The sequence below is a fragment of the Protopterus annectens genome, chromosome 10.part0 (assembly GCF_019279795.1).
Source record: "Protopterus annectens isolate FY-2018-M chromosome 10.part0, PAN1.0, whole genome shotgun sequence".
Taxonomy (NCBI): Eukaryota; Metazoa; Chordata; order Ceratodontiformes; family Protopteridae; genus Protopterus; species Protopterus annectens.
Genome location: NC_056744.1, coordinates 202835993 through 202908081, shown reverse-complemented (window position 1 = coordinate 202908081; position 72089 = coordinate 202835993).

Genomic DNA, 72089 nt, shown 5'->3' with positions numbered 1-72089 from the left:
CTCTCCATGTGCAACACACAGTGGGTTAGACTGCCTTCAGGTTCATAGCCTGGCACACACCACACTCCCATACCCTGGAAATCCACTTGGCCTTACTGACAACACTGGGAATATGACAGTCTCTACACACACCATTATATGGTTGTACTGCGACTATCCAAATGTACAGTGTGAGCATTATTCTAGCTGCAAGACCCTATCTGAAGGGTTCTTGTCATTCATTCCCTGCATTGCTATGGTATAACTTGTTACCACTCCCACAAGTGGTGACAAAATGCTGCATCTGTTCATCACCAACATGTGGACTATATGCTCCAGACCAATCATGTATCCCTCGCTGGTGGGATGACACCATCTACAACCGACACTGTATAGCCACATACCACATGCAGCCTCTGCACAGAACACCATAGTCATACAGTTGTCTGATGCATATTCCATGTATTCACATGAGGCAGGCTTCGGACATGGGAAATCTTGCAGTTCACAGGTACATATGTGTAGGTGGCACACACATACATCATGTGTGCATTGACATTACTGATATAATGTATGTCGTGCAATATTAGGAACAACACCCCACACACATGGACAAACTGTGTGACAAAAATACACATGGCATTTGTAAGATACAACCCCCTACCTAACTATGTTATGACACTTGTGAGAGACGCATTAGGAGAGAGCGCTATTTGCATTATTGGGGGATTGCTTTCTCCTGCTGTACTTATAGGGTGCTGACATCATCAGTGTTTAGACAGTGGAATATGCAGCATGTGTTGTGTAGTAATAGTTGCCAAAAGGGACATTTCTCATACACATGGAATTACACACACTACTCCCTCGCACACTGGGTACTTGCAGGATTCAAACCCCAACCTAACTATGTTATGACACTTGCGAAAAACGCATTAGTAGAGCGCGCTAATTGCATTACTGGGGGGGATTGTTTTCTCCTGCTGTACTTATAGGGTGCTGACATCATCAGTGTTTAGACAGTGGAATATGCAGCATGTGTTGTGCAGTAACAGTTGCCAAAAGGGACATTTCTCATACACATGGAATTGCACACATGACTCTCTCACACACATAGTGGGCACTTGCAGGATTCAAACCCCTACCTAACTATGGTATGACACTTGTGAGAGACGCATTAGCAGAGCGCACTATTTGCATTACTGGAGGAATTACTTTCTCCTGCTGTACTTATAGGGTGCTGACATCATCAGTGTTTAGACAGTGGAATATGCAGAATGTGTTGTGTAGTAATAGTTGCCAAAAGGGACATTTCTCATACACATAGAATTGCACACACGACTCTCCCACACACATACTGGGCACTTGCAGGATTTAAACCCATACCTAACTATGTTATGACACTTGTGAGAAACGCATTAGCAGAGCACGCTATTTGCATTACTTGGGGGGGGGGAATTGCTTTCTCCTGCTGTACTTATAGGGTGCTGACATCATCAGTGTTTAGACAGTGGAATATGCAGCATGTGTTGTGTAGTAATAGTTGCCAAAAGGGACATTTCTCATACACATGGAATTGCACACACTACTCCCCCACACCCATACACACTGAGCACTTGCAGGATTCAAACCCCTACCTAACTACGTTATGACACTTATTAGAGACGCAATAGCAGAGCACGCTATTCACATTACTGAGTATAATTTTTGCTCCTGACATATGTATAGTGTGCTAACATCATTATGGATGAAGAGGTATGTACATCTGTGACCATCCATCAGTACAGAGGAGAGCATATCTATGCATTAACTTTGCACAGGCACAGTGGCCTACTGTACTGTGGAGGCAGATGCCAAATACACTGTGAATAGCCTTCTGTATTCCCTAGGGACAACAGTCAAGTATTGCACTCTACGGCCATATGTTTACCTGTCAGATGAAAGTATCTGTTGCTCATATACTGTTTGTGGATCTTTATTGCCATAGCCTTCCCAATCTCTATAAACAATGTGTGTACTGTGGGAGATGTTTGCATATGAGTGAGATCCAGTACTTTACTTATGTCTCTGTTGTAACTTCACTGTGTGCACTGGGCAGATGTCTGTATTGTGGGTGGTTCCTGTGTTAACACATAGAAATACCAGATATGTGTGTGTGCAACTGTTGAACTGTGACATGGCCTAAGTGTGTGAGCATGCCCAGTTCGCAGTTTGTATGGCTTCTTGACTGCCACGTCTCATTTATCTTAAGTGTGCGAGCATGCCCAGTGTGACCTTTCCTTATGTTGGGATCTGTGGACCACCACATTTCTGTTTGTGTGTGGACACCATCTATACATCACATGTACAGTTGAGTGTTGGACATCAGGTTGTGTTCTTACTGCCCAACTGCTTTGTGTCTGAACCTAACAGGCATGATGCTGTGCCTGCAGGGTCGCCATCGGATAGTTTGCATACAGTTGTCATCATCCTTTCCTGATGACCAAACAGTTGTATTGTCGTATAGTGTACTGGTGCAGAACTTTCACTGTCGTGGACAGTATAATTGGTTTCAGTCCTATCACTGCTTGTAGTATTTATAGTGAACACACCAGACTGGTTGAGGGCCAGTTGTGCAGATATGACCATGTTGCATTTTGTTCAGATATGGACAGTATAGTACATGATTGTCCGACATTGTTAATGTATTCCACAACTTGTGTGGACAGTGACAAACAATGGCCATGTGCCCTAGTCCATTTGTAATGCTAGTCAGAGAGTGTTTGTCCTTCAACACACATTTACTGGTGTTTGCCATGACATATGTCACGGTTAGTGTGCTGTGCCTCTGTCTACCCGTGACATACAGGTGATAACCAGGGTACACCTACCATCTCCCATCCAGTCATCATGTTTCCTCCGGATGACAGTCACTGAGGGACTCCCTGGATATCCTGTAGTGGGAGTTTAGTCGTGGGTGGAGTGATCTTCTGGGTTATGGACCAATCGGTACAACATGTCCTTTTTATGTCTGTGCTGGGGTTCAGGCCTGTCAGCTGCATAGGTCAGCAGCATTCAGTGTTTACATGGTGCCAAATGTCCATTGATACCAGGTTGGTCATGGCTCTATACATCAGGCACAGTTCACCTCCAGCCAGGCAGTATGGCACTGTGTGGAGCTGCAGTTTCTTTACTCAGGTGACACATGGCATCTGTTACAGCTCTGCTATCCTCCTGGTGGGGTATTTGTGTGGTCTTTCCAGTTGCTGCAGGTGTCTGCTACGGTACATCCCTGAAGGGCCATTGTACACAATTGTGAGGCTGCTGATGGATGACTGGAGAGGCACATTGACCTACCCTAACCAAGCTGTGCTTACCTTCATGATTAGGTGGGTATATGGTATGTTTCTGTAACCACTACAGACACATGGTTGTCACATGCAGGATATCTTTCACCTTGTGTCCTCAGGTCTTTTATTGCTCCTGATGTACTTACTGGGTTAACACCTATGTGGTAATTTCTGGCCATGTACTGTGTTTCCACAGGGGTTGACTATACACTATTCTGCATTTAGCTTGTTGACATGGCTGTGGCATCACTTGTGTGTTTCTATGTGTGCCTTTTGTAGGTTGCTTGTGTCAGCTGGAGGGTCCGATATGGTGGGCAGTTTGTAGTCCTCTGCAAACTTGTTCAGACAGAGTCCGTCCATGTTGGCCTGTACCTATGTGACATATATAGCATACAAGAGAGGTCCCAGGACCATACCTTGTGGGATGCCAGCTGTACCTGGTTTGCAGTCTGCCATGGCTACAGCATGTCTGCCAGGTCAGTTCTGTCCTTGAGCTGGTTTGCAACACATCTACTTGCATAGGGGTTTATAGTTAGGCTGGTGAGCTTATCTGTACCGCCAACTAGGGTATTGTATGGAAGGGTTTAGCAAGGTCCAGATAGGCTGTGTGATCAACATTCCCCACATCAATAGGCTTGGTGCACATTTCACGTTAGTCAGACATGAGTAAGGAGCAGGATCTGCCCTATGACAGCCACACTGGGTAGGGTCCAATGTCTGTAGGTACCCAATCTCGTTATTCATGGGATCCATGATCATCCTCTCCATTACTTTGCCAACCTAGCAAGTCGGGGTTGAGGGGTGATAGTTTGCAGTATCCATTCAGGCACCCCCTTTGTGGTGTGGGACCACTGTTGCTGTACACTGCTCTTTGGGTACATATCCTGTGGTAGAGCTGATAGTGCGCAGTAATGCTATTTGCTGTTCCATTCTTCTTACAGTACTTGTTGGACACAACCCAGGACACCATCTGGTACCATTGATGCTGTGTGCTGTGCTTTGTGGATGCTGGCTGTTACCTCAGCATCTGCAATGTCAGGGGGGCAGCACTCTCCTGGGATAGATATTTGGCAGTTAGGTGCTGGTGGGGAGGTTGGAAGGAATCTGTTCGGTAGGCTGTTGGTAATGTGTGTGGGTTTGGTGTATTGTTTGTGATATTAGAGTGCTGTAGAGCATATCTGTGGATTATCACCATGGTTCCTACCATCAGGTAGGACAGCTGTGTGATAATCCTTTGTGTCCTGCACAATTTGTATCATCATAGGTTCATAGGTTCATACTAGGCTATCTGCCCTGGCCTTGTTTGAGCATGGACAGACTGTGTGTGGGTCTCAACACCTTTTGCAATGTGCATATTATGCCCATGTAGGGTTTACTTTCCTAGATGTGACACAGGGATGGCCCCAGTGTACACCTACTATCTCCCATGCACTTCAACGGATTTCTCTTGTTGAGTTTGTGTGTGGAGTTCAGCCTATCATTGACTGGGATTCTGTTCCAGAGTGTCAGGAGCCTCTGGGCTATGGATCTGTCCCTCCAGCACATCCTATTAATCTATGTGTGGAGGTCCAGATATCTCACTGTGGTGTGTCTGCTGGATTTGGGATTTCTGCAGTGGAGCATGTCCATTCATTCTGGATTGGACATGGCCTTGTACATCAGGCATACATCACCTCTGACTGTGCAGTATGCTTCTGAATTGGGCTGTGGCTCCTTCAGCCAGGCTGCAGATGTCCAATGTTTGGACCCTTTATCCTGTTGGTGGGGTACATTTGGGGTCTTTCTAACTGCTGCATGTGTAAGGTAAGGTACATCCGAACTGGGGAATTGTTGTCACGTATGGGCCTGATAAGGGAAGAGTATGGGGTCACAGTGACCTCTGTAGCTCTACATGTGCATCCTTTCATATTAATGTGGGCAATATAGCAGGTCTTCCTGGCCACCTTGGCAATTTGAGTGTCACATGACAGGTTACCGTCCACTTGTGTCCCTAGGTGCATGATTACTTCTTCCATACATAATGGATTGCCACCTATGTCATACTTTGTGTGTGCCTTGTTTGGTATTTGTTGAGACATTCATACTCTGAAGTGTCTTCAGGAAGGCTGGCTGGGGTACCTGGGTTTGTGTGTGTGGTCTGTAGCAGGCTTCAAACAGGTACACAGTTTGAGACAGTGTTACTTGCCCGTGGATAGTCCATGCTGCTTCTTGCTGTGGTACCGACCTGGGGTGTGGTTATTCTTGATAATTACTGGTAGCTACAATCCTATTGTGATGTGTTCCATGTTTTGGAGCTATAGAGCATGGTATGAGGCATAACCTGGTAGTATTAGGGTGCTCTTCTGGGCCTTGCCCAGGTTTCTGTTACAGAACACATATTACCATTCTCCATGCTGTGGTGTGTTTGGTCTGCATGCACCTTGCAGGTTAGACGTCTGCCGTTGGGTAGCATTACGTCCAGGTTATTATTCCTTGTGCTACCTATGGTGGTGGGTTTGTGTTTCCAGACTTACCTATTCCAGGCACAGTGGGGGTGACAACAGCCTTTGCCAGTATCTACACAGCCAGGTGTGTTGGGTGCATGCCATCCCTAGCAGGTGGGGCATCATGTCTTGCTCGGCATGTCAGCCCAGGCTGTCAGCCATGTGTTCCCCCTTGCTAACAGCAATACCTCAGCCAATTATTGTACTTGATCTTGTTGTCTTCATAGTGTGGCATCATGCTTGGTGAGGGTGAGATGTTAGGTTGGGTCTTCATGTTTGCATATACTAGATGGTGTTACATTGCTTAACACATGGCAATCATGCCTCAGGTGGTGCTGCAGGGCTGCCTCTGTCGGATGCACATACTACACTCCCTGTACATGTTTGAGAGCAGGTTGTGTCATGTCAAGCATCCCTGTTACTATATGAGTGAGTCAGAGAGGGGTATCATTCGCAGGGTTCCTACTGCGCCAGTGTATGTGCTATGCGTTGCCTCTTTGCCAAGTCCAGGGCATACTGGGCACGCCTCCTTCTGCCTACTGGGTCAGGCTCAGGTTGTTCCTCCTCCAAGTCACGCCCTGGCAATGGTGGGGGGCTGTTTGTCCTGGCCCTATACTGGTCCTGCTGCAGCTGTTTCCGCAGGATCATATTATGTAGCATAGCACATACCATGACAATTTGGGTACATGTAATTGGTGAGTACTGCAAGGCTCCACCAGATGTGTCCAGGCACCGGAACCGTGACTTGAGCAGCCCAAACACATGCTCTATTACATTACGTGTTTGAGCATGTGCCTCATTATGGCGTTCCTGTTCAGGTGTGTGCGCATTTCTGATGGGTGTCATCAGCCACGGCTCCAGTGCATAACTTGCATCCCCCTCTAGGTGACCATGTGGGATGTCCCCATTGGCAAATGTCTAGTACAGCTGCATCAAATGCCAGATAATGGGAATCATGGTAGCTCCCAAGGCAGCCAGCACACACATTCATTATTATGCCCTAGACATCACACACAACCTGGCAGTTGATGGAGGGAAAGCCCTTACGGTTAATGTAGGCCCTACCCCGCTCACCGGCTGGTGCTTTGATGCGTATGTGCATGCAGTCTATTGCACCCACTACCTCATGGTATTCCGCTATTTGCTGTAAGAGACGCATATTGCTGGCCAATACCTCACGGGCATTGGGGAAATATACATGCTCACCGACATGTGCTGACATGGCATCCAGGAACTGGTGCAGTACCCTGGAGGCTGATGCCTGTGATATCCCCATCATATCACCAGTTGGTCTCTGGAAGGTACATTTTGCTAGTATTCTTAGGCCAACACATACCTTGGTTTCCACTGGGATGGGTTCCCCTCTGTTGGTTCTGTGTGTGAGGCGTGGCCTGCACAGCTCAACAATTTGCTGCAGGAGGTCTCTGTCTACTCTATAGCGTTCCACTATCTCCAGCTCATGTAACCCCTGGTAGGTGACCCTGGGCCTGTACACTCTTCTCCGACTCCTCACTGTGGCTTGTCTGGCAGCAATTCCATTGTCACCACCCTCAGCAAGTCTCCTATGTCTCCTTATGACAGCTATGGCAGCCCCTAGCATGTTTGGTCTGAGTGCAGCTTTTTCAGTTTTCACTTCTACTAGCTTACTCCTGTGTTGCAGTGTCTCTTGAGAGAAACATACTGCAATGCTGTTTGCAGTGTTTTAAGTGCTGGGCTGGGCTTGTATTCTGCCTGTGTAATTGCCTGCTTCTAATTGTTTTCACCTGCTACCTCTACAAGTATTCCCTGCTAGTTTCCTACTATTTCTTCTGCTTCCTTTTTGTTTCCTCAGGGAGGAGCAGTGCGCATACCAGCAAAAACACGCTCACAGTGGCTAACACGCGTGCACACATGCTTAAACGGACTGGAATCTGCTTATTCAGGTTAACACACACGCACACCAGCACAAACAGGTTTACAGATCTTTAAACAGGCTCCTACATGCTTACTCTGCCTTACACAGGCACACTCTGTCTTACTCGCGGCTCCCAGCACACACACGCGCGCATGCACGCACAGCAAGAAACTTTAGTGTTGGCCACAGTGTACACCTTCCATTTCTTGACTTTCCCATGCTTATCTGTTGACAATCCTCTTTTTATGCTGTGTGATTGACATCTTTCACATACCACTTTGCTCCAATGAGCTTGATTTCTTCCTGACATTCCCCCCTGTGATGTCACCTATCTCTTACTCTGTAACTCCCCCTTATCTAACTCTTACACTACACGGAATGTGCTCATTTGCTATGTGACAGTGTGATTCACTATCCTACCACTCATTTACATAGGATTGCCTACTAATGCTTAGTTACATGTCTTACACACAGCTTCCCCCCTTAGCAACCACTAGACGGTGTCCATGTTGTTTTTGGTCTGCTAGTCCCTGCATTGCAAATCCATGCATTACATAAAACCCACATTTGTGGGTTTCAAACCTTTATTTTTCTCTTTTATATAGCGCAGCCCGTTTGCACGGGGCTGCGCTGCATTTAAACATCGCCAATCTCTGAAAAAAAAATATTTTATTTCATGTTTGCATCGGGTTAACATGCCAATGGCCACATATTTGGCCATTGGCATGCTGACTGCAACATTTGCACACTTTATTTGGAGCTGTCATGGCTCCGTTGTGTTATTTGCAGTAACGTACTCAGTTGTCAACTAAGTACATTTCTGCACCTAACACGACTCTTACACGGGCTGGTTTCAGTGTCGTGGATCACTAATCTACCTCATTTGCATGCCTTTCAGCTGCAAGTGGGGTTATTAGCATATCCACGCCCTGCCCATGTAAGAGTCGTTTTAGCTGTCTCTTACACCGGATTTCAGGCTGTTCCTGGATCGCGATGGCTGCATGGAGTCTTCCACGACTCTTAGACTCCATGCAAGCCATTGTGAATCCTGCCCAATGTAATTTACTGTTTCATACTACATCCATCTTTTGTCTTCTTTGTTACCTTCTGTATTGCTTTGCATCCTTCTGTCACCCATTACTCCTCTGTATTCATTGTCCTTTCATCTGTTACTCCCATGTACCCATCATTTGTCAATGTGATCCATTACTCACCAATACTTGTTGTTCTTGTGTACTCTGTTACTGTCCTGTACTACAACTCTTCAGTAACCTCTGTAACTCCTCTGCACTCATCATTCTTCATTGTAGTGTTACTTCCGTGTACTTATTGAGCTTCACTGTAATATGTTACTTTCATGTGGTCATTGTTCCTTAATGTACACTGTTACTCTCCTGTACTCATAACTCTTCAGTAACCTCTGTAACTCCTCTGCACTCATCATTCTTCATTGTAGTGTTACTTCCGTGTACTTATTGAGCTTCACTGTAATATGTTACTTTCATGTGGTCATTGTTCCTTAATGTACACTGTTACTCTCCTGTACTCATAACTCTTCAGTAACCTCTGTAACTCCTCTGCACTCATCATTCTTCATTGTAGTGTTACTTCCATGTACTCATTGCTCCTTAATGTACTCTGTTACTCTCCTGTACTCATAACTCTTCAGTAACCTCTGTAACTCCTCCACACTCATCACTCTTCAGTGGAGTGTTATTCATATGTTCTCATTGTTCTTCAGTGTTCAGTGTTACTCCCATATACTCATTGCACCTCAATGTGTTCTGTTACTTTCCTGTTCTCATAACTCTTCAGTAACCGATGTAACTCCTCCACCCTCATTACTCTTCAATGGAACCTTACTCCCATGTATTCATTTACTCTTCAATGGAGCATTACTCCCATGTATTCATTGTTCTTCAGTGTACTATGTTACTCACATGTACTCAATACTCCTTAATGTGCTCTGTTACTCTTCTGTACTCATAACTCTTCAGTAATCTAACACCCCCACACTCATCACTCTTCAGTGTAATTTTACCCACATGTACTCGTTCTTTAATGTACTTCACAATTTTCTCATTTTCTCTAGCTATATGCACTCTACTATATTGTTGCCATCACTACTGAATGTGTGCCTGTCTCAATATATCACAACTTGTTTTCACTGCCTTATGGAAAAACAATTTTATAAAATAGATATAAAGGAATAATGAGCCACATTTGCCCCTTACTACATTTAAGAATGTAATGTCAAAGTGTCAAAATTCTCAGGCACTGACATTTTCTTCCAATTGTTTTTCATTATTATTTTTTTGTTGTTTTCTTTGACACTTGTGAAGAGATTATGTTAAGAGTTTATATTGAACTGTTATCTAATTCTGTTTGCTTAGATCTGCAACACAAGTTTTCATCAATATGATTGCAAAATGTATAAACAGTTTAGTCTGCTTTGAGTTAACTAATTCATAATGAATATACAAATTTCATGATTTATGTAATGAAAAAGCAAATTGCTGCCCTCTTGTCCTGTAATCATCAGAGACATGAAGTTGTCAGAAAAGACATCTACAGCAGGAATGTAAGAGGCTTTATTTGCTTTAACGCTCTGTTTACAGTGATTTATGCAAACAGTATTTATATCTTGAAGCTGCTGTCGTTTGGCTTTGGAGTGAATAGTCCTTCCTTTACCATGACAACCCAACATTGGTAACAAGCAGCAGATGAGATACTAATCAAAGCTCCGCATCACGCACGTCATAAATGAACTTCTTTAGCCCAGAATGTTATGGAAATAACAAAGGTATCAGAGGAAGCAGAAAATCAAATAATTCTGAAATGTTACACAACATGTTTTTTTCTGTCAGGATTGTTAGAGCTTTGAAACACAAAAACAAACTTTCTCTTAATAGCTGTTAATCTTGATAAAATATTAATTGGCCCTACTGTCTTTAATTCTATGTTCAATATTAATTTACAGCATTATTGTGCGGTGTTTAGTTATGCAACAGATAATCTGTTTCAGTCTGGTCCTGCACTGAAACTTGTTTCATTCTAAATTTTATTATACTAGGTAAAACAAAATAATTTATATGTGCTGACTGTATTTGTTCTTTTTTTTTAATTACTATCAGCCATTCTTATAATAATATGCATTGTAATATTAAGTTGTAGTTCCTCATGCTTAACAAACTGAGAATGTGATGTGAATACTGATTAAGAAGTATATATTACTGGTTTCATTTTTCTCAAACTAATATATGTTATTGTTTTTGTTAATTGTTCAGCTAGCCAAACACTTTAAGCACCACTACCTTTTGTAGGGATAATACAAGAGAACAGTCTGGTTAAGTGGATTGCTCATGTAATACAATATACAAGCAGAAAGTGTAGGAATCAAACTTATAGCTACAGAATAAAGTTAATTATTACCTTTGTCCTTTGTACATTCCTGATAGGCAAATTACAAAGGCAAAACAGCCTACCACTGAAAAAAAATATTTTATGAGCTTAGGAAAGATGACATGCATTCTATGTATTATATGGTTATAAACTTTGTTGCTCCCTATATATTCTTTTAGAATTTAGCAGCTCAAACGTGTATAAGTAATATTTTACTTATATATAAATAAGAATATTTCATTTATTTTATTAACATTTTTGGTACTTACGTATTATTACAACCACATTGCTAACGTGACATAATTTGTAATGTTTTCTCAAAACTATCTATGTTAACCTGAAAAGGGTTGTGTAAAGTCTAAATTAGTTTTCTGTTGCATGGTTTATGACATTGCAAGAGGACTAACAGCAAAATTCCTCTTCCTGGCTAGGGTCCTTCCTCGACCTAACTCAATGAAAAATGCAATAAAGATGCCTGCTGCTTTTGAGTCCTGTGAAGAAGGACCTGTTCTTACATGTTTCTAAATCTTTATTATACACAATGTAACCTAAACTTTTTGCACAAAAAGAAGTAAGCAGAAAAGTGAATATATAAAAGTACTATTACACCTGAAAAGTGCTATTTAGTAAATGAATACTGTAAGCAGTGCAGACTACATTCAATGAATACAACTACAAGGAGAAATGTCGGAAATTGAAATATCACATTATGCAAAAACACTTGTGAAATATTGAATGTCACTGTCCAGTAATAAAAAGCAAGACTAAATGCATTGCATATCCCTTACTATGAAGACCAACACATGCTAATAAAGTTGACAGACCAACAGTTTGTAAACTGCATGACTTGGAATTCTATACATTACAGAGTCCAGTGAAAGGCTTTAATAGCATTGTCATTGCAATGGTGAAATAGTGTGAGGTGTAAAACACAAGATCAAAGCATTGCAATGGTGAAACAGTGTGAGGTGTAAAACACACGATCAAAGCATTGCAATGGTGAAATAGTGTGAGGTGTATAACACACGATCAAAGCATTGCAATGATGAAATAGTGTGAGGTGTAAAACACACAATCATAGCATTGCAATGGTGAAATAGTGTGAGGTGTAAAACACACAATCAAAGCAATGCAATGGTGAAATAGTGTGAGGTGTAAAACATACAATCAAAGCATTGCAATGGTGAAATAGTGTGAGGTGTAAAACACGCAATCAAAGCATTGCAATGGTGAAATAGTGTGAGGTGTAAAACACACAATCAAAGCAATACTCACAGTTACATGAGTAAACATCATCCAAAGTTGCCATACATTAAGAAATTCCATGAACATGACATTGGATAACAAAGATTCTGAAGCAGCACTCAGGTGTATTTTATGTTACACTGACTTATATCAGAAAAGTACTTCCTGGCAAAAGCAAAGTGTCACCGTTATTCCTCTTTCTGACTCGTACACAATGTCACAGACTAGTAATTAATACTTTACCCACCCCTTTTAAGGTTAACATAAATATTTTCAGCCAAACATGAAGAATTTGGCAGGTTGGAAATGTGGTTGCAATAATACGTAAGTACCATATTTCTTTATACGTAATTGGCAGTGTCAGTGATGCAATGGGTAGCAAAGTTATATGAGGTGCTGAAAGACCACAATACAGCTGTGGGTTCTATTCCCACTCCAAGTGATTGTATTGGTGATACTGCAATGCAGCATTAGAGGTTGTTGCATTCCTGAGTGTGTCGTCCTTCAGATGAGATGTTAAACTAATGTCCCTAATATCTGAGTTGGTGGTAGATCAGGTGGATGCAAAAATCCCATAGCACCTATCAAAAAGAGTACAGAAAGTTATCTCAATTCCCTGATCAAATTTCCCCTAGAGTAGTAGAAATGATACCACAGGTCTCCCCTTAAAAGAGACCACCAGCTTAGTGGGAATAAACAAGTCAAAAAAGGATAAATAAAGTCGAATTTTTACTAGTTAAATTCCATGGTTTCCTACAAAAGACTGAGAAAGTGTTGACAAAATTTACTATTTTGGGAATATGTTTGGCTGTAATCTCCGCTGTCACATATTTTATCACACCTTCTAGCCATTACAGGTGAGCAAAACTCATTGTAATGAGTTTTGTGTGCTTTTAAATATTTATTTGATTCCTAGTCTGATGCAAAATACTTTAGCTAAGCCTTTATGTTAACAGCCATTCTGTGATGTGGGTGTCTTTACCACTATAGAATTTTGTTCTATATAGAATCTCATTTGCAGAAAGCTGCCCAGTCTTATATACAACTGCTTAGTCCTAACACCCTCTTTATCCCATTCAGGTTTTGCTTAACTCCTTCAAAATGAAATAAGCAAGAAGGCCAAATAAGCTTTTAGAATGTTTTACAATTTTCTCATTATTCACCACTATTGTGTCTGTCTGTTCTGCATGTCAGCAATGCTAATAATAAAATAAATGTCAGTCAATAGTATCATCAGCGAAGTGATTATAAAGTAGAAAACAGCATTTCAGTTTTACACCTATCTCTGATTTAAATAAAATATTCAGTGTCCTTTGTAGGCTGCTTTAATAATGGATGAAAAAAAAGAAACTATTCCCTCTTTCTTCAAGTTGTTATTCTAAACTAGTAATTATTAGAGAAGGATGGGATTGAGCAGCTAATGCCAATTTATGCATTCTGGATGGAGGGAGATAGCTTGGCTTGCTGTGTTGGCAGCATGTGCAGGACAGCAAGTGTATCACCTACAACACTGAGATTAGCATATCCACACAGAGCAGGCAGGTAGTTTGCTTGGAGGGTGGACATGAAAGGTACCATGATACTCATGCTTGCACCAGCTAGCAAGTGCTATGGACCAAATAAGCTTTTATTCCTTTTAGCCAATATATGTGTTGCTCATACCATATACTGTATGTCTTTTGTTCACAGTCTGTTTCCTTCATAGCTACTAGTATGAATTTATTTTTTGTTTGTTTGTTTGTTTTGAGGGGCAGCAAACTCCTCTCAAATGTCAGTCTTACCTATTCAATCTGCAGCCCTCCACCCATAGCCATTTACTGTCATCTCTAATCATTGCTGAATTAATTGCAAGGGAATTGAATATGTTTATTTTCAAAATATTTTTTTTGTACAAAGCTAAAGTCATGTGAAGATTCTTGCTTTATTCCTATGTTAACAATGATGAGGATGAAATAATTTCAAAGTGTACAAAGGATAACATTATAGGTCTCACTGAGGATTGTCTGTGTTTTGTTCATTGTTTGGATAAATGATAGTAATGTACTTACCATAATGTTAGATCCATACTGCTTCATTTTTGCCAGATTCGACATTTGGATTGTCATTTCTGATAGAACATGACCTCAGTGCCTTCTACCAGAGCCTTGGATATGAGATTCTGACTACTTCCCTATGCACAACTCCCTCCGTCTGTCCAATTTACCTCATATTGAGTTTGCTGACTATTCTAATTAGACTAAATATTATGAAAAGGAAAAATAACCCAAAAGCACTCCATGCTTAGGAAGGGTGATCCGAAGTGCACAGATAGGGTCTTAATCAAGGTTTGTCTGTACCTCAGAAGATGCAAATGGCAATTTGGAAGGGGGAAAGAGGAAGGCATGTTAAAGCGGATGAAAATGAGGCAACAGAAATCATACCTTATGATAAGTACCTAACTATCATATCCAATGATGTCTATTTCTGTCCATTTCAATGTTTGGAACAGATTCCCAAGCTGCTGAAAAGAAGCTGTGTGGAATCAAGGAAAGACATTCCTGAGACTGGCAAAGCCAAAGGATTGCATATCTAACTTGTAATGAGATATAAAGGTGTGAATTGTTGACAAAGCTGCTGCTGCTGCACAAATGTCAACAACAGGAACTATTTTTACAAATGCTGTAGAGGTAACGATTGCTCTAATGGAGTAAGCCTTAGGATTAGAATGCAATGGTAATCGTGGAGTCTGCAAGCCTTTAGAAAGTAAGAAGTTTGATACTTAGTGTCCACATTGTGTTTTGGAAAAGGAGACAAATAGTAGGTCTGACCTTTCTAATATCTCTGGAGCGGTTTAAGCAAAATCTGAGTTGTCTGTGCACATCTAACGTATGAAGCATGTATTCACTTTTGCTTGAGAAATTTCAAAGAAATACAGGTAAGTCAATGTGTTGATATAAATGTGTTCAAATGAAACTTTGGAGATAAAGGAAGGGTTTGTGTAATGACACTATTTTTGTGGAAGATGATAAAAGGTAGCTTGCATAAATTGCTTGTAATTCTGAAACTCGCTTTACAAAGGTAATGAAAATCAGGAATTCAGTCTTCCAAGAAAGAAACTTTTAAGTCCGCTAAGGCCTCAGGCTCAAAAGGTTTTTGAGTCAGTGATTGAAGTAGCAATGGGATAGCCCATGGAGGAACTGGCTCTTGAATGAAAGGTCTCAACAAAAAGGTTCCTTTGAAGAAAGCTTTAAATATTTTAAGGGCAGCAGTAGATGAGTCATTATGGGCAATATAAAAATTCAAAATGGTATCCCTCTGAACTTTTATAGTGGAATAACTGTAACTGACAAAAAAGTTCTGAAACCAAATTCCGATATTGAAGGAAAAGGGGCTGAGAAAGGGTCCAATCCTTTTAGAGACACCCAAATAAAATATCTTTTCCATTTGCTCTTATAAGTCTGTTTGATCAACTCCTCTGAGAAGAACAAATTATGCATACTACCACAGAAGACAGCCTGGTGTATCTGGCTATCATTAAAATTGAAGAAACCATGTGGTTAGTTTTAGAGACTGAAGATGAAGAAGAGGAATTCTGGATGGGTTACTCAGCAGATCCAGAACCATATCTTCCAGGGCCAAAATGGAGCAATGAGGATCAACCTAGTCTTTCACCTCATAACCTTTAGTATGAACTTCTTCAGAAGAGTTAGAGGAAAGGCATAGAGGAGACCTGATGGCCAAATGTGGAATAGAGGATATCTTGGTGACTGTCTCTGTGGAGGGAGGACAGCAAAGTAACTGCTATATTTGTTATTTAGGTAGGAAGCAAAGAGGCTGTGGAAAGGATGGCCCCAGCAGCTGAAGATCTCTGTTGCCACTGTCTGTTTGAGAGACTACTCGAGGTAATAGGATAAACTGGCTCAATCTGTCTGCTAGTATATTTCATGTCCCAGGAACATGTGTTTCTACCAGAAAAAGGTAAGAAGATATTGACCGTTTCCATACTCATGTGGCCTCCCAGAAATAGGATATGAACATGTTCCACCTTGTGTGTTGATGTATGGAAGTCACACCCTTGAGTAGGAAGTCCTGAAAAGCCTTCAGTGTTAGGAGGATTGCTCTCATCTTCAAGACAATGATGTGAAGTTTGGCCTATGCAGGTGACCAAGTCCCTTGAACTGTCTTCCCCCCAAAATGTGAACCTCACATCCTAAAAGGGAAGTGTCCATGGTTACTATGGCCAGGGGACTGGTGCACAGAAAGGTCTTTGTTCTGCCACTGACAAAGAAGTTATCCACCACCTTAAATGTTTTGTGCATACTTGAGTAAGATGGCTTCTGATGTGTAGAGATGCTCTGTGACCATTGGACCAGCAGTGTCCACTGTAACATTCTCATGTGGTATCTTGCTAATGGTACTAATGTAATGGCAGAGGCCATAAGAGCTAACAAATGGAAAAACGGTCTTGCTTGAGTGCAGGGATGCCAAACTACCTGACAGGCTATCAATCTTAATGCTAGGATTCTTGAAGTTGGGAGTTTGGCAATTTGTCGAATTGTATCTATCTGACATTCAAAGAATTCTATATATTGTGTGTGGGGCAATTTACTCTTTGTACAACTTACTGTTGTTCCTAACTGATCTGCAAGACAGAGTAGAAAGGCTTGGTGCTGTAACAGTAGATCCCTGTAGGTTGCATTTAGAAGCCAATCATCTGGATTGAGAAGACCTGGATCCCTTGCAGTTATAGGTGAGCTGCCACCACTGCCATACATTTGTGGATCACCTGTGGGGCTGTAATGAGGCCGAATGAAAGTGATCTGAATTGGTAATTATTGACTCCCAGACAGAAATGGAGAAATCTCCTGGATTGCTTTTGAATCCTGATGTGATAGTAGATATCCTTGAGATCTATAGAGAACATCCAATTGTCCTTCATCAAAAGAGGTAGTATGGACTGTACCATGACTATCTGGAATTTTATCTGTTTGAGAAATTAATTGAGGTGGCTAAGGTCCAGTACTGGCTTGTGGCCCCTGTCCTCTTTGGAACTAAAAAAACCTGGAACAGAAACTGGATTTTAACTTGTCTGGGGAAACTTGCTGGATGACTCTTTTGCCCAGCAACTTTGACACTTCTGTTGCTGCAAATTCCAATTTATTGGGTGGAATATCAGGAATCTGTAAGCTTTTCTTTGAAGGATAATAAAGGGGTATGGAATAGCCTCTAGGGATTATCCTTAAAACCCATAAATTGGAAGTTTTGCTTTGCCAGACTTGGGGGTGTAAGTTTAAATGTCCCCAGACTGCCTCCAGAGTGTTGCAACTGTTTGACCCATCAGGGATGCTAGTAGGGTTTCTCAGTGAAAGGACTATGGAAATCCTGCTTTTGTGGTCCACCTCCATTGCTGGGATGACATCCATTCAAATTGCCTCCTCCTCTGCATTGTGCCAGTCTATCTCCAGGAGTGTCATTGATATTCTGAACCGTATTTTCTTACCTTCCCTTTGATTCCTGGAATAGGATCTTTGAGGAGTGGAAAAACAGATTACTATGGCAGACAGGGCCTTATTATCTTGCTCAATCCTGGTAAGAGTCTCTTTTACCTTGCATCCATAAAAGTGTGGAACCATTAGTGGGATCATTAATAAATGATACCTTGATGCTTTCTGTGAAAATGTAAAGCTGTATTGAGGTATGGCGAAACATGGTATTGCCTGTACCAACTGCTCTTGATGTAACATCTGCTGCATTTGATAGCAGTCACATGGTGACACTGGAGATAGATTGTAGGGTAGACATTTGTACATCCACTGCTTCTTGGATGTTCATTAGTAAGTTAGCCAAAAGAGACTTGGATTCCTCCTTGATCAAGTCCCTTTGGAAATAAGTCAAGCGAACAAGGTAATTCAGCATCCAAAGTGCAAAAGTCGCAGAAATGTAAGTACACTTCCCTAGTCTGTTCAATATCCTGGAGTCTCTGTTAGGAGGATGGACAGATGAACTTTTCTCAGATAATTCTTTCTTTGTGGTTGCTGCTAACACCATGGCAACTACTGCAGGGCCTTTAGACCATTTGTTCCTGTCTTTTGGAACAACTACTAGGATTCTATCCATTTTCTTGGGGATTGGATCTGTAACATCAGGATCCTTCCAAGCCCTCTGGGCTATGAGGTCTATCAAAGCATGGGGGGCACCTAGAATACAGATAAGCTAGACCAAAAGATTTCAAGGAAAATGGATTTATCTGAAGAAGGAGCTTGAGTAGACTGTACACCCCTTTCTGCTTCATCAATTCTAGGATGTCCCCAAATGTGACATGTTCTTGGGGGAGGGGCGTGGGAGATCCTTCTCCTTCATCCAAATCCTTGTCCTCAGTTACAGACACAGGTAGGGAGTCTATGTTCTTCCATTTGCACATCTGTTTTCATTGAACATGTCTCTGGGGCTCTAATAGAGACATGTCAGAATCAGATGGGGAGTTCAAATATATAGCTTTCTCATACTCTTTGGGTTATGACTGTCCCTGTCAACTCAAATGAGGCATAGAATCCATTGGATGCGAGACTGAGCCAAACTCAGTGCATCCACCTGTCTTCTTGGATCAGCCAAGGCCTCTTCCACAGCCTCAAAAGGCAACCCTGCTATTAATGCCAAGAAAATACTTCCTCTGTCAGCTGAAGCAGGAAGTCTCCTGGTTCAGCTGTTAAGTGCTGAAGCATCAAGAGGGAGGAATAGCTCAAAGATCTTCAGCATCAACTCCATCCTCGGTACTCTCATCCTGATGCTTTGGCTCTAGGATTTGTCTTGACCCTATAGCATCAGAGTGAAGTTAGTAAGGGATGCGGTCAAAGCTGAAATCTCTAGAGCTGTTGGATCTGATTGATAAGCCCCAGAAAGGAGACTGGATCTGAGTAAGGAGGCAGTACTAGAGTGAAGTGTGATGGGATCAATGGGCCTGTTCCCAAAACTCCTCTGAGGAATGGTGCCAGGAGGACCCCAGCTGCATCTGTATACTTAAAATTTTTTCTCATCTTTCTGTCAACGTCCATTTGGTGAAACTTCTAGTGGATCTTCCTGACTTTGATGATGAAGCTATAGAAGCATGTCTCAATGGTAGTTTATGTTGAAGGACTGATGAATGTAACTGAGGACTTACCAGACAGAGGGATAAAGTAGCTCTACAGGTGGTAAATGGATCCACCTGCCTCGAAATCTTAGTCATCAGACCCAACAGACAGGCTGGATCCAGAGACCTTTTTCTGGATTCTTCTGGTCTCTTCTCTTCTAATCTCTTTGCATCGGTCCTTTTTTTGACTGACTTTTCTCTGTCTTTTTCTTTTGTCCTGTCCTTGTCTTTTTCTTTTCTCTTCTAGAAGACATAGTGGTGGACCCTGTCTGTGCCTTTGATGGCTCTGGATCTGAAGACAACACAGATATCGTAATTTGCCTGAAGGTGAGAGGCACCCAAGCAATAAACTCAAAGGGAGTGGAGGTCTTTAGGAGGAATCTAGTGTCACAGGCTGAAGAGTTCTTAAAGCCTGAAGTTTTGTCAGACATTAGAAGACAATGTATACTTCAAACAATCTATTATTCTGTAAATACATGTATATATATGTGTGTGTGTGTGTATGTGTGTGTGTGTGTGTGTGTGTGTGTGTGTGTGTGTGTGTGTGTGTGTGTGTGTGTGTGTCTGCGTATGTGCGCATATGCACGCATGTGTGTGTGTGTGTGTGTGTGTGTGTGTGTGTGTGTGTGTGTGTGTGTGTGTGTATGTGTGAATATATCTATAGCAACAACAATGACCCCACTCACACTACATAGAGAACGGAGAAACACACTCCCTAGCCTACTAAAAGGCAAGAACTAACACTATCAGTTAACACTACAAGAGAGTTCTGTGAGAAAAAGACTTCAGACATGACCTAAATACTAACATAACCCTTGTTGTTGTTGTGTCTTTTGGCTTATCCCGGTTAGGGGTCGCCACAGTGGAATTCCGGTCCGTTAATGTTTGGTGGTGGATTTTTACGTGCCGAATTACCAGCCCTGACACACAACCTTCAACAAAGGCACACCCATTCATGCATGCCTCCACACAGAAGACACTCTAACTGAGAATCGAATGCGACAGCATCTTGCTGTGAGGTGACAACGCTACCACAGCACCAATACTAACCTAACCCTAAAATATAAAATACACCATCCAAAATACTAAATTCTAAAGAGAGGAGTCAAGTGACTGAAAAATTGCCAAAAAAAGGCTTCCACTTATCGTGATCACAGGAAGAGCTATCAGAAACAAGTCTGGATGAACAGGCAGAAAATGAGATAGGTTAATCAGACAGAAGAAGGAAATTGTGTAGGGGAGGAGTCTGAGTCTCAGATCCAAAGCTTTGGTAGAAGGTGCTGAGGTCAGACTAGATTGGATCTGACAAGCCAAAGACTGAATCGAATGAAAACAGAGATCATAGAATCAGAGATTTTGTGAGTGTTTGGTTGTCACTTTTTTTTTCTACTTTTATGCATATCCCATTTGGACAGTCATCTGTCTGAATATAGTTTCAGTTTTTGATGAAGAACATAGACTCATTTATATAAAGAACAAATTGAATTACTGTAGTAATTTTGCAGATAATTGTGCTACTGGAGTTGTTATTCACAAGAAATACTATTTACAGAAAAGAGGCATCGCTATGGGGTCACCTTGTGGGGGAGCATACGCAAACATGGTCATGGCCTTTTGGGAGAGGAATTTTATATTTAATTCTAAATATAATGATTTTTTAAAACCATATCATAGATTTCAGGATGACATTAATATTATATGGACTTGCTCACAAGAGTTATTGGATGAATTTCTTATATATATCAATGGTACAACTGAATTTTTGCAATTTACCTGAAACATCAACCTAGAGTACATGAATTATTTGGATGTCCATCTAGTGAAGGATGTGGTTAATGAGACTTATACAGCAGTCATCCATAGAAAATAAATTTATTCTAATTGCTTCTTGCATTATAGTAGTTCACATCTGGAGCACCAAAAAAGATCTGTTGTCAAAGGACAACTTGTGAGGGCAGCCCAGATTATCCCAGTAGCTTAGTGGATGCATTAATTCAGGAAGTTTCCAATAAAAGATTAAATGGGTATTTTAAACCCATCCTAGAGAGTTCTAAGAGCACTCATAATATGAATAGTCCAAAGACTAATATTGTATTTCATTCACAGTATGAACAAGTGTGTGAGTCATACAGTAATCCTGATTTTTCTAAAGCTTTGGTCATAACATATTCCCAAGACCATAACATAGTAAGGGATGCATTTGAAAAGAACTGGTCCATCTTGTTAGAGGACCCTTATATTAGAGTCCATATGAATGAAAAACCTAAAATAGTGTACAGAAAAGGCAAGAGTTTCAAAGAAATTTTTAGACATGTAACTCGTATGCCTTCTCAGCTAATTTTGGGTATGACTAAATGTGGGGCATGCCATTGGTGCCATAAAGTAAATATTGGCGATAACTTTGTTCTTAGAAATACTATAGTTTTTCTTAAAAAGTAAATACAACTGCAACTCAAAAACAGTTGTTTATTTAGCAGTATGCAATTTATGTTCGGTGTTTTATATTTGAAAAACGGAGAGGCAGTTGTCTTAAAGAATGTATGAACATGAATATGCTATTAAGAAGAATAAACTGAACAATGCTTTAGCAAAGCATATTAATAAATATAACAACCATAATTTTTCTTTCATGGTCATTGACCATGTACATACTGATGATAAGAATCCATCGGGGGGGCGCAACTGGAGCTAAAGGAGTTAAAATGGCAAATACGATTACAGGCTGACAACTGGTCGGGAATTAATGAGCGTAGCTCCATAGCACCAGTTTTAAAATTAAAGGCTTTACAGAGGAAAATGATAGATTAATCATGTTATTTAGTTATTTCTTTGTTTCTCCATTTCCTTGTTTTTATGTGTTTCATTTTATATAGCTAACTTTACAGTACTGTATAGGATTATACATATAATATGTATATATACACACATTTTTAAATACATGTTTATGCTGAATTCATGGGTGTAATAGATGTCAATCATGATGTGGGTCCAATCAAAGATAAAGTGGCATTATATAAGGATATGATGTAATTTTTTATGATGTCTGATGAAGTTTAAGTTAGTTTTAAACGAAAGCACTAACCGTGTTTTATTTGTGGAATAAAGTTATTTTGGATTACTTGTTGATATAGCTGTGGAGTCTTGGTTCATTTGCCATTCTATCTACTTTGGCTTTTTCAAATATATCATTCAGTACAGGTATAGAATAGTAAGGAACAAACACTGTGGAATCAGTCATGTTTAGTATAAATAATAGGTTCATAGTTTGGTACTAGGCTATCAACCCTAAGGTCTATACAAGCCTAGCCATAACAATTCCCTGGATATTTCTTCCCACAATATTTACTTCCCTGGACCCCTATCTAGCAGGGTGACTGACATGATCCCAGGGGTGAATTTCCTATCTCCCATCCAATCGTCAAGGTTCCTTTAGAAGAGGACGAAGGAGGCGCTCTGCTTGACATGTATGGGCAGTCTATTCCAGAGTATGAGGAGTCTCTGGGTCAGGAACCTATCCCTCCAGCATGTTTTGTTCATTGTGATGACAAGGTTTAGATCCATAGATGTGTATGGTAATAGATAAATATGAAAAAGTATATACATCAGATATATGGAGCTATACATATAAAACAAATACATATAAAATATATACATATATATTGCTATATAAATATATGTACAGCTATCAAAAAAGGAATATATATATATATATATATATATATATATATATATATATATATATATATATATATATATATATATATATGCTCATGACATGTAGTGGTGTCATACCCAGAACCATACTTCTCCATCTCTTAGTGCAAGAATTCTGGACAAAGGCTGTCAAAATGGGGGGGCAATGGGCCAAGACTAGGGACATAATGTATGTACTGCAGTTACAAATGTAGAATGTTGCTACAGTAACCGGGTTTGTGTCAGCATATATGTTTGGAAGGATGTGAGTTCTGAAACTGAAATGTATGTCATCATTTACTGACAGAAATCATCACATCATGACAGTGCTTTAACACAGAAATGAAAATGATTCTGTGGAACAGACCAGAAATATGAGCAATAAATATGGACAGTCTGAAACAATTTGGCCAGCTGAGAAGTATGCTCAGAACCTCTTAGGGCAACAAATCTGGATCAAGCCTAACAAAGGGGGGAGGTAAAGCAATGAAACTGGGGACATATCTCAAATACTGGAGTAGTTAAGGTGACACAGTTGATGCAGTAACACCCTCCTGTCTGTTGTAACATTTATTGACTGGAATAGCCCAAGTCCAAAAGCAAATTACTCCCCATTATTTACTGACACAAATCTTCACATCATCCCACTGATGTGTCAGAAATACACAGCATGTATTGGGGCCAGGCAACAGTACATCTGATAAATATCTGGACATAACATCACAGTAGGGAAACTATACTGAGCTGCTAACCACGTCACCAAGTACTGTCTAAACTACAGGTAGACTGACATAACACTAACCCAATTTTGCTATGGGGGAATACACATGTAATTGCAAATATATCAGGCACTACAGGGATGTAACAGCACTGACAGACAACAGTGTGAAAGTGCATACCCATAACCAATCTCACCACATTCAAAATGACATACTGGTAAGCCACATGAACACTAGAGTATATGGACTGTATGAACAAAATCATCAGCATGCTTGCCACACACACACACACACACACACACACACACACACACACACACACACACACACACACACACACACACTACCCCTACATATACTGGCCCAATTCACAGCGTAGTCTGATGCCTGACTGTGGTATGGGACATGTGTCAGTCTACCCCTACAAACATATACAGCTGGTAGAGCACCACAAACTGGAGCAGCATGCAAAGTCAGAAAGAAAAGGACCCATAAACTTTTACATCTACCCCCCTCCCTACACAGGCCAAATAACACATTCACATTATACTGCAGCACAATCCTGACAGTCTGTCAACAATTGCCAAGAATCCACAGCCCTCTCAACTGTATAGAGTCCCACAGAACATCCAGGCTTTGTCTCATATATAAGGCCTCCTCCACATAACATGTCTGGTAGTCTGATACATCACTGTGATGATATCAGGAATGAAGTCACTATATAATGATAGACTATACCTATCCACATTTTACTGCATGACATCTGGACAAAGCCTGACATACTTGAGGGATAGAGACCCAAACACATGGTCATTATTGACATAAGTTGCTGGTGTAACAGGGTTGTTGTAACATATCTGTTCTGAGGGATATGAAGTCAGAAACACACACATGGATGTTATCATTTACTGACTGCATTCCTCAGAGTATGCTACTGATTTCCAAGGGCAAAAAATGTGTGAGTAACACACCAAATATAACAGTCCAAACTCTGGCCAGTCTGCAGATAGCCCTACAGTTGAGAGTTATGTCAACCACATAACACTATCAGACTTAAATTCATGCAGAGCAGCCATATCCAAACAAACCCTGTCAAACTAGCATTACTTCAACTGTATAACAGCAATACTTACATTCTGTCCCTATATCTGTAACATTCTCCCCCAGTTTGTTGGGCTGTCCCCACAGTGTTTGTTGTAAGAGGTATTTCCAACTACCCTCTATGATGCTGTTTGTCCCACACCTCCATGAAGTTCTCCTCACAGGCAAGGAAAAGAGGCCATGCCCACATGAAGTACTCAGTTATAGGAGTGTGTTTCCATGCTATTGGGTATGGGGAAAGATACCACTGCTATTCTACATGCAATTAGCAAGGGGGGGACTCCAGTTTGTGCGCAGGCCATCAGCTGCTCATGAGCATTACCTACAAAAGGCAAGCTGCTGCCTATACAAAACAGAAGTATACCCTACATCTGTCTCAGAGAGAGAGAGAGAAAGAGAGAGACAAACAAACAAAGAGACAGATGGACAGACACACACACACACACACACACACACACACACACACACACACACACACACACACCAACACTGAAACTGATGGATTATACCAACTGAACTGAAAAAAAACCACAGGTATGTTAAACAATTAAGCATGTAATGGACTGTAGTAGGGGATGTAAATGTGGAAAGTAGGAAGTTCAAACAATAATATGTCTCAACAACACATGCTGTACTGATATATTGTTGAGTATAACCTATGGTCATAGTATCTGTGTCTGCATGCAGTTACATAGAACACAGATCAGGGTCCTGAGTCACCTCAGGAATGGATGGCTCACATATGACCAATATGTTGCATAATACTGACTGTGACACTGCTAGGCCACCTACCGGGATGCCGCAGATATCCATATGTTAATTGTGAATACAAATATGATATACTTGTTTATCTCAGACGTGGTGGACCTATACAGGGTATTTTCATACTGAAATACTGTTGCAGCTGTGTGTGTTGAACTGCATGTGATGTACTGAGCTCATACCATTCAACTGTCCAGTGTTATGCACACTGACCATATGTGTGTCTCATATTTGTAGTTATGTCATTAAGTGTTGTGTTATGTCTGGCAAATAAGTGTAAACCTGTGAACACATACATTACAACATCACCTTCTCTTTCTTTTGGTTGAAAACATTAGTGGTCACCACAGCAGATCATCTGTCTCCATGTCTTCCAGTCCTTTGCATCTTGGTCTGTCACACCAACCACCCGCATGTCCACTATCACCACATACATACACCTTATCTTAGGCCTTCCTCTTTTCCTCTTATCTGGCAGCCTCATCTTTTCCCAAATATACTCAGCATACCTCCTCATCACATGTCCAAACCAACATAATTCTGCCACTCATAGGCTTTGTCCCCAAGCTGTCCACCCTGTGTTGACCCCCCTAACATACATATTCTTAATCTTGTCCACCCTCATCACACCCAGTGCAAATCTTAACATCATTAACTCTGCTACGTCCAGCTCTGACTTGTGCCTTTTTTTCGGTGCCAGTGTCTACAACCCATATAACATAACTGGTCTCACTACCCTCTTGTAGACCTTCCCTATCACTCTTAATGGTACTCGTCTGTCACAAATCACTCCTGACACTCTTCTCCACCACCAACATTCTGCCTGTACTCTCATCTTCACCTCTCCTCCACTCTCGCCATTACTCTGAACTGTTGTTCCCAAGTATTTACACCTATCCACCTTTGCAAAGTGTACTCTCTGCACCCTCACCAATCCTCTATCCTCCCTCCCATTCACACAGATATATTCTGTCTTAGTCCTGCTGACCATCATTCCTCTCCTCTCTAGACAATACCTGCACCTCTCCAGGGTCTCCTCAACCTGTTTCCTACTCTCACTACAGACCACAATGTCATCTGCAAAATGAACAGTCTACGGGGACTCTGTCTGATCATGTCTGTCAACCTGTCTATCACCACTGCAAATAATAAAGGGCTCATATCTGATCGCTGATGTACTCACAACTCCACCATAAACACACCTGTCACTCCCAATGCAGAACTCACCACTTTCATGCTAGCCTTGTAGATATCCTGTAGCATACTTACAGATTCCTCCGCCACTCCTGATGTCCTCATACAATACCACAACTCCTCTTTAGGCATCCTGTCATATGCTGTCTCTAAATCCGCAAAGACACAATGCAGCTACTTCCAACCTTCCCTGTATGTCTCCATCAACACTCTCAGAGGAAACATTGCATCTGTACTGCTCTTTCCTGGCATGAAACCATACTGCTGATCAGTAATCCTTACCTCCCTTCCTAACCTAGCTTCCCCCACCCTTTTCCATTACCTCATGATGTGACTGATCAATGTTATCCCTCTGTAGTCACTACAGCTCTGCACACCACCCTTATTCTCAGAATCTGTACCCAAACACATTTTATCCATTCCTCATGCATACTCTCACTTTCCAAGATTACAGTAAAGAATCCGATTAAGAAGATCACTGCCATTTGACCTAAGCACATCTGTACTTCCACAGGTACATCATCTGGACCAATAACCTTTCCATTCTTAAACTTCTTCATAGCTATTCTTACTTCATCCTTGATAATCTGTTGCACGTCCTGATTCACCATACCCACATCATCCGACCTTCTCTCTCTCTCATTCTCTTCATTCAACAGCCCATCAAAATACTGTTTCCACCTGCTGGACACACTCTCCTCTCTTGTGAGTACACTTCCACCATTATCCTTTATCAGCCTTATTTGCTGCATATCCTTCCTAGCTATGTGCCTCTGTCTAGCCAATTGGTACAGGTCCTATTCTCCATCCTTGGTGTCAACCTTACATACAACCCTTTAGATGCCCCATCCTCAGCCTTTGCCACCACTCTCTTTGCCATGCACCCCATCTCCCTATACAAATGTCTACTTTCTTCATCTGTCTGACAATCCCACTTCTCCTTGGCCAACCTCTTTCTCTGTATACTCCCCTGTACTTCCTCATTCCACCACCAGGTCTCCTTCTCCTCCTTCCTCTGTGCAGATGTCACACCAAGCCCCGTTCTGCTCATCTCCCTTACTAGCTCAGATGTAGTTACCCAGATATTTGCTAACTCTTCACTGCCTCCCACTGCTTGTCTTAACTCTTTCCTGAACTTAACCTCACAATCACCCTTTCTCAGTTTCCACCATTTGATCCATGGTGCTGCCCTCACACTACTTCTCCTCTTCTTGATCACCAACATCATCCCACAGACCAACTTTCTATTCTGTCTAACTACACTTTCCTCTGTCACCACTTTACAGTTACCGATCCACTTCAAATAGGCCCACTTGCATAGGAGATAATCCACGTGTGTGCATCTTCCTCCACTCTTGTATGTCACCCTATGCCCTTCAGTCTTGCAAAACTACGTATTCCCCACAGCTATATCCAACCTCTTTTGCAAACTCCACCTCCATCTCACCGTCTGCATTCCTTTGCTTAACACCATACCTAGCCATCACTTCTGCATCCTCTCTGTCCCCTTCACGAAAATGCCCATTGAAATCTGCTCCAATCAGCACTCTCTCACCCTTGGGTACACTCATCACCACTTCATCCAACCACACCAAATTACATCTGTCTCATCCATCACACACGCAATTAGCGGAGCATATGCACTAACAACTGTCATCATTACACCATCAATTCCCAGCCTCCTAAACATCACTCTACTTGACATTCTTATCACCTCCACAAACACTCATGGCATGATGTTCCTTCAGGTTAACCCCTACACCTGTTCCCCTCACATACACACCATGATAGAACTATTTATCCCTGACTCTGATGCACACAGCTATACACCCCTTCCATCTGGTGTCTGGCACACACAATATATCCACCCTTCCTCTGCCCATCATATCAGCTAGCTCTGTCCCCATACCAGTCATCAATATTAACAATTTCTACCCTTATTACCACACTCCTAGCCTTTCTCCTCTCTACCTGCCATATGAGCATCAGACATCCTCCAGGGTATGTCTGTGAATGCAAAGGCTACTGCACTATCAAATGATGTATGTGTGTTATAGCAATATGAAGACAGTGTCACTAATTTTGCTTTCATAGCTCACCATGTATGTGCGGTGTCCTCCAGATGTCCTGCCTTAACAGGTTGACATAACTGACTGAGCATCAAGACTGTAATTACAATGTGCCATACTGATATAGAACAGAAATGTACAGCAGGTATTACCTGTGCATATGTATGCATGGGTAGGTGTACCTGGCTGCCTCTTAACAACTGACATGGGATGCAAAACATCAGGTAAATAAGCTGTGCATGTTGTACATGTGTGTAATCTTAGTTTCTGTGCATCCAACAGCTACACTTCTACAGCTAATGTTTGTTTAATTGCCCTGTCACAGACATAGGTACTAGAATACGCATAAGTACCACATTGAAAGTGGAGAGGTGTCCAACAGTGTTATGACCTTCTGTCCATGCCTACTTCAAACAGATATATGACCACCTACATAGCTGTATGGTCTCAGAAATACCTGACTTGTAAAACCTGTCCCCACCAAAGTAGAGTAATCCCCTTCGTTGGACAGCAGCAATGCACAAAGCACATAACAGGATGCTATATTGGCTGTACATGGCAAAGTAGGGTCATGTACCAACTGGCAAGCATATCAACCTTTGTCTGAATGAGCATATTAGGTCACAGGTGGATTACTGTAAGGCTAACTATGAGTACAAAATGAAAACATCCACTAAGGGCAATCACAAGGCCATCTTCCCATATGTCTGCAGTCTCAGAGGCAACAAATCAACCTACACTGTAATGGTGTTCAATCCCACCACATACATACACACCATAGCTACAGCCAACCTGCTGCAGACAGGTTTAGGGCAAACATCACCTCCCTGGCTCACCATCAGTATAGGTGGAAATGCACAGGACACGCACCCCTCCCCTCATCATCATGGATCAGGTGCAAACTGCTTAATCAAAGTTAACAAAAGCAAGTCCCCTTGGGGCCTGATAATATTCCTGTCTGCATCCTACATGAACCCAGGCATATGCTTCCAGCTCCATTACACACTGTATGCAAGCAAAGCCTGAGCACCATTGACTTCTCATCTGCAAGAAAGATGGTTACTGTCATCCCTCTACACAAACATGAATAATGAATGGTGGTTTATGCAATGTACTGGCCCTCATTGGGGGGAACATGACACATCAGGACCAGGAGTACAATGCATGTTCATACAGTGCTGCTAGGTACAGGGGTATGATGTGTTTATAAGTGGTGGCTAATGATAGTCAATATTCATGTGCTGGCTCTGTAAAGAACTCTGAGCAATGTCTGAGGTCATGTGATATATTTCCCTGTTTATGTTTTCTAGGTGTTATGCAGTGGCAACCGCCTTACACTGATGCAGAGACAGCTGCCATCACAGAAGCTGTAATCTTAAACTATGCCATCCTTTTGGGGCATAGCCAGCAAAATCTGTGGGAACGGACTGCCCTGTGGGATGAGATCATTCACAGAGTGAACATCTTGGGCCACCATGTTTGACCATACAATCAGGTCAGGCATAGAGCAACTGGCATGCCCGCCAATGTGCTGCTTTTGTAGTGAGGGACCATACTGCTACCTGTGGGGTGGCCAGCCACACAGGCCCCCACTTATGGTGATAGAGGAGCTCCTTGCCAACCCTGGGGTAGCCCCCACACAACCTCAAATACAGGAAACAGCAGTCGTGGAGGTGGGTGGCACCCAGGCAACAGGCGAGGAGCGTCAAGGTAAGGCCAAAGTGCACATCAGTGTAATGAGATAGCACTTAAACTGCCTTCTATGGAGTCTCCAGATGCATATATCAGTGCAAATTGGATTGGTGGGTGGGGTTTAGTAATGCACACAAGTGCACATCTATGGTGAAGGACAGCAAATTGTGTAATATCATAGTGTGTACTGTATCTATGCAAAAATATAGCATTCATCTTGTACCAATGCCTAATCTGAATCTCCTGACAATAACTCTCCCTCACAACTACATAGGTCTCTCTGGTATGCACATGGGACAGCAGCCTGAAGCCGGTAAGTATGGGATTTTCCGCTGGTATCTCACCAGTACCCCAGGCATGCTAAAGTTAATGCATGTGACCATGTACACAACTGTTACACTCAGCCATTTGGCAATATCTGCACGTTCACTTGTGGTGGTGTTTACTGCATTGCGTCACAGTGGTCATCACAGGGGCCAATTTGCAGGAGATGTCACATATCTGTAGCATACCTCACAACCTGTCATTGCAGGACATCTGGACAAAGACTGACAAACTAGGGGGACAAAGGTCTAAAACTAGGGTTATATTGTATAAATTAGTGGTATACAGTGCATATAAATGGTGTACACCTGGTTGAATGCCAGGTATTTGTGATATACAAAAATGAGTGCAAAATAGACAATTTCAAAATACTGCCAACCTTTCATGTGACCTATAACCTGTACAATTCAATTGTAAAGCAAACAAATCTGTTAGGGAAACAATAATGACAATTAACAATAGTACAACAACCTGAAGCTACTACTGTGTTGAGACAGCTTTCAATATAACTACAGCAGTGCATCTTATTGGGTACACACCTGCCATCAATTACAGAGACTCTTTGATTAACAGCAAATAATGGACAGCTGTCCTACCAGGATTATCCTAACATACACCCAGTTGCCTGCTACAGCAACAGCCATGGTTCACATAGAGCTGATGAAGCTAGTAAGGGACTACATGTTTGAGATGTATCAGCCTGGAGAAAAGTACCAAATATTTCCACAGCATTGCACATACCATGGAACACAGTGTAGACAGTCATCAAATGGTGGTGAAAATGTGGGGCTACAGTGACATTGTGAAGGAGTGGACATCCCACCAAATTCTATGAGAATACAAGGCCAAAACAGGCCAGGGAGGCTGCCAGGAGCCCTACTGTAGCAGTGAAGGAGTAGCAGGAATCTCTGGCAAGTACTGGGTGTATACTACATGTCACAACAATCTTCCGTGGTCTCCATATGTCTTGTCTATAGGGTAGTGTTGGAAGATGGCAGCAGTTCCTCACACCAAACAATATCCAGGCATGGAGAAAATCTAAAAACAATTCATCAGGTCTCCAAAAAGCAAGTGGGAAAATGTGTTATGGTAATATGGGACCAGGGTTGAACTATTTGGCCACAATTCTGACAGATTTGTTTGGCGCAATAACACCACTGCGCATCACCACAACAGCAACACCCCCATGGTGAAGCATGGTGATGGCAGTGTCCTGCTTTGGGGTTGCTGTTCACAAGCTGGAACTGGGGCTGTAGCCAAGTTGGAGGGGATTATGAACAGTTCCAAACACCAGTCCCTTGTGGCTTAAATCCTTCTGGTGTCTTCCACATAGCTGTGGATGGTGAGGAATTCCACCTTTCCACACAACAATGGCCCAAACCATACATCCAAATCAACAAAAGGATGGCTTCACCAGAACACATGCAACATTCTGCACTGGCCCAGCCAGACCTCACACCTACATCATGCAGGGTGACCTGAAGAGGGCAGTGCACAGGGGATGCCCTTGCAATCTTACATAGTTGGAGGTGTTTTGCAAGGGAGAGTGTGCAAACACTGGCAAGTAAAGATGTGCCATGTTGATAGACACCTTCCCAAGAGGACTGAATGCTGTGATTAAATCAAAAGGTGCTTTAACAGAGTACTACTTTCAGTGTGTGCCCATTCATGCAACCAGCCTATTGTACCTAATTCATTTACCATGTGTTACTTGCAACTGATGTCCATGTCCTTCAGTTGGATTGCACAGGTTATATGTCATATGAAATGATGGCAATGTTAGGACCTGATTTCTGAGGTCTCATGTGATATATCACAAAAACCTGGCATGTTAACAGGAGTGTGTACACTTACTATATCCACTGTAAGCTTGGGAGGTTGTTTGAGTAGCCATCTTTGTTTTAATATACATGTACTCCAGGTTATGCAGTATGCACCTCACATTAGGACATTAATTAGTGGCACCAATCCACAGGTCAACCCAGTAATGTATCAGACAAACACAGAAGTCATGAGGAACAGATAAAACATATGAGCCACACATCTTGACATTCAGCAAAAACCTGCACCGTTGGGAGGTATGTTCTGTAGGAGTTGCTAGAGTGCTATACAGGTGAACAGCAATACTTTACATGGGTGCAGTGTGTGCTAGGTGAAGGGCCATAACCTACTAACACCACTCACATATCCCAGAGGTGTATATCTGTAGTAACAGTAATTGGAAATGGCTGCACTGTATGATGCTGAGGGTCTGTCCAGAGTGTGTATGCTATTGTCTGACTGTGTGTGTCATGAATGTCCCCAAGTCATCTAATGTGAGGTCTGTGTAATGCCTTTGAGACACCTCGCCTGTTTGTGTGTGTGTGAGTGTGTGTGTGTGTGTGTGTGTGTGTGTGTGTGTGTGTGTGTGTGTGTGTGTGTGTGCCAGCAGACCATATAGTGCAAGTAGTAATTTACATATGTTGGTTTTTCCTCACAGGTGGACATGGTTGCCATGGCCCCTCCTGCTCTGATTTTGATGTCAGTGTCTCTGCAGACTTTGACCATGATGATACTCATAATGTGACACAAGTAGGGTTGTCAGGGGCTGAATATGTGCCATCATTTGTCATCCCACTATTGTCAACCCCATCCCCGCACAAAGTCACAATGCCCACACATACCATCACCAGTGGCCACAGATAATGGACAGTTGGCAGGTGGTGGCATGGAACAGGCTACTGTGGTCACTATGGCAAGTGAGGGTGCAGGCACTAGCCATAGCCAGAGTGTTGGTGAGGTCCCACACAGGCAGATGGGCAGGGGTGCTTGGAGGAGGATTGCAGCCCATCATGCCCTTTTTGTAAGCACCACAGCAGCAGTAACCAAACACATGATTTGGTCTATCATGGAGGCACATGGACGCAATGAATGTACCACCAGACATATACACAGGGTCATGGATGAACACGTCTCTGGTGTCTGTGGCAATATTTGTGAACTCACTGCGGCCATCTGTGAGTGTACTGAGGTCATGGATGGATAGTGGGGGGAGACCTTGCCATTCCTCGACCGTGGAATATCTGTGCTTGGGCATTTGGAGGATGATGGCTAGCAGCCACATGGGTGTAGGGCAGGACCACAATCAGCTGAGGGTCTATGGGGCCATGCACTATCCTGTTCCTGTACTGGCAGTACCACCAGCACTATTGAAGGGGGTGCGCTGTCCATGCCAGTATGCAGCAGGCCATGGCACATAGTCCTGGCAGGTCCCAACAGGGATGTAGATCCAGAAGGCAGCAGTCACCATCAGGGAGTACTACTGCATCTGGACTCGGCCCTGGTGGTTCCAGTGATACCCCTGCTAGGCCCAGTTCCTGTGTCCATGGCCAGAGACAATGAACTGTACATCCTGCCATGTACAGTCCGCAGCTCTCCAAAATACCCCCTGTGTAGGGCACCGACATGGTGTGACTGTGTGCATACAAACACACACACATCACCATCAGACAAGTCACCTCCATACACACACACACACACAAACACCACCCCTGCACAGCCCATTTAATGAACACCCCCCCAAACACACACACACATGATGTCAACCGTATGGCCCAGCCTAGGCTTCTAGCAAACCCACACAACACCCTGTGCATATAATGATATCTGTGCACATCGCTGCCATCCATACCATCGATGCAGGGACATGCTAATATAGGTCTGATGTACAGGGTGACTTTAGTAGAATGTAGCTATTTAATGCTGTGTAAGGTACTGTCATTTTGCATTTGTTATGGGTACACATCAGAGCGTGTGTACCTTTTTAGCCATGATGCATTATTGGTGTTAGTAACACTAAGTAAATGTGTTCTCACATGCTGTATTCTGTTTGTGTTCCAGGTGTCTGTGTGTCAGCAGTTTGTGTCCCTGCAGACATCACCAATGAGGGGTATGGCAGTGTTGTAACACATCGACCATGTCATATCTGAAGTACAGCTGTATCTGCACACATTTCCCAGGTATGTGTAACAGTTATTGCATGTGCCTCACAGCTAATAGGGCTGAGGGGTTGTATCTAAGTCTATGATGGTTGACATCAACTCTTGTAGAGTGGACAGTGGTAAGTGTGGTGGGTGGAACACACCTCAGATTACTAACGCCATCAACCCCAGAGGATATTGTGTTGACCAAACACGCAGAGAATACTGTTCACACACACACATACACACACACATACACACACACACACACACACACACACACACACACACACACACACACACACACACACACACACACACACACACACACACACACACACACACACACACACACACACACACACACACACACACACACACGCACATATGCACACACGGGATCACAGTTGCCAGTGTTGTGTTTGGTACCCCTACCCACCAAGTTGTGGTACCACACTATTATGCGGTTATTGCAGGTGGCACATGACTACTAGTGTGATGAATGTTACAAGGTACCTGTTAGGTGAATAACGTCACATGGCCTTGTGAGGTATGGCAATGGTGGGTGTATTGGGTGTACGAATACTCACAATAGTGTCACATGCAAGTCTACATACTCACAACCACTGCTATACACACCAATGCACACAAACACACACACACTTGCCAGTACTGATATTAGCAGACCAACCTATCTTGTTATTCATACCATACTATTCCATACTGTTGCATGGGGCTTAAAGGGCTAAAGTGTTTATAGATACCACTACAGTTGATGTGAACAGCTGACCTCATACAATAGAACTAGGAATGTGTACTGTGAGTACCAAGGCATAAAATATGAAACCATGCCCATCCAATGGATGTCATTCTCACACAAACACACACAAAAGATACTCTTCTCTCAGACACATTTGCCAGGACAGAGATTAGAACCCCTACCTATCTATTTATCTTTACTATATTGTTACACATTTATTGCATGTGCCACGGAGGATATGGGTTGCATTTGTCCAACGGTACTTCTAAGGTGAGGGACATCAGCAGGCCTTGCAAATTATGACAATGGGTGATGTACTGGGTGAGAGAGGCCACAAAATACTGTAACCTACACATACACACACACACACACACACACACACACACACACACACACACACACACACACACACACACACACACACACATTTGCCAGGACTCATATTACAACCCCTAGCTATGTAATTATTGATATTATAGTGTTAAGCAGTTACTGCACACACCTCAGAGCTTATAGGTTGGGGAGTGTCCCAAGGTACCTATATAGTGAATACCAGCTACAGCACTTGTAAGGCATGGCAATGGTAGTTGTACTGTGTGAGATGAGCCACCAACTACTTTCACCCACATGTTTACACACTCACACACACACTTGACAGTACTGCGATCCATAGTTTCAAAGATTCATACGTGTAAACTTGGCAAATGGCCATGGAAGCTTTACAAGGCTAGCCCATGGGAATACACTGGCATCATGCCACCTGACAATACTCTCCAGTGTGTCTACTGAGTATAGTCACTGGAGTGATCCCCAGAGTGGGTATTGTATTCCCCATCCACTATTCCAGATTTCTCTTGAAGAGGGCCAGTGATGTTCTCTGCTTGACATGTATGTGATGTATATACCATAGAGTGGCCAGTCTCTGGCTTGTGAACCTCTCATGAATCTGAACATGTCCTGTTGATTGTGAGGATGGGGTTGAGGTATTTGATGTATGTTGTGTGGACAGATTGGTTTCTTCGGATGTAGCATTCCTAACTGGGTTGGGTCAGACATGGCTGTGTATGTCAGGCAGATAATGCACCTAAGTAGCCAATATGAGACTGAGATTCATTGGAGTTGTTGAAGTCTGTCCATATGGGGCAAGTGCGTAGTACCTAAGATCCTCTTTGCGAGGTATATTTGCAGCCTCTCCTGTTGTTGCAGGTGTCCAGTGGGTTACATTGCAAATGGGCCATAGTACACATTGATTGGCCTATTGAGGGTTGAGTACAGGGAAACACTGTCTTTTTACTTCCCAGATTCAACACCCTTAGGAGAAGTGACACATGGAAGGACATCCGGAAGATAGTGGCACTGTGGTGGTCAACAGAGAGCTCACTATCAACCTGTGTTCCCAGTTAACTTATACCAACATCAGTGTGCAGTGGACTACCATCAATGTATTATTTTATGAGAACCATGTCGTATCTAAAGGAGATGGCAGCACATCATCTGGCATTGAGCTTATGTCCAGGGTTCTGACAGCAGTCATAGGTCTCAGAGAGGCCTTTGTGAAGGATGTCAACCTCACGTGGGGGGGTAATAACAGCACCCACCTTGTAGTCATTTGCAAACATTGTCAGCCAGAGTACCTTCATATTGGGCTGGTCTTCAGAGGTGTGGATCCCAAACATGAAGGGACCCAGGTCCATAACCTGTGGGACTCTACACATGACTGTTCAGCAGTCTAACATGGAGTCTGCTTTTTTCACACAGTGGGTTCTGTCTGTTTGCAGGCCACCTACTGATGCAGGGGGTTGCTGCCTACCTGAGTGTGTTTGTGTATGATTCCTGAGTGGGAAGTGATATCCAAGGATTAGATGGGATGGCTATCTTGTTATCTATTCCATACTGTCTCATAATTATTGCACATGGCACAATGCTTATAGGGCTGCAGAGTGTCTACAGGTCCATCTACATTGGATGACAACAGTGGGCCTTGTAATGTGGACAATGGGACATGTACTGGGTCAGCAACAGAAAAAAGTAGCAAAACCCACCCCCCAATGAATATGGTTCGCACACAAACACAACAACCCCCCCACAAACAGGATACTGTTTTTACATATACACACACAAACACAACAACCCCCCCACAGAGATGATACTGTTCTTACACACACACAAACACAACACCCCCCCCACAGCCAGGATGCTGTTCTTACACACACATAAACACACACACTTACCAGGACTGAGATTAGAACCCCTACCTATCTATTTATTCCTACCATAGTATTACACATTTATCACATGCACCACAGAGCTAACAGGGTGAAGGCTGTCCAAAGGTACTTCTAAGATGAGGAACATCACCAGCCCTTGTAAAGTATTGCAATTTGTGATGTACTGGGTGAGAGAGGCTACAAAATATTTTAAACTACACACACACACACACACACACACACACACACACACACACACACACACACACACACACACACACACACACACACACACAGACATACACGCGCATACACACACATTTGCTAGAACTGGGATTAGAACTCCTACCTAACTAGTTATTTATAACTATAGTGTTATGCAGTTATCACACATGCCACAGTGCTTATAGAGCTGAGGTCTGACAAAAGAGACCTCTAAGTTGACTGATAGCTACAGGACCACTACAGCTGGGTAATGGTAAGTCTATTGGGTTTGAATGGAGCCAAAGTCTTTAACTTATAAACACACACACACACTTTTACATTTGCCAGGACTGAGATTAGAACTCTTTCCTAACTAGTTATTTGTACTATAGTGTTACGCAGTTATCACACACGCCACATAGTTTATAGGGCTGAAGCCTGACAAAAGGGACTTCTAAGGTGACTGGCATCTGCAGGACTGCTAAAGTTGGACAATGGGAAGTGTACTGGGTTTGAATGGACCCAAAATCTTTAACTTATAAACACACACTTTTACATTTGCCAGGACTGAGATTAGAATGCCTAACTAGTTATTTGTACTATAGTGTTACACAGTTATTGCACATGCCACAGAGCTTATAAGGCTGATGCCTGATGAAAGGGATTTCTAAGATGACTGATATCTGCAGGACCACTAATGTTGGGCAATGGGAAGTGTACTGGGTTTGAATGGACCCAAAATCTTTAACTTTTAAACACACACACACTTTTACATTTGCCAGGACTGAGATTAGAACTCCTACCCAACTAGTTGTTTGTATTATAGTGTTACACAGTTATCACATGTGCCACATAACTTAGAGAGCTAAGACATGACAAAACAGACTTCTAAGGTGACTTATATCTGCAGGACTGCTAATGTAGGGCAATGGGAAGTGTACTGGGTTTGAATGGACCCAAAATCTTTAACTTATAAACACACACAGTTTTACATTTGTCAGGACTGAGATTAGAACTCCTACCTAGCTAGTTATTTGTACCATAGTGTTAGGCAGTTATCACATGTCCCACAGAGCTGATAAGGCTGTGACCTGACGAAAGCGACTTCTAAGGTGACTGATATCTGCAGGACTGCTAAAGTAAGGCAATGGGAAGTGTACTGGGTTGGAATGGACCCAAAATCTTTAACTTATAAATACACACTGCATTTACATTTGCCAGGACTGAGATTAGAACTCATACCTAACTAGTTGTTTGTACTATAGTGTTACACAGTTATCGCATGAACCACAGAGGTTATAGTGCTGAGGCCTGACAAAAGGTACTTCTATGGTGACAGACATCTTCAGGACTGCTAAAGCTGGGCAATGGGAAGTGCACTGGATGGGAAAGGCCTGTTAATTCCTAGATCCTACTGACAATTTTCTAAGTGTATGAGCATGCCCAATGTGATCTATAGTAAATGTGGGACTCCATTCCAGGGATTGTTGTACTCCAGTCTGGCTTGTTTTGTGCTACAGTCATACCTCTTAACCTGTTGGTGCAGGATATCTGGAGATAGCCTATCCAAATGGGGCGACACTGGGCCATACTTTGATTGTGACTATTTCTCTTAGTAATGTATGGTTTGCTAGGGTTACAGGGTTGTTTTAGCAGACATCTTACATATATGACATTTGACACTGTCATGTATTGTTTCATTACATTGTGACATACCTCCTCAGAGCATCACAGTGACTTATCAGAGGAATACAGGATGGATGATGCACACACCAATATTATGGGCCAAATGCTAGGCATTCTTGCACAATCCAGCCTGTTAAGAGGTCTGCCTACAACCAGTTGACTGCTGTAGCTGTGGAAATGGTCCAGTACCTTGGTGATATATTACAATGGTGGCATCTCTGTGGAATTCTGTTCTGGCATGGTTTGATTTGCAGTCCACAGTTGGGTAATATAAGTCAGGCATGATCAGGGTGACAGGCAGGCTCCAGATAGATTTGTAGGGGATAAGATATGTGGAGGGTGTCCTGGGTCAGATATGTTGGCCTATAGCTACAAGTACTTTGCATAGGGGTCTTCTCAAAGGATGACTGCACTTGGAGAGTCTTGTGCGTTTCAGTCTGTTTGACCAGCCTGGAGGTGTGTGTGTTTCTTATATATATATATATATATATATATATATATATATATATATATATATCCCACCTCATTTGGCTTAGCTGGCCACATTTTGGGGTCAGAATGTTGCATAGGATGAGTGATAAGGGAAGGATGTGTTACTGCCCATGTCTGTGGGCCAGGGTTCTGTGGGTGCAGGCATGTCACCATCTTCCAGGGTTAGGCCTGCCTGCAATGAGTGCATTCCCATGTTTAGACTCCTAGCCCTGCCTGTCAGATGTACAGAGTTTCACAGAATGTCCAGATTCATGACTCATATATCTGGTCGGTTATACAAACGAGTGTGGTTTTCAAGAAAAAGTGCTTTGTAAGTCACTCAGTGTTGAAGTCAGATATTACTGGCAGTTGACATTGCAGTTTCAGACTACATACCCTTCAGACATTCCATGCAAATACAATCATTCCATCCATTTTCTAACATTATTAGAGCAGTATTTCAAATGTGTCCTTCTCTTTGGACCTTTATCACCCCATTATGCATGGCTTTGTCTAGATTTCTGGCTCTCTGAGGCTGGCAGGCTTGCTCCTAGCAGTTAGCAGCATGAACTTTTTTTGCATTTTTTAGACTGTGTTATGTTGGTGTTATGGACCCCATGACACTCCTTAAAAGGGCACTGTGGGTGGGGCATGGGCATTTGCCAGAGGCCTGTAGGCCAGGTGTGACAGATGCAGGCCATCTGTATCAAGTCAGTGCATTCTGATGATCATATGTTTCCAGGCTGCCAGGCAGTGGACAGCCCTGGGATGGCACCAGTAAGTTAACTGGATGTTACTGACAACTGCTTTCTGTTCATGTTGAGCCATCACTCTAGCTAACAGCTGGATGCTGCTTAAAGCTAGGGACATGTTGCTGCATTTCTATGGGACTATGGGTGAGTGGGTGACACATCTGTACACAATACACATTTGCACAAACTGTACTGATATCTGCTTAATATGTTGGTCCCATTTAGCAGAGTGGTGTGCCCTATCTTTGAGATGACAGGTGTAACAGTACTGACCACAGGTCAGATTGTTGTGGCATAAACATTTTTGGATTCAGACTTGTTACCTTTCAGAGCCATACTCTGCCTCTGCCAGACCTGCTATGATATCACTGTGTAAGTCTGTAGGTGACAATTTAATGAATGTCACCATGTGGGGGCTTTTGCCAGACATTTCTGTATGGTTTTCTGTAGCTGATCTGCTGGGTGAGGCTGCGGGTGAGTATGGGCCCCACTGTGACATACATGTATGTGACCTATGACCCCCCAAGTATTTGGCTCATCACATATATTACATTGGGATTTGTCAACTAAGGTGGTATTACATAGTGTGGGTAAGCCAGTACTAGGCATACACTTCCTGCTGTCCCACATAGCTGTCAGTTGTCTGCTGCTATCCCAGTAAGCCACCCCATTCCCTTGCATGCTTACATCAATACCATAGATATGCTATCAGAACATTCTACTCCATTCATTTATTGTTAAGAAAACTGACTTACATTGTGCCTGAGCAGTTGTGAGGAAGGTGCTTGACAGCTGACTATGTCAGATGCATGCTGTACCCTGCCTATACATGATAAGGTATAGGTGGTGCAATGGTTGGCATCCATTTTGCTGTGTGTGTGTGTGAGTCAGAGAGAGATATCAGTATCTCGGTCCCTACAGTGTCAGTGTATGTGCTATGCGTCGCCTCTTTGCCAAGGCCAGGGCATACTGGGCATGCCTCTGTCTGCCTACAGGGGCATGCTCAGGATGTTCCTCCTCCGAGTCCCTCTGTGCCTGTGGAGACCTTGGCAATGGTGGGGGGCTGTGTGGCCCTTCCCCGTTTTCTTCCTGTTGTAGCTGTTTCTACAGGATCATATTGTTTAGCAAGGCACATACCATGAACATGTGTGCACATGTGGCTGGAGAGTACTGCAAGGCTCCACTGGATATGTCAAGGCAGCAGAACCGTGACTTGAGAATCCAAACACATGCTCTATAATGATCCTGGTTTGTATGTGTGCTCATTATGGCCTTCTTGCGTGGGTGTGTCCACATTTCTGTTGGGTGTCATCAGCCACAGCTCCAGTGTGTAGCCAGAATCCCCCACCAGATGGCCATATGGGATGCCCCTACTGGCAAATGCCTGGTACAGCTGTGATGAATGCCAGATATGGGAGTCATGATAGCTTCCAGGGCTGCCAGCACACTCATGATAATGGGCATCACAGACAAATTTCAAATTGATGGAGAGGAACCCCTTGCAGTTTAGGTAGACCCTACCCTGGTCATCGGGTGGTGCTTTGATGCGGATGTGCATTCAGTCTATGGCACCCAGTACCTCCAGGTATTCTGCTGCATGGTGGAAGAGAAGCATATTGCTGGTCCTCTCTTCACGGGTGCTGGGGAACTAAATGTGCTCAGTAGCATGTGGTTGCATGGCATCCAGGAACTGGTGGAGTATCCTGGATGCAGATGCCTGTGAGACCCCCATGATATCCCCAGTAGGTCTTTGGAAAGTACCTGTAGCTAGTATTCTTAAGGCTACACATACCTTGGTATTCACTGGGATGGGCTCCCCTCTGTTGGTTCTGGGACTGAGGCAAGGCCAGCACAGCTCAATGGGCTGCTGAAGTATGTCCCTGTCCACCCTGCAGTGCTCTACTATCTCCAGATCATGTGGCTCCTGGTAGGTTACCCTGGGTCTGAACACTCTTCTCCTTCTCCTCGGTCTGAGTCAGTTGTCAGCATTATCCTTCTCAGTGTCCTCGGTCTCTTACACATACTGATAGATCAAAGCAACAGCAGCCTCTAACAATTTTTGCTAGTTTTGTCAGTTAAAATTCCCCCGTATGTATACATCTATGTTGCAGAGTTTGTGGGAAAAACAAGACTGGAAGGTGTTTGCATAGTTTATAGTGGTGTGCTGCAGATGCTGCCTATGTGATTGGCTGACTTTGAGACATTCCACCTGCCAGCTATTTTACTTGTATTTGATTGGCTGTATTTTGCTATTTCCCTTCTTTTTTTTTTCTTCCCCTTCCTATTTCTGCCCCTTTTAAGCCCCAAGGCGTGGCGTGCAAACCCGCTGCCTAAATGTAAACAGTGCTGCTATTTCCATTTTTTTTTTTTTTTTTTAATCCCAGTGTGCGCTGTGCACACCTGTTTAGCTAAGGTAAACACATTTGAGCAGAAATGGCCCTCCCCTGGATGTGAACACGGTCTTCATTTCATGGTGTATGATATTACAGCCTCAGACACACACCCTTGCTTAGCTGTGCTTAGCTAAGCAGAAACCCGGGCAACAGAGCTCCAGTGTGCTTACAGCAAGCATACCACACCCCCTTTTCATGTTAGCTACTCCTCGTGCCTACACTATAATGTTCTAGCACCTACATAGTTAGGTGCAGTGTGTGGACTTAGAATATTGTGTGATTCAGTAAATTTCCCCTCATTTGCATACCCCAATGCCTTAGTCCATAGTTACTGCTCTGGCATGGAGCCTTTCCCCTTGACAACCAATGTTCCCTGATAATGTTTTGATTCTGCATGCCATTGACTATAATAGCAAAATGCAGATTTCCCCCCAAACTGAGTTTAAATATATTTTTTTAATTTTCAGCAAGATCCCATTTGCGTGCCGCTGCCCTATTCTTAAACGTCCGAGATCGGCCAAAAAAATGCTTAGATTTTTTATTAAATTAAACACTTTCCCATGCCAATGGCCATATATTTGGCCATTGGCATGTCTAAAGTTTATAATGCATGTTTTTATTTGAGCTGTCATGCCTCCATTTTGTTATTTGCAGATATGTGTTCGGTTAGTAACCAAACACATTTCTGCAACTAGCACTGTTTCTGCACAAATGCCTGCCTGCTTCCTGAATCACTAATTCACTTCATTGGCATGGTTTTCACCAGCAAATGAGGTAATTAGCATTCTGCATGGCTTTCTGTGCAGGAACAGTGTCAGCAGGCTCGTACACGTCAGATCGGGTGCTTCCTGAATCGCTCGGCAGCCATATTTCGTGCAGGAGTGGCTACACTGTTCCTGCATGGAGATTTTTCTTTAATGAATCCCACTGATAGTGAAAGCTGGGAAACATGAAGAGAATAAAGCTAAGATGAATTCCCTGCTTAGTCTAGCTGAAACATATTGGTGTCAAGCAGGAACAGAAATCAAACCAAAGTAGGTAAAAATCAGGCAGCAACTGAATGTGTCAAAAAACAAAAGAAGGAATATAGGGTGAAGGATCAGATGAGAAGGCAAGAAATGTGGAAAATGCATAAATATATTTGCAAGTATAGAAAACTCTTAGAACAGCCTCGTGTTGATCAGGATCGAACACAGGAATGGTTAAGGAGAGGCAATTCAAATCAAAAGATGAAATGTTAATACTGGTGGCCCAAAACAGTGGACTATGTACACATTGGTTTATAAAGTCCATTGAACATGTGGTTGAAACAGACAAATGTAGGTTTTGTAAAACAGAATTGGAAACAGCCACACACCTTGTTGCTGGTTGCAGAAGGATTGTATACTGAAAGGCACAATAAGATCCAGCAACAAAAATCACTTGCAGATCACTAAAGCCAATAACTCTGCTGGTGAAGCACTATTCTCTTGAGCCATAGCCAAATTATGGAACTCCCTCCCACCCACAATTACCTCCATACCATCATGCACCCACTTCAAAACTTTACTAAAAGCACACCTACGAACATGCTGGCTATGCCCTTGCAACTCCCACTCTAATATCACCCACCCGATCCAACCACTACCTTTCTTTCCACTCCACTAAATACCTTGATTATAGCAAGCTCAGATGCTCATAAGCCTAGTACTTATTATACAGCAGGAACTTCTTATTGTAACATTTGTTAATGTCGGTTATGTACTTCACAGATAGATTCTGGTTGTCTACTGATGTACTATGTTCTTCATCTGTACATATGTTGTAAGTAATTGCTATGTAAATTGTTAATCGCTATGTAATCCAATGTAACTACTGTCTGTTTGTTTTAACTGTGGAGCTTTTCTCCCCGGGCCTCCACTGAAAATGGGCCTACGTCCAATCGGACACTCCCGGTCAGCAAATATAAATAAATAAATAAATAAATAATGTGGCAAGACTGTTGCACTGGGGTTTGGGCAAACATGGTATTGAAGTGGCTGAAAAACAGTGGAAACATAGAACACAAAGCATCATAGAAAATGGTAAAGTCTACATCACATGGGATCACCCATTACCAACAGTTCAAAAGATAGATGTGAGAAAACCAGATATAGTGGTCCATGAAAAGAAGACAAAAGTAGCATTGATCACTGAAATCACTACACTCAGTGACGATAGTGTCTTGCGCACAGAGAGACACAAAGACATAAAATATCAATATTTCCAGGCAGAAATGAGACCAATTTAGAAGAAAGATACCCAGACACTTCCAATAGTAGTAAGAGTAACAGGTCTTATAAAAAAGAATCTACAATCATATTTAGATATGTTACCAATACATGTAACTCCGTACAGATTGCAGAAAGAGTCATTATTGGGCACATTGCTGGTCCTGCAAAGAGCACTTTTGGCTGACATCAAGGATTGAAACAATACTAATTTCATAAGCTTTAATCATAGTTTGACTTAGGAATGGGGCCCAATGTTGTCATTGTATAAGAAACCCAAAAAATTCAAATTAAAAAAAGAGGGAAGTGTGTGCTTTGCCTTGCTGATTGTGATACACGTATGGCAGAGGTTCTGTATACTGATAGGCACATTAATATGGCAAAGGTATTGCACTGGGGATTGTGCAAACACTACAGTATAGAAGTACCTGGGAAGCATTGCAAACATGCACCACAAATCATCACAGAGAATGATAAAGTATGCATCACATAGGATCACCCATTGCTAACAATTAAGAAAATAGATGCGAGAAAACCAGACATAGTAGTCTATGGAAAAAAGACAAAAGTAACAGTGATCACTGAAATTGCAACACCTAGTAATTACAATGACTCTTGAAAAACACACCAGCAAAACCAAGCAGAAAAAACACAATATCAAGAACTCAGCTCAACTTCCAAAAACCAACAGGCAGGGTAAAATGTTTTCACAATCTTTTATTCCTCTTCTGGTACCTCAGCACTTTGCCTTCAAAGGAATACTCAAACTCCACTATACCCTTCCTTATATACACAAAAGTTAATCATCTCTGATTAATTAATAAATCAATTATTCAATGAAGAATGCAGCACAACCATTCAACAGTATTTTTGGAATTCTCAAAATAGTGTTAGAAAATCACCGAAAGACCCCCATAGAGACATTCCAGTCTTGCAACATTTTCCTTTACAACTTTTTATAAAGCATTTTCTTACAAAATTTTAATGTAACAAGAATAATCAATTTAAACATCATATGAGTGTATGAATAAATAAATAAATAACCTGAGACAGAAAGTAAAATTAAACATGACAATTTGAAACAAACAATACATAAATAACCTTCCTTTCCCATGGTTAAATATTAAAAAATTATTTTATAAACTTAAATTACTATCAATATTCATTCCTCTAGGTTGGAGCGTCCTATAATTAATAATAAACCTACACTCCAATTTATCCAAATCATTTTTAAAACTTCCCCCGTGTTCCATAGATAGACGTGCTAACACACTGAAAAATAAACTTTGATGACAACCCCCATGAATCGACACAAAATGTTCTGCTACTGGACTCAGGCAGTTTTTATTCCTGATGTCCCCTAGATGTTCCATAATTCTTACTTTCACCCTTCTTTTGGTTTGCCCAATATACCATTTTGCTCTTTCACAGTCACAGCCTATAATGTAAACTACACCCTGCGAATTACAATAAAATATCTCTTCGGTTCTATATAATTTCCCATTGATTTTCCATCCATCCAGGTTTTTTGCTCTGCTACAAATTATACAATTCCCACACGACTGCATACCCAACTTCCCAAACTTCATTGTACTCAAACATTTTGTATTCAATATTTCTTTTAAATTGCTATACCTTTCATAGGAAAAAGACACATGGGCAGGAAACAACTTACCCACATTACCATCTTCCTTCACTATATACCAAAATTTTATAACAACATTTTCCATCATATGAGAAAATCCTGAAAATGTAGTTACAAAAAAAGTCTCACCTACAGAAAGACACAGAGTAAAAAAATATCAAGATTTGCAGGTGGAAATGAGAGCAATATGGAAAAAAGTTACCCATAAAGTTCCAATAATAGTAGGAGCAATGGATCTAATAAAAAATAATCTATAGTCATATGTAGATTACCAATACATGTAATGCGGTAAAAATTACAGAAGGACTCCGTTATGGGCACATTGCAGGTGCTATGAAAAGGACTTACTGCTGGCAACAAAGACTGAAATAATACTCCTTTCGTGAACTTTACTTGTTCCCTGACTTAGGAAGGGGGTCCACTCCCTTCATGGCATTAGAAGCATAAAAGACTTGGAGAAATTAATTAAGGAGGAGTAGTTATTCATGAGTTCTCTAGTCTGTAGTGAGAGCATCATATGTCTGCATGCTGAGCAACTTTTACGGTGGGAAAGTACAAAGCAATTCTGTTTGGTAAGAGAAATCAAGAGAAAACCTACAAGCAAGGCATGGGTAAAAAAGAAAAATATATATAAATAACACATTAAAAATATAGGCTCCTAATCACAAGCAGGAAACCCAATATATCAAGTCTTGATGCTACAAAAATAAAGTGCAGTTCCATTAGCAAAACATTTAACTCCATAAGCTAATTTTTTCAAGAAAGGCTTCACTTCTGCAACCTCTTACATGGGAGGATGCAAGCCTCCCAAACTACTGCTAGTTACATTGACTAAGATCAGGATCAATGTGCTCTGACATGGGGGTATTCTCTGATATTTGAACCACAGCCTTTACACGTTCTCTCACATTTATTAGTAACAGTTTGCCATTCAGGAATCTAAGGAATTATGGCAGTTGCTATAAATACAACTATCAGGGACATCTCTTTCTCTTCCCCTCCCCCTCTCGAAATATATCGAGAGAGATATATAGACACACACACACACACACACACACACACACACACACATATATATGAGTGTGTGTGTGTGTGTGTGTGTGTGTGTGTGTGTGTGTGTGTGTGTATATATATATATATATATATATATATATATATATATATATATATAGATAGATAGATATAGATAGATATAGATATATAGATATATGCATATATATGGCTAATTGTTCATTTGTCAACATCTGTTTAACTGAATACATTTGGTCATTATATGAAGATGGTTGACAGGTGTGTGAGATCAACATTTCACTGGTAGGCGAATATCCCCTTTCCCTGGGGATGGTGCACTCTCAGAGTTAGTTTACATAGTTAATGGGGGGGGGGGCAGGAAGGGACCGCAGCATCTCACATGGGGGTGCAATGGGGCTTTCTCCCCTACAAAAAAATTATGTTATTTGTTACATGCACTGAAGGTTATTCTCAGTGTATTTGTGGTAATATTTTGATGTATGGTCTGTCAAACATTTATGGTTGATGTATCAGAGGTTGATGTATGGGCTATTCCACTAATTTGAGTAAATCTATATCTGTATCTCTAGGCAAACACTAGGTTAGCTACCCTAGCAGACCATTTTAAGCTTAGATAATTTTCATTCCAAATATGAAAATCAAACTTTGTACATTAGGTCTATGAGGTAAATGTTTTAATCATTATACCAACCCCAGCCACTAACATTTTGAGTGTGCTGGATTAGAACACTGGCTCAGCAGTATTTTGGCCATGAACTTACATCTGTTGCCATAAGGGAAAGTTAAAAGAAAAATCATACAATGACTGCAATATACCACCGACCATACATACTAGTTGACTGACGTCAGATTTGAATACCACATCTGTGCAGGTATCGAAGCTGTATTCCATACAACATAAGAACAATGATGCCACAAATGTAGGTTGGAGACTGGGGGTTGGCATAATGGTTAAGGTGTTTACCTCACAAACACTAAGCATAGGGTTTGATTCTCACCTTTGAGAAAAAAATGTTAGACTTAAAATGGCCCACATGCACAGTTAGTATGGTACTAACCTATGAACTGCAACCTTTAAAATTTCTGACTACATTGTTTCAGTGTAGAACCACTCAGTTTTGCCTTCTTTTTTGTGTCTTTATTGTGGTGGCTATAATAGTGCTAGGTTTTCAACTCCTGTTTCATTTCTCATGAAATAAAATCCAAGAGAAGTTTAACAAACTGACTGTAATGATGAAGACTCAAGAGATTTTAATATTTTTAACTGTCAAAATAACACATTGTAGAAAGAGATGATTAAGTTTTTGCTTCAGACATAATGCTTTTGTGTTCTGAATTTGCATTCTCTAACACATTCTCATGTTGTCTACTTTAACTGCAACACATTGGGCATTGCATGCTGAGAAATTTTCTTTAGCAATCGTGCTAGTACACTTAGTTTCTTTATATTTAATTTGTTCTTCTTGTTACTGTCTCTGTGTTCTAACCTTTAAGTTAATTTATTAATGCCTTCTTGTTTTTCAGAAGCACATGGATATGCTTTTATCTCATTACGCAACTTTATTTTGTTGACACAAGTTCTCATTTTCCTGCTTCAGCATTTCATTTTGTTGTTTATACTATTTTGTCCTCCTTTCTGTTTCATAATAATACTGTGCAAGCATTTGTAATTAGTTACTCCTTTTATTACATTAAGTGCTTCTGTCAAAATACCCTCCAGAAACAATGATGCTTAGGAAAGGCTCTCCCTTCACAATAATTAGTGTTTTACTCTAATATACACATAAAAGTCTCAATGTAGCTAATGGACATGTTGTACATTCTGGTGCAGTCCTCTTTCTTCTTCTTTGCATCAATATTCTTTCGCATTTATAGTGAATTAGCTTGGGTACAGGAAGAATTCAGCTACAGCTAGACTTCAAAAGGTTCAAGTAACTGCTATTTCTAGAGTTAGAAGAAAAAATGCAAAAAGCTGAAAATGAAATCCCAAACCTGTGAGTGACCCAAAATAGAAAAGGGTCACTAAATTACCAAATGGCAATGATGCAGTTGAACCACAAATAGTAACAAACAACACATTCCATTTAGACTTTGGCTGGTGAGAGTTCAGAATCCTGTATGTTCCCTGCACATATGTTCTGCAGATATATTGCAAATGTTTCAAAGGTTTGCATTAAGGAGAAATAAGCATTTGTCTGGGAAAAGAGGCTGAGCAGAACCATTGAGTGTTAGAAATGGTGCAAGTTATCTATGATAATTGACTTAGACTAGGGTTAGGATGGATGTCTCCACTAAATTTTAAACAGGAAATGATTTGAAGATGGGAAGGTAGTCAGTTAGTCTTATGTTTATATTTTGTCTGTGAGAATTTGAATAGTAGAGTTATGCTTGAAGTAGTTCTAGGAGAAAAGGTTGGAGAGACTAGTATGGTAGAGTGCATGTGCAATGTTTAGGGAACAGGATGATGTTGAATATTTTAAATTATGAGGGTTGATTAGAAAGGTATAATGTCTGGTATAGCTCCTTAGAGATAATGTCAAATGTAGAAGTACTGTAAAAAGTAAGAGTGTGAGTATACTTGTTCTATCCTGTGTAAAATGGATGCATGTCTACAGTATATGGAGTAAGAAGGTTTGTATGTATGTTATAAACACCTTTGGTATCAGTTTTCATATGGTATTGGACGTGAGTAGTATTAGTTATCTTATAGTATTGGGACTGAGCGGTGTCAGTTATCTTATGGTATGGGTACTGAGTGGTATTAGTTATCTTATGGTATTGGGACTGAGTGGTATTAATTTTCTTATGGTATTGGAAGTGAGTGGTATTAGTTATCTTATTGTATTGGGAGTGAGTGCTATTAGTTATCTTGTGGTACTGGAAGTGAGTGCTATTAGTTATCTTATAGTATTGGGAGTGAGTGCTATTGGTTATCTTATGGTACTGGTACTGAGTGGTATTAGTTATCTTATGGTATTGGGAGTGAGTGCTATTAGTTATCTTATGGTACTGAAACTGAGTGGTATTAGTTATCTTATGCTATTGAGACTGATTGGTATTAGTTATCTTATAGTATTGAGACTGAGTTGTATTAGTTATTTTATGGTTTTGGGACTGAGTGGTATTAGTTATCTTATGGTATAGGGACTGAGTGGTATTAGTTATCTTATGGTATTGGGAGTGAGTGCTATTATTTATCTTATGGATAAATTCTACTGAAACTGAGTGGTATTAGTTATCTTATGGTATTGGGACTGAGTGGTATTAGTTATATTATGGTGTTGAGACTGAGTGGTATTAGCTATCTTATGGTATTGAGACTGGCTTCTATTAGTTATTTTATGGTTTTGGGAATGAGTGGTATTAGTTATCTTATGGTATTGGGAATGAATGGTATTAGTTATCTTATGGTATTGGGACCGAGTGGTATTAGTTATCTTATGGTATTGGGAGTGAGTGCTATTAGTTATCTTATGGTACTGGGACTTAGTGGTATTAGTTATCTTATGGTGTTGGGAGTGAGTGCTATTAGTTATCTTATGGTACTGAAACTGAGTGGTATTAGTTATCTTATAGTATTGAGACTGCGTTGTATTAAGTATTTTACGGTTTTGGGACTGAGTGGTATTAGTTATCTTATGGTATTGGGACTTAGTGGTATTAGTTATCTTATGGTGTTGAGACTGAGTGGTATTAGATATCTTAAGGTATTGGGAATGAGTGGTATTACTTGTGTTATGGTGTTGAGACTGAGTGGTATTAGTTATCTTATGGTATTGGGACTGAGTTCTATTAGTTATTTTATGGTTTTAGGACTGAGTGGTATTAGTTATCTTATGGCATTGGGACTGAGTGGTATTAGTTATCTTATGGTATTGAGACTGGGTAGTATTAGTTATCTTATGGTATTGAGACTGGGTTGTATTAGTTATTTTATGGTTTTGGGACTGAGTTCTATTAGTTATTTTATGGTTTTGGGACTGAGTGGTATTAGTTATCTTATGGTATTGGGACTGAGTGGTATTAGTTATCTTATGGTACTGAGACTGAGTGGTATTAGATATCTTATGGTATTGGGAATGAGTGGTATCACTTGTGTTATGGTGTTGAGACTGAGTCGTATTAGTTATCTTATGGTATTGAGACTGAGTTGTATTAATTATTTTATGGTTTTGTGACTGAGTGGTATTAATTATCTTATGGTATTGTGATTGAGTGGTATTAGCTATCTTATGGTATTAGGAGTGAGTGCTAGTAGTTATCTTATGGTACTGGGACTGAGTGGTATTAGTTGTCTTATGGTATTGGGTGTGAGTGCTATTAGTTATCTTATGGTACTGAAACTGAGTGGTATTAGTTATCTTATACTATTGGGACTGAGTGGTATTAGTTATAGTATTGAGACTGAGTTGTATTAGTTATTTTATGGTTTTGGGACTGAGTGGTATTAGTTATCTTATGGTATTGGGACTGAGTGGGATTAGTTATCTTATGGTGTTGAGACTGAGCGGCATTAGTTATCTTATGGTATTGAGACTGACTTATTAGTTATTTTATGGTTTTGGGACTGAGTGGTATTAATTATGTTATGGTATTGGGATTGAGTGGTATTAGTTATCTTATGGTAATAAGACTGAGTTGTAGTTATGTTATGGTACTGGGACTGAGTGGTATTAGTTATCTTATGATAATGGAACTGAGTTGATTATTTGCATGGCTGTTGAGCAGTGCAAGATGATTGCTTATTGGGTTGTATGGATGAAGCGGACAGCTCAGCAATTGAAACAAATGCCTGATTTAGTAGGCTGAGCTATGTTCGTTTATGTAATCACTTGGATGGAGGTAGACTAGAATGGGTGGAGTTATGGATAGAATGATGATATAGTAAGGGGGGAAGCAAAGAGTAAGTAGTGTAAGGGAGCAAGTTATGCCTCTGCATGGTGAGAGTTAAAAGAGCAGATCTAATCTAAAAAAACATCTTTCTGTTAATAAAATCTATTTACTGAACTTACCCAATACTACAATTGCTTCTGCTCTACAGGGAAAACCCGTATAACAAGAAAACTACTGAAAGTGGGAAGGAAACCTAAAATAACATAAGTAAGTAGAGAAAGAAAAAAAGGAAGACTATGTGGGAGTTTTGTGTTACATGGATGAACTGCACTGCATTATAGAGTTAAGGAACACAGATGTGTGTGTGTGTGTGTGTGTGTGTGTGTGTGTGTGTGTGTGTGTGTGTGTGTGTGTGTGTGTGTGTGTGTGCTTGATATCTATCTATATCTATATGGACTAATAAAGTAACTTACACTTTTTGTAACATAAACAAATATAATATAATGGAGCTCAGTCTTAAAAAAATTATTTTCCATTAATCAATGGCCAGGGTAGAAAAGATTCGGACTGCAGACAAAAACACATGTCCGCTCCCCAAACTGTTATTTTACTGGATAAGTATTAGATGTTCTATAACAGTTTATTCTTAACTACCACCAGTTAATGTAAAGCTAGCCTTAAGCTAGTGCAATGCATTAGTGAATTCCATCATTGTTTTTGAATAACACTACCTCTTTAAGAAGATTGAAAACAAAAACGGAACACCACTGCAGCCAGAACGATGTAAAAGAAAAGAAACGCAATTTATTTCAAGACCAAAACAGCGTTTTCGCTTCCAGAAAGCCAGAAGCTTCATCAGCAGTTGAAAGGATTAAAACCAAATGCAGTTTAAGAAGATTGATAAAAATATTACTAGTCATCATGTGAAATAATATTTCTCCGTATTTCTGTTAAGCTGTCCAGTAACCACAAAGTGCATCTTCTTGATTCCATACATTTTTTTTTAATCTGTGGATTGGATGGTTTTCCTGAAGATATTTTAAAATTATGTCATGGTATCTCTTTGATTCCTTTTCTGAAGCCTGGTTATAAGGATTCCTTAGTCACTCTCTCTGTCTCTCTCTCTCTCTCTCTCTTTCTATGGCTTCAAACTCATGCCAGTGTCACCTCTGTAGCCCTCTCTGTGTACCTCTCTGTATCCCTATTATTCCCGAGTAACCCCCCTATAGGGATCATTGTCCACCATTTCCTCTACATCCATATTAAATGGTCATTTTCCAGCAGACTTGATTTTTGTAACCTAGTCTTGCTACCATGTATCTTTTAAAATATAGCATCTCCATTCCACTTTTGCTTAACCATCTTCACTCTACCTTTTGCAATCTATCCTACTTCCCACTCCACACAAATCTTCTTCAACCCCCTTATTGTGAAGACTCATAACAAACTGTCTGCCCTTATAGTTCCATACAGGAGAATCATTACCTTATTACTTCATTCCACTCCAGTAAAGATAATATCCTCATACTCTATATATCCAATAATTTATCAGTCCTTTGCTTTAATCTCTCTCAGTTCCTCCTTCTTATTGCTTCCACCACTTCATTAACTTTCAAATCTAAAAACATGCTCTTCCCATTAGAACAAGGAAACATTACTGTCTGCAGTTACTCTGTAGCTATACCTATCACAGTGAATTTCTTGGGATGATGTTTCACCCATGAGTATCCCCCCCCCAAACTCCTCAAGTATCCTTGATACTGAAAGTAGCTGATGTATATCCTTCAGTAGTAACAAGAAATCATCTCCAATGCACTGACTGCTGCTTCTCTTATCTTCTCTTATTCCTTTTCATCCCACATGCCTATCTGCATTTCCTGTAAAAATGTTTCAGTTCAATTAAAAAACAGTCTTTGCAGCAATTGACAATTCTCTCTTGTGCATCTTTTCAAATCTAGCCATGCTGATCTACCCTCATTGAGGAGTACCCTAACTTATGGACTTTTATGGAGGGTCTGCACTCCTAATATTCTTATGTCTCCAATGATCTGCTCCAAAACGTAAGCAGTAAATCCCTTCCTATGCTGTCAAATGCTTTCTGTAAGTCCATTAAGACTGCACATCTGCTTTTTTAATTTTCCTTAATCTTGGCACACCCACTGAAATGTATAAGCATCCACCAATGTTTTGTGAAGACCTTCCCTTAACAAATCTTAGCTGTTCCTTCCTTATTAGCTCTACACCCTCCTCTATTGTCTTTCTTCATATCCCTGTGAAGACCTCAGAATCAGCATTAGACAATGAGATCATCCAAGTAGTTCCTTACATCCTCCTTTCCTCCCTTCCCTTTGTATAACACCATGATTGTCACTAAATATCTCTAGCATTCCCGTTACAATTCCACTGGAATTTCATCAAGACTAAATGCTTTCCTTTTTTTTCTAGACACTGAAGAGACTACATTACTTCTCACCACCTATAATTTTCTTCAAAAATCTTCTGTTATTCACTGCTACTACTTTCCCATTTCCATTATATTCTGCAGACCTACCTTTTCTTGTTGCTTATCCAGTATTCTGTAAAACTTCATATATTTTTCTATTATTGCTCTAAAATTTAAGACACATTTATTCTCTGAAATTAACCTTGACATCCACTTCTTTCATTTTTCATCTTTCCGTTAGCAACATAATAACTTTATATCTCATCTCTTCCCCACCATTCACCCCTCCTTTCTACCCCAGGCCTACACCTTTGTGTCTTTCCATGTCTTGAGCACCATCTTAGTACACTCCAATACCGCCAGTTGCCACCACTATAACTCTGGGATCCTACTCTATGACCATATCAAGCTTTACTGTAGTCCAACACTTCCTTTCCTCTTTTCTCCACATTCTACACCCTCTGTTCCATTATCCTACTTCTCCATGCTGCCTTTATCCCATCTTTTTCTTTAATTCCTCCACACCATATTGTCTTGTGTATTTTCTTACCAAATCTGCTCCATCATTTGCCTCAACTATTTGATTTTTTTCATCTTCCCTCCACTGTCCAGAACATGCCTCCAAGATCAGTTATCATCAACATTAACTTGTCATTCTATAATAACTAAAGTATGATCAGATTGCACCCTCTGTTCACCTTCACTCTGCCTACTTCACCTGCTGTCACCATATCCAACACAAATCTTTCTGTTCTACTGGCCTGACACCCCTCCTGCCTTCAGAATGCATATCCTCCTTAATTATGTTAGACTACTGACCTCTTGTCTTGAAAATGTATAACTTCATTCTAGTAGTTCATGCCTCAAAACATCCACCAGAACACACCTTCTGATTTCATCCTTGATGGCTTTCAATCAAATTCTGTAAAACTACTTCTTACCATATAGTTTATCCTTCTTTGTTTGGAAAACCACATCAAAGTCCCCCTTCTGCTTCATCGCCATCAGTTTCATGAAACATTATCTTATTAGTTCTTTCCTGTCCTCATTTGGTCTACAGAAATGTACTATACAGAACACTTTGCCTTCACTTCTCCACTTTCCCATAGCCCATCTCCCATCATCTACTGCTCTATCTAATTTTTGCCACTTGTGGCTTCCTGTCTTCATCCTCCCTCTCATCTCCTGCTCATCTGCATGTACTCATTTCTATCCTCTTGAATCCCCTCTTTTCTAGCTTTAATATATTTTTTCTCAACATCAATTCACGCAGCATAGCAATATCTAGTCTTCCCCTCAATATCTCAATATTACTCTCTCTCTCTCTCTCTCTCTCTCTATTAATGTGACACCCAAGCTCCCATGATCTAATTGTCAAGTCCTAATCCCCCTATACCTTTCTCACACTTTTACAGAAAGGCTATGTCTAATATATACTTAGGAAGAGCTCACCTCTCCTTCTATGCATCTCTGAAAGGGAAGAAGACACGGTTTTGCTTGCCAACCAAAGTCAGGAGACATTTTCATCCCTTTGTCACCATTATGCTTTTCATGTTTTTCAACAACTCTCAATAAGACATCATATCAATAGCAAAATTCAATATATTATCACAACATAGTTAACACTTGTCATGCTGATCTTGCTAAAAACATCAATTTTCAAACATTTACAAAATATTGTTGCTTTTGTGAACATCATTTGAATTTATCCACAAATGTCATACATATTAATCACTACTACTAACAATATAACTTTGGCTGAATGTTATTACAGTATTTGTGATAAATTTTATGATTGCAATGTTTTTCAGTATTCTTATCTCACTTATATAAGTTCCCCAGCTCCTTTTCTGTTGTGCGGTATTTCTTAGAAGTACTTAAACCACTGGATTTCCAAAAGCCTTTACTCAATTTTTTCACTTTTTACAGAGTTGAAATAAAAATATATATTTAATAATAATGCAAACAGTACAACATTTTTACAACCCACTCAAACATTTGCCTTTGTAACATTGCTTGTCCTCATGCCACTCCTCTTCTTTGCAACAGCCAGGTTTAAGTAGACATTTTACATTTTGCATGTTTTTTATTTTATATTTAACATTTTATTTTTTATTTCATATATATATATATATATATATATATATATATATATATATATATATATATATATATATTCATTTAGATGATATTTGTTTACCAGGAAAGTCCGACTGGGCCAGAAAGCTCCCATTTTCAGTTGAGCCCCGGGGAAAAAATTTCTACAATCACAATCTTTCAAAAATCAATTACAGATATCTTAAATTACAGAGTATCATGTTGCACTTCAAAACATAGGAGTGAAAAATGTTGTAATGAGAAAAACATACAGCATCCCTTTCATAGCAGAGTGCAATGCAAACCAGTAGCATATGTTGAAGAGACCATTTGATGAAAAACTCATTAGTCATATTGTTTGTTACATAGATCAGTATGCAATAAATGAGACAAGAGACAATTCTATTAAGATTTATAAAAGAGACATTAGGGATTGCATGATTAGAGACAGTGAGGGGAAATTGAGTGATGTCTTAGCATGAGAGATGATTTTCATATTATGGTTATAAAAGGAAGAAGGATGGATAGAAAAGCAGAATATACATAGCTTGCAATTCAGGGTGTCTTCGGGTAGCTTAGGTGAGTAGAGAAGAAAGAGAAGGAGGCAGAGGAACAGTTGTAATAGATGAAGTAGATATGTAAGGAAGTAGGAAAAACAAAAGAAAGTAGTGGAGTAGGAGGTTGTAAGGGGTTGTAAGGTGTGACTTAGATTGAAGTATAGTGAGTAAGATAAGCCAGGATTAGCACAGGAGCAAGTGCATGATTTTGTAAAGTATTCTTTTAGAGAGTATTTAAAGATAGGTTGGTCAGAAAAAGTTCTGGTGGTTAGATCTATGGAGTTCCATTTTTTTACTGAGTACGAGTTATTTTAGGGAAACATATGTTGACTAAAGGGCTAAGAGCTGGACTGACTAATGGTCTGTGTATAATTTTATTTAGGTTCATAGGTTCATAGGTTGGTACTAGGCTATCGGCCCTAGGGCCTATACAAGCATAGCCATAACAATTCCCTGGCTATTTCTTCCCACAATATTTACTTCCCTGGACCCTTGTCTAGCAGGGCAACTGATGTGATCCCAGGGGTGAATTTCCTGTCTCCCATCCAATCATCAAGGTTCCTTTTGAAGAGGGCCAAGAAGGCTCTCTGCATGACATGTATGGGCAGTCTATTCCAGAGTCTGGGGAGTCTCTGGGTCAGGAACCTATCCCTCCAGCATGTTTTGTTTATTGTGATGACAAGGTTTAGATCCCTGGAGCATATGGCTCTGAGGGATTGAGATTTCTTTAAGTGTAGCATGTCAAACAGCTTTGGGTTTGACATGGCCTTGTATGTTAAGCAGAGATTGCCTCTGAGTAGACGATATGTGACAGAGTATAGCTGGAGTTTTTTTAAGGCGGTCAGCATAGGGCATCTGCTTTAGGCCTATTATTCTTTTAGTGAGGTATTTCTGCGGCCTTTCCAATTGTTGCAGATGTCATGAGAGGTACATACCAAATAGGGCATTGTATTCTATAATGGGGTCTAATGAGAGATGAGTACAGTGGGACAATGACCTCTTTTTTTCTGGATGAAAAGCCGTTAGTGATGAGGTATGCTACATAGAAGGATTTCCTGGCTGTTGTGGCGATGTGGTTATTGAAGGTGAGACCACTGTCCACTTGTGTCCCTAAGTCTCTAATCGCACTTTAGGTGTTTAGTGTACTGCCACCTATGTGGTAATTCATGGGTACATGTTTTTTCCCAAAGGGGATAACTATACATTTCTTGGCATTGAACTTGAGCCCATGGCTCTGGCACCAAGCATCTGTTTCTGTAAGGCCCTTTTGTAGAGTATCCACATCATTTGGGGATTCAATAATGGCTCCCAGTTTGCAGTCATCTGCAAACTTTGTTAGCCAGAGTCCCTTAATGTTGGCATGTACTTCAGAGAAGTAGATGTCAAACAAGACAATGTATTGTTGTAAGTTGAATGTAGGAGAGGTGGAGGTGGAGGTGGAGTTCCAGCCATCTAAGGGTATGCAGAGCTTTACAGTGGTAGGTAAAGGAGGATGAATTAGTAGCAAACCTGGCAATTTTGTTGTAGCAGCTTTCAAGTTTGTTTTTTATGGAGGATTTATAAATTGGTTAGAATCGGTGCTCCATACAATGGGGGGGGGGGGGGCAGTAGGTTTTGGTTAGAGTAAGTTTTGTGGGGGTCATCAGAAAATGTTTGTTTTTGTATAGTATGCCTAGTTTTTTATGAGTTTTCTTGATATTGCTTTGGATGTAGATGTCAAATTTAAGATTATCATCCATTATGACTCATAATAGATTGGTATGGTGAACTTATTCAATTTCAGTGCCATTTGCCACAAATATTTTGAAAGATGCTTTGTTAGGGGGTGTGAATCATAGGGATAAAGAGGAGGAGTTTGTTTTTGGTGGCTGAGTAAGATTTTTGCTCTTGTAAGCCAGGTTTCAATTGAGATAAGAGCTTGCTGAGTGATTTTTTGGAGGTGAGTCAATGTATTTGAAGAGCAGATGATGGTAGAGTCATTTGCATATTGAATCAAGGTGCCTTCACAAGAGAAGATGAATGTAGGTTATTAATAAAACTATTGAATAGTAGAGGGCTAAGGATAGATCCTTGTGGAACTCATGTGTAACTGGGAAGGTATGCAGAGATGAGTCCTTGCCATTTTATAGCTTGTTATGTTAATGTTATGTTATGTTAACGTTATGTTAATGGTAGCTAGAGAACCATTGAATAGACGGAGTTGATATACCCAGGATGGAAAGTTGATTGAGAAGTTTAGTACGAGAGACTATGACAAAGGCTTTTGACAGATATAGAAATACTGTAGATACAAGTTTATTAGAGTTGAAAGCTTTACTGACAGTGTCTATAAATGATAACAATGCAGTTGAAGTACTGTGGTCTAGCCAAATTCCATATTGGTGATTAGCTTATTTTGTAAGACACAGTGGAGAAACTTCATGGATTTTAGAAAGGGGAGACAGGATGGCTATGGGACAGAAATTTGTAATGTCTATGGAATTACCTCCTTATGTAAGAGGATAATATGTGCCATTTTCCATATGTTAGGGACACAAGACTCTGTTATTGATCTATTAATAAGAATGACGAGTGGGTATGCTATTGCATCTGTAGCTAGATTTAGGTATTCCATGGAAAGGTTGTCAGCTGTGGAGGAACAAGGTTTTTCTTTACAAAGAATTTTTATAATAGTCATAGAAACTGGTTAAAAGGTAAAGTAGGTGGAGTTGTCTGCATGTGTATCAGACAGGTTACAGTTAGGTGTGTTTTGTGAAGGAGATGCGCTAGGATCTAAGGAGAAGTTAGCTGCATGGAATGGGGTGTGTTAGATGAGTTTGTGATTAAGTTAGCTATGCATTTTATGAAGTATGTATTGAAATAAGTAGCTGTTTGAGGAGAGGAAATGTCTGAGTATGGACTGGGATACTTTTTGTACCTGGGTTGATGAGAGACAATATGGAGGACCAGAATTTTTAAGGTTGCTTTTATAGCTATTTTGTAGGCAAGTATAACAAGACTTTTATCTCTATTAACTTGGTTCTTGATTTGGTTTCATAGCTGTATGAATAGTTGCCAATTTTTGTAATTATTATTCTTTTGCCAGTTAATCAGTGCTTTGTCTCTTGTCTTTCCTAAGGAGTTTGCATTGGTTAGTGAGCCATAGGGTATGTCTGTCTTTATTTCTGTTTTGTACTCTGTGGGACTAAGGTGTTAAGAATATTTAGAAATGCTGCATTGGAGTATTCATCTGCATCATTTAAGGTGAGTCTTTTTAGGATGGACCAGTTGATTGCTTTCAGAGCTTCAATGAAATAATCTTTGGAGAAATTGGAGAGATTATGGGTAGTTTTGAGCTTATATTCTTCTGTTTGTTGTATAATACTCTTGTGGGTGTAATAATACAATAGCAGTACCTAAAGATATATCTATCTGTACAGTTACTAAATATAAAAATAATGGCATTAACCCTTCAGTTATTTATAATGGTCCTTTAATTTTGTAAATAATTAACTCTTTGGATAATGTTTCCTCAGTCAGCCATGATCTCTATCCCTTGAGGCCTTTGAACTCTTTAAGTCACAATTACAATACTGATAGTAATCTCAAACTTTACAGATGGACAGTCTGAAGGAAAACGAACAGAATAAAAATGCAGAAAAGACAGACAGAAAAAAAAAACTGAATAAAAGGCAAGATTAGTACCAGAATCTCAACTGCCCCGCCCCCGACCAGATTATTGGTAGCATATGGAAGGTAAGTGAAACACTCAATAATGATAAATTATTAAGTTATACGGTTGCAAGTGAGTTGGAGTCAAACATTATTTTTAACAAATCCATACATTTACTGAGAGCAGCAGCTAAAACACAGGCAAATTCATATGGTTCTGTAAGAAGTTCATAACAAGGAAACTTTTAGCTTTCATAGCTGGGCTTACCTTTTTGCATTTCTAACCATATAACCAAAGTAATTACAATTAAAATAAAATAAAAAATAAAAGTTAGTAAATTACTTTGCTAACAAAAGTACAAAATATAATAGTTTTATTATTACAAATGTAGCTACTATCTTCTGGCATTGTACAAAGTTACTACTTGAGTGTGTACACTACAGGTGTTTAGATATTTTCAGTAAAAGTATTTGTTGAAAGCCATTTTGATCTAAAAAATATTTAAGGTGCTATTCTATTAGTAAAGCACCATCTTTGTTCTAATAATTTTGAATGTGTGGTAACCACCCCACTCTTGTATACAGACCTATATCTATCTACCTGCTGTAATTAAGTCTATTGTTGATTTACATCAGGGAGAAAAGATTATTCAGGTTCGCTAACACTGACCATGTGGCTTGAAAAATGGCACAAAATATCTCACGCAGAGGATCCCTTATTTATGTTGTTGGCATTTGAAGACATCAGAGCTTAGTTTACGCCTGATGCTATGCTTTGCTTTTGGACTGCAAAAGTCAAAGAGGGGAGGTGAGAAAAAGGTGGATTATTTGCTTTTTTACACATTCCCTTTGCTCTGATTTTGTGCAACCTTGACGTTAGTATTTATAGAGATCAAGGTCTAAAGGATAAGCCCTACTACAAAAACAGTTGTTGTACAATGTATGGTGACATAACTATAGTTCCAATTTGAGTATGCAGTCAAACATAGTTTATGTGTCGTCTTTATGATTCTGTTTCTTTCTACTAAGCAAAATGTGATTACTTGTAGTAAATGAAGATTTTGTCTTGCAGTTGCCACCATCAGTCAAATGTATTTTGGCCTTTATATTCATTAACACACAATTGGTTGTCCCTTGTTTCTACTTCAACATTGATCTGCACTGCATAACTCTACTTGCTATGAATTATTTCTATCCAGTGCACACTTGTCCATTTGTCTCTATTTCTCTGTCTCTCTCTCTCTCTTAGATCTACAGAATCATAGGTTTATAGGTTCATAGATTAGTACTAGGCTAACTGCCCTGTTGGGCCATTTGAAGCCTAGCCAGTTACCCCATGTGAGAATCAAATGCTGCACCTTGTGTCTTTAAGGTAAACACCTTAACCATTATGTCATCCTCCCACCCATAATCTGCATTATTTTATATTTTGATTTTTTTTTCTTTGAATCAAGGCTAATGGGATAGCTTGATAGAGACAGAGGGATAGAGAGATAGAGAGATAGATAAAATTAATAAATAAGTAAAGAATGCAAAATAAATAAAATAAGAAAAGGATGGCCACATTCTTACTTTGTACTGTGACAGTGGGCTTCCACAGTTAAATATGCATATAGAAAAAGAAATGTTGGGCATTTTATTACATACACCATTCAAAAGTGTTTGGAAATATTAGTCCCTTGTAGAGATATATGGCAGGATTCACGAAGGCTTGCACGTAGTCTAAGAATAGTGTAAGACTCCATGCAGCCTTCGCGATCCAGGAACAGCCCTAAAGTCCATGTAAGAGACCAGCTAAAACGTCTCTTACACGGAGTGGGCGTGGATATGCTAATCACCTCACTTGGAGCCCAAAGGCATGCAAATGAGGTAGATTAGCGATCCACGAAGCCCAAAGCAGCCCGTGTAAGAGCCGTTTTAACTGCAGAAATGTACTCAGTTGACAACTGAGTACTTTTCTGCAAAAACCACAACGGAGCCATGTCAGCTCCAAATAAAGGGTGCATATGTGTCAGGCAGCATGCCAATGGCCAAATATGTGGCCATTGGCAAGGTACCCCGATGCAAATATGAAAAACAAATGGGATGCGCTGTATAAAACATAAAAATGAAGGTTATAAACCCACAAATGTGGGTTTTATGCAATACATGGATTTACAATGCAGGGACCAGCAGACCAAAAACAACATGGCCACCGTTTAGTGTTTGCTAAGGGGGGAAGCTGAGTCTAAGACATGTAACTAAGCATTAGTAGGCAATCTGATGTAAATGAGTGTTAGGATACTGAATTCCACTGTCACATAGCAAATGAGCACATTCTGAGTAGTGTAAGAGATACATAAGGGGGAGGAATAGAGTAGGAGATAGGTGACATCACAGGGGGGAATGGTAGTAAGAAATGCAGTTCATTGGAGGTTAGTGTTACATGACAGATGTCAGACACATATCATGGAAAGAGGAGTGCCACAACATAAGCATGGGAAAGTCAAGAAATGGAAGGTGTACACTGTTGCTTACACCAAAGTTTCTTGCTGGGCGTGCATGCGCACGTGTGCACGCCATGAAGCGCGAGTAGGGCAGTGTGCACTCGTGTAAGGCAGACTGAGCATGTGGTAGCCTGTTGGCAGACTTGTAAGACTGTTTGCGCTAGTGTGCATGCGTGTAAAGCAGACTGAGTATGTGGGAGCCTGTTGGCAGACTTGTAACACTGTTTGCGCTGGTGTGCGCATATTTTAACCCAAATAAGACGATTGTAAACCGTGTAAGCATGTGTGTGCACGTGTAAGCCACTGTGAGCATGTTTCTGCTGGTATGCACGTTGCTCCCCCCTGAGGAAACAGAAAGGAAATAGGAAGCAACAGAATTAGTAGGAAGCTAGCAGGGAATACTGCTGGAGATAGCAGGTGAAAACAATTAGAAGCAGGCAATTACACAGGCAGAATAGTAGCTCAGCCAAGCACTTAAAACTCTGCAAACAGCAGTGCAGGATGTTTCTCTCAAGAGACACTGCAAGACAGGAGTAAGCTATTAGAAGTGAAAACTGAAAAAGCTGAACTCAGAGCAGAAATGCTAGGGGCTGCTATAGCTGTCATAAGGAGACATAGGCTACTTGCTGAGGGTGGTGACAATGCAGATGGTGCCAGACAACCCACAGTGAGGAGACAGAGAAGACTGTACAGGCCCAGGGTCACCTACCACAGGGTTACATGAGCTGGAGATAGTAGAGTGCTATAGAGTGGACAGAGACCTCCTGCAGAAAATTGTCGAGCTGTGCAGGCCACGCCTCACACACAGAACCAACAGAGGGGAACCCATCCCAGTGGAAACCAAGGTATGTGTTGGCATAAGAATGCTAGCAACAGGTACCTTCCAGAGACCAACTGGTGATATGATGGGGATATCACAGGCATCAGCCTCCAGGGTACTGCACCAGTTCCTGGATGCCATGTCAGCACATGTCGGTGATCGTGTATATTTCCCCAATGCCCGTGAGGTATTGGCCAGCAATATGCGTCTCTTCCAGCAAATAGCGGAATACCCTGAGGTAGTGGGTGCAATAGACTGCACGCACATACGCATCAAAGCACCAGCTGGTGAGTGGGGTAGGACCTACATTAACCGCAAGGGCTTCCCCTCCATCAACTGCCAGGTCGTGTGTGATGCCCAGGGCATAATAATGAATGTGTGTGCTGGCTACCCTGGGAGCTACCATGATTCCCATATCTGGCATTTGATGCAGCTGTACCAGACATTTGCCAATGGGGACATCCCACATGGACACCTAGTGGGGGATGCAGGTTATGCACTGGAGCCATGACTGATGACACCCATCAGAAACGCACACACACCTGAACAGGAACGCCATAATGAGGCACACGCACAAACACGTAATGTAATAGAGCGTGTGTTTGGGATGCTCAAGTCATGGTTCCGGTGTCTGGACACATCTGGTGGAGCCTTGCAGTACTCACCAACTACATGTACCCAAATTGTCATGGTATGTGCTATGCTACATAATATGATCTTGCGAAAAGAGCTGCAGCAGGACCAGCATAGGGCCGGGCCAAACAGCCCCCCACCATTGCCAAGGCCATCACAGGCAGAGCGTGACTCAGAGGAGGAACAACCTGAGCCTGCCCCAGTAGGCAGAAGGAGACGTGCCCAGTATGCCCTGGCCTTGGTAAAGAGGCAATGCATAGCACATACACTTGCTCAGTAGGAACCCTGGGAATGATACCCCTCTCTGACTCACCATATAATAACATGGATGCCTAAAATGACATAACCTGCTCTCAAACATGTACAGGGAGTGTAATATGTGCATCCGACAGAGGCAGCCCTGCAGCACCACCTGAGGCATGAATGCCATTTGTTAAGCAATGTAACACCATGTAGTATATGCACACTTGAGGACCCTGACTAACATCCTACCCTCACCAAGCATGATGCCACAATATGACAATGAGATGATCAATTGCAATAATTGGCTGAAGTATTGCAGTTAGTCAAAGGGGATCCAATGTGTGCCAGCCTGGGATGACATGCTGAGCATGACATGATGCTCCACCTGCTAGGGGTGGTGTGCACCTATCAGTCCAGGCCTTATGGATACTGGCAAAGGCTGTTGTTACCCACAGCATGCCCTGAATAGGTAAGGCTCAAAACTCAAACCCACCTCCATAGGTATCACAAGGGATAAGAACCTAGATGTAATGCTACCCAATGCCAGAAGTCTAAACAGCAAGATGCATGCAGTCTAAACTCACCCAGTATGGAGAATGTTGATATCTGTCCTGTAACAGAAAACTGGGTCAAGGCTCACAACAGCACCCTAACACTACCAGGTTACATCTCATACTGTGCTGTACAGCCTCAAAACATGGAACAAGCTACAAAAGGAGGGTGACTAGCAATAATTGTCAAGGATAACCACACCCCCATGTAGGTACCACAACAAGAAGCAGCATGGACTAGCCATGGTCAAGTAACAGTGGCTAAAACTGCCTCCCAGTTTATAGCCTGCTACAGACTACCATCCTAACACCAGGAACTGCACCTGGCCTATGTTGGAATACATGAATATATCAAGCCCTCCAAACCACATTATATTGGGTGACTGAAAATACCCAGACATAGACTGGGAGCATTATACCAGCTCCAACACTGTAGGAGAAAAGTTCCTAGAATCCATAAACCAAAATGCCCAGGAACAACGTACCACTCCCACAAGAGGGGTAAGCATACTGGATGTGATAATCAGCAACATGGGTACTGGATGGCAAGATGAGAAGTGTATCCCTCACTGGTAAGACCAGAACATAGAGTAATCACACTGGATATACACATCCTGACCACAGTCCCTGGCCAGAAAACCACAGTGAAAAACATGTGTAAAGCAAAAGTTGCACTCCTCCAAACTGATGTGGAATCCATTAAAGGCCCTGTGCAGGTGCAAAATATGGGCCACACCTCAGAACCTGTTATACAGGCATTCCATGAATACAGCCAGGAATGCTTGGATTATGCAATCCCAAATAAAAACAAGACACAATGCCATACATGCAGGCATCTGGCATGCTGGACTCCAGCCATTACCAAACCATGCAAGAGAATGAGGAAGCTACTACATGATAGAGCAAACATAAAAAGGGAAGTAATCACTGATCAGTAGTATGGCAATAAAATATGTCAACACATACAATCCACTAAGGCCAGCTACAACAAGGTGAATCCTAAGGCAATGTTACACCTGCCCCAAGTACACAGACAACCCTCAACTCCCCCCAAGAAATGCAAATATATGTGAGAGATGCAACCATTTATCCAAACCGGAGGTTGAGCTCCCTCAACTCAGTACTGTCAAAACTAGTCAGGAGGAGAAGGTAACCACACACACCACAAACCCAGTCCCACATAGACCTATCACAATGCAAACCAAAGACATAAACACAGAAAAACATTCCCGGAGGCCCTAATTACAAACACACCACACCAACAGAGACCTCCAAAGCAGACACCCAAACAACCACAACCTCCAAACATAGCACACGCAACACATAGTACACAAAGCTGGTGTGCCAAACAGTCACAGGCCAGAAGGAGAAACAACATGCCTGATACAGTTGTAATAGGTGACTCCATAGTCAGACACACTGCTGTCCCGCTCACCAGACTGAACAAGGGAAAGGGTACAGTAAGCTGCCTGTAGGCTGCTACAATACGCCACATAACACAAGTACGCAGGTCACCCCAAAGCAAGTAGAAATATGATGCAATCATTGTCCATGCTGGCGTGAATGACCTGAGATATACCTCCCTGGACTACATGAAAAGAGACATAGATGAGCTCTCCGATTATGTAGTCCAGGCCGGTATGACACTGACCGTTTGCAGCATCCTACCCTCACCAAGAATGATGCCACAGTACAAACACAGAATGATCAGCTTTAACAAGTGGCACAATTACTGGTGTCATTCCAAGGGGATCTAATGTCTGTCTGCTTGGGATGTCATGCTTGACAAACCACGCTGCTGTTCCAGGGATGGCCTGCACCTGTTACCCCTGGGCGTCTGGATATTGGATAAGGCTTTTGCCACCTCCATAGAGCCTTTCATAGGCAAGGCTGAAAAGACTAACCCACCACCCTAGAAAACATAAGTGGAAAGAAACATAAGGGTAATGCTGACCAATGCCAGATGTGTAAACCACAATATGCATGCTCCCGAGGCCCTCCCCAGTATGGAGAACATCGATGTCCGTGCAGTGACAGAAACCTGCTGCAAGCCTCCTAACAGCACACCAGCACTACCAGGTTATACCTCATATCATGCGTTATGGCCCCAAAACCTGGACCAAAACATAAAAGGAGGGGGAGTATCCATATTCAGCACAGACACCAATACGTCCAGGTAACTGACAATGCACGAAGCATCAGAGACCACCCATGTGCACCTAACCATAGGCAAAACTGCTGTACAGTCTGTAGCATGCTACAGACCACACTCTCACTCACAGGAACCCCACCCAGCCGTTCTGAAGACACTGGACAGTATGAATGTCTCACCAAATACCAAACAAGGTACTCACAAATTACCACATAGGTGGTAAACCATTATATATGGAAGGAGTAATCAGGGACCTAGGGACACAAGTGTACAGTAACCTGTTATGTGACACTCACATTGCCAATCTGGCTAGGAAGACTGTCTATATTGGACACCGTATCATGAAAGGATTCACATCTACTTCAACAGAGGTCATTGTGTCCCTGTAGTGTTCTCTTATCGGACCCATAATATAGTACAATGCCTCATTTGGGATGTACCTTACCTGACACCTGCAGCAGTTGGAAAGACCTCAAAGGTACCTCACCAAGAGGATAAAGGGTCTCAAATATATGTCATATGCTGCCTGGCTGTAGACACCCCAGCTGAATGCAGTCACATACTGCCTACACAGAGGCATTGTATGCCTGTTGTACAAGGCCATGTCCAACACAGGAGTAATGGACATGCTCCACCCCAGAAAACCCAAAGCCATCGGAGCTGTGAGAGTGAGAGATGTCAACCTCAACACATAATGAAATAGGATGTGCTGGAGGGACAGATACATAACCCAGAGGCTCCCTACACCCTGGAACAGAATCCCACTCCATGTTAGGCAGAGCCCCTCACTGACACTCTTCAACAGGAATCTTGCCAAGTGGGTGGATGATCGTAGATGTACACTGGGGGTCTTCACTGTGTCACGTCCAGACAGAGGCACAGTAAAGTAAATCATAAATGGACATAATATTCACATAGCAAGGGGTGGCGAAAGCCACACACACTCTGGCTAGGCTTATAAATGCCCTAGGGTGGATAGCCTAGTATGAACCTATGAACCTATGAAGATACAAATTGTACAGGACACTAAGGATAATCACAAGGCTTTCTCAACTGATGTTAGGAACCTTGTTGGGAATTCACGGATATGCTCTGAATCACTCAAATATTACAAACAACATACCAAACACACACACATATTGCCAACATACAACCTGACAGGTGCAGTGAAACCCCCCCCCCCCCCAGAATGCAAAATATCTATCCCAGCAGACTGCTGGCCCCCTGACATTGCAGATACTGAGGTAACAGCCAGCATCTACAAAGCAAAACACACAGCAGCAATGGTATGAGATGGTGTCCTGGGCTGAGTCCAACATGGACTCCAAGAAGAATGGAATGCCAAATCACACTACTGCTCAATGTCAGCCTTACCACAGGATATGTACCCAAAGAGCAGTGTACAGCAACAGTGGTCCTTCTCAACAAAGGTGTTGCCTGAATGGATACTGCAAACTACCACCCCAGAATCCTGACAAGCTTGGTCTGCACAGCTATGGAAAGGATCAGCATGTACTGCAGACATAAAGATATTGGGGACCTACTGACACCGGACCCTACCCAGTGTGGCTTTCTTAAGTGCAGATGCTGCCCCTTAAACATAAACACCCAAAACTTCAGCAACCAGTCAGAAAACTTCCACCACAAGGCACCAAGCAGTAAAGAGCTCACAATAAGGTTCCACAAGCACCACGCTGTTTTATTAACGTAACAAACTGTTTAAAACACGTTTTCATCAGACTCGACTTCATCAGATAATGCTTACAACCAACCATTCCCCTCATTTAAATACACCCATTAATTAATTGAATAATGAACACATTAATGAATTCTAAAACTTAAAAGAACAGTCAGTGTTATGTATACCTGAAAACCTATGTAAAACGTTGAATGCATTAAAAATTAACCACATTTACTAAATATTAAATATTAATAACACAACAATGTAACATACTCTCTCTAAAAACAATAAATACTGTAAAATGAAGATTAAACAGCTTGTACATCCTTGAATGTTCATGGCTATACTCAATCAATGAAAGTTTTTAACTATTTTGTTTAAAATATGTAATAATTATATATATGAGAATATATATATAAAATATTTAATATTGTTGATGTTGATTATCTAGTGAAAAAACTGACCAAATGAATACATAAATATAACATACCTAAAAACAGATACTATACAGTGGTGGGAAAATATTACATGAATTCATATCAAATTTTCCCTGCCTTAATCTTTAAATAAGGAACAATAGAAATGAAATCATTTATTCCAGGAAACTTATTAGAATTTAATAAAATTTGCCAATAAGTCTCCCTATGGGCTAACCTGGCTTCCCATGGTCCACCCCGAACATCCCTACATACAGATTCCAAAACAAAAAATATAAACTTAGCCCCCTCACATGTGGTGGTGTGCCAAAACAATGCGTTTTTGCTGTTACATTTTTGTATTTCATACTGATGTTCATAAATACACCTCTTTAGATGTCGTTCCGTCTTGCCTACATAAAATGCTTGGCAAGACTGACAAATAGCTAGGTACACCACCCCCTTGGTATTGCAATTGTAAAATCTCTTTGACATGATTTTTCTGTTCCTACTTTCTAAATATATATGATCAGTGTTTGCTATATATTTACATTGAGGACACCTACCACATCTGAATGTCCCTTTCCTCTGACCATTAGAAAAAAACTCATGAATTTCTTGTTCTAAAGACTTTTTGATGTTAAAACCCTTTCTATATATAGTTTTAACATCTTTGCCCTTGAGGTTGCTTAAGTCTGTAAAGTCTTGGAAATTTTTCCATTCTTCATCAATAATTTTATGGATGTACCCTGCATTAGCACTGAATTCTGTAATAAAGGCTAAATTAAAGGAAGAAACCACTTCCCTGTTGTTGTTACTAGGTTCAGTATACTCCTTGCCCAAAATTGGGTAAAATCTAGTAGTACGAGCCATCTGTACCTCGTTTCTAACATCATTAATCAAAACAATAGGGTATCCTCTATCCTGGAACATAAGGGACAATTTATCACATTCCAAACTAAACTGCAAATCGTTTGAAGTCATGCGAGATACCCTTACAAATTGCCCTTTCAGAATACCCCTTTTCTGAAACCTAGGATGTGTACTAGAATAATGTATATAACTGTTAGAAAATGTAGGTTTCCTGTAGATACAGGACTGAAACCCATGTATTTCTTTGCTAATTGTAACATCCAAATAATTCACACTATCAAATGTAATTGAATGGGTGAATTTT